Source organism: Gossypium hirsutum, chromosome D03 (genome assembly GCF_007990345.1).
Source record: "Gossypium hirsutum isolate 1008001.06 chromosome D03, Gossypium_hirsutum_v2.1, whole genome shotgun sequence".
NCBI lineage: Eukaryota > Viridiplantae > Streptophyta > Magnoliopsida > Malvales > Malvaceae > Gossypium > Gossypium hirsutum.
The window spans coordinates 6,100,196-6,172,284 of NC_053439.1; the positions used below are offsets into that span (position 1 = coordinate 6,100,196).

Below are 72,089 nucleotides of genomic sequence, written 5' to 3' on the forward strand. Positions count from 1 at the left end.
AATCAAAGATTTCGAATCAAATAAGAAGAGATTTGTTTCTTTATTTTTTATTATTATGGCTATAAAAAAGCCATTGATACACTGTAAAAAGGGGATCCAGAAATCAATAAAAAAAGGAAGCATTCTAACAGCAAAAAGGACAGTTAGTTCAACACCAAAAGAGCAGAAATCAGTCCAAGGTTGTCATTTATGTTATTTTATTTTTGTTAATCTACAGTTATTATTATTACATATTTTTATTTATATACGAATAATATAAAAGAAAAAACAGAAAGAAACCACCTTTCTTTGAACTCTGAAGCGGCACTGAAGCGGTTGAGAGAGCCACCCTCGAGGATCGGTGGCTGGAAACCGAAAGGTTTTCGTGATTTCTTCGCATCTTCTGCTGGATTTTGGGAATTTTGAGCCCAGATCTGGGCTTGGACAGGTCGAGAGAGTCGAAAAGGTCGTTTTCCCCTTTTCCGGCCACTACAGACGGCGGTGCCGTCGCCGGACGCCGGCGCCGGATGCGGTGGCCGACGATCGGCCGGTGCACGGACCCTGGCCGGACAAACGGGGAAGGGGAGAGAGTTTCTGAAGGATTTTTTTGTTTTTTTTAAAGGAATGAAAAAAAAATTGAAATGATTTTGGCTTAAATAAGCCTACTAAAACGACGTCGTTTTGGGCATGGGTCAACCCGACACCGACCCGACACGGCCTAGGATACGCGTGTTTTTGAACGGAGTGGTAAATTGCACTTTTAGCCCTTCCACATTTTAATATTTTTACAATTAAATTTATTTTATTTTTAAAATTTGTCTTTAATTTATTTTCAATTTCAATTTGGTCCCTATGGAACAACCCGTTTAGAGGAAAAGGGAAAATTGCCCTTCCAGTCCCTCCAGGATTATTCGCGTGTTCAATACGGTCCTTTGGGCTTTATTTATTTGCGGATTTACCCCAGATTTTTTATTTGCAGTTCAATTTAGTCTTTTTTTATATTTTTCTTCAAATTAATTAATTTTAATAATGTAATTATTTTTATTTTTATTTTTATAATTTTCATATGTAATTATTATTTTTAATCTATATATATATGTATATTTATTTTTTATGTATATATTTATATTTTTTTCAACTAATATTTTTCTCATATTTATATATATACATATTTATTTTTATTAATTTTGATAATGTAGATATTATTTAATTATTTTTAATCTATATATATATTTTATATGTACATGTATACATATTTATTTTTTTCTAATGAATATTCTTTTATATATATACACGTATATATCTATTTTTTATTTATTTTCGAGAATTTTTAACTACCTACTTATATTTTTAACACATATTTTATAATTTATGTGTATGTATATTTATATTTTTTTTCTTTGTTTTCATAAATTCATTATGTATTTTATATATAAGTTTTATAACAAAAAATTTTAAGTGTAAGTTATGTTTACGTCTTTTATTCTTCATAATTTCAATGTATATATTTTGTACCTTTTTTTTTCTTTATATTTTTTTGTTTATTTCCTTCATTTGTTTATTGATTTATGTTTTTATTTATATTTTGTTCATTTATTTGATACTTTGCATGTCGTTGGTTATTTTTTTTATGTACAATTTTCTTTGTTGAAGCTAATTATCGAGAATATTTTTTTATCAAACAAAAACTTGTTGTCGGGAATTCAATATGTTTTGTCCTAATGCATTGGATGTGACGTATTGATTTCTCAAGACAAAGATTTAAAAAAAAAATAAAGGAACTGTTCAAAAATTAGGATTTTGAGAAATTGTGCCATAATGCATTGGGCTGCGATTTCTTCATAAATCCTATACAATTGAATAATCTTTTAAATTTTATTACACGAGTCTTTTGGACAAACTTATCTTGAAGAAATAAAATGTCGTGCCCTAACGCATTGGGTATGACGTTTTCTTTCTTAAAATGAGAGAGTCTCAATAAATAACTTAATTTAATTATGGATCGTATTTTTCAACTCTCGACATTAAGACATTAATTAATCAATTTGGTATCAATTTTTGGGCGTTACGAGGGTGTTAATCCTTCCTCGAACGTAAGTGACTCCCGAACCTGCAATTTTAAAAACTCGTAGACCAAAGTCGTTTTAGGTGATCCAATCACACCTTAATAAAAGATTGGTGGCGACTCCAAATTTTCATCGACAACTAATTTTTTTTCCCAAAATTAAAAATGGTTTCGACAGCTTGGCGACTCCACTGGGGACATTTAGAGAGTCAAGCTGCAAAATTGATTGTTTTTGGTCTTATTGTCAAAAACTGAAAATTTGATTTGAAAAATTACGATCCTCTCTTTGCACTTTTTTGTATGATTACTGTAAATCGAGTTTTATATCTTGGCATCATATTGCATAAAGACTGTTTAGTCTTACCCTTTTAAGTGAGAGTGAGAAGCTACTTCTTCGTAAGGTTTTCACCTCCGTACAGGATAGTGGATCACTTTCGGAATACATTCGTACCTATGTCTTTGTGAGATTTTCATCTCCGTGCAGCCATAGGGAAATGTATTCCCCTAAACCGAACTCGGTCTGTATGAGCCTATAATGGGTGAGGATCGAGGAATCTGCTAGTTCGGGTACCTTTGCCCTAGAGGCCAAACCTCAAATAGTAAACCTTAGGAATTCACTCTAGGTAGAACTACACTGAACCCTATTAGATACCCGAATAGGTGTTTTATTATTTTTTGATTGTATTGGATTCTATGTTTATACATGATACTGACTTTTTGTGTTTTACTTTGATTGCATGGCATTCCAATTACATGGCATTTAATTCTAAAAGGCGTTGGTTCATATTCGGTTGCTATATAGAAAGCTTATCATGGAAAAAGGGTTTCTTGATAAAGTGGAAGAAATACGACTGCGCGAATATATTCCAAGAAACACAACAAAAGAATGGTGATGAAAAAGTATACGACTTTGCTTCATGGCCCTAGAATTCAAGTTGATTATTCAAGAGCTGCCGACATCTAAAGAAGCAGATGAGCATTACGAAGACGGGCAGATAATGGATCACACAAAAATGAGTTAGTAGTGGTGTCCATTGGTGATTCGCGTGATTTGTCTTAAACATCTAGATGAAGGAAAAATTGACGTTGTTTCTTGGAATATGATGGCGAGGCCGTACATGCTTCCATTTTATGTAAAGAAATTTACTTTCTAGTAAAGTTTTCTTAATAAAATCAAATTAGAATCGACGCCTTTTTGCATTCATTTTATGCATCACATCATATGCATTAAAGACAATTAAAAGACTCTAATTGAGTAAAGTTATTTCAGTTAATCTGGAAAACTAACACCCTTACGGTACCCAAGCAAAGACTAGAGAAATGGACCAAAGGTTGGAGAAATTAGAGTGAATACAAATGCAGATGCAGGAGCAACTGACCAAATTTCAACAGGAAATGAGAGATCAGATGCTAGAATTACAAAGAACTATGATGAGGAAGTTCAACCGATTGCTAACTGGAGAGTTAGAAGAAGTGAAAGACTAAGTGGTCCACTTTGGGGAGCATAATGAAGACCCTGTTTATCCCTCAGGTTTTACCCCCAATAAATGTCTAGCCAGATATGCATCCACAAGGGGCACCCCTTACTATCAAATCTCAACAATATCAGACCGATACTTTAACACCAATAAATCACCCGATAGGCTCAAGATCCAATCTGAGGAACAATCTAGCCAATCCTATTGCTCTTGATAATCCAGCAGAAATAAAACAGGCGAGGGTAGTGTACCCAGATACTATAAAGGCCCCAAAGAGGAAGGGGAATAAGGGGGATAATGCATGCAGATATAACAAGGGCCACTCAAAACCAATCGCTGTGGGCCGGCCAAAGACAGAAACCACCAGCCATCAGAGCCCTTTAAAGCGAGAATCTTACACGAAGGTAAATACAGAAAGGCCTCAGTTCACGTCTATATCGATGTCATATAGCGACCTATATCAAAGCCTATTTAATGCACATGTGGTGTCCCCTTTCTACCAGAAACCAATGTTGCCTCCATTTCCTAAATGGTATAACGCAAATGCTCAGTGTGAATACCATGCAGGAATTGCGGGGCATTCGATAGAAAATTGCACCGCATTCAAAAAGATAGTTGAAAGACTCATTAATATAGGCATTATCAAGTTCGATAAGGCCTCCAATGCAAAAAATCCGCTACCCAACCCCATTGATAATGGGGAGAATGCAATGAATGAAGAAGTGTTAGGAAGCGTTTACATCAACGCCGTATATGAAGACGCAATTGAAAAAGGACCTTGTTAGATATCCACCCTTATAAACTTGAGAGTGCTCTAAATAATCGGGCTGTAGAAGAAATTTCTGTAGCATCCAGAGCTTACTTAGAACAGTGTTCAGAACACACCTGTTGCTTTTAGCCTAGAGGCAATAAGAATTCCTTTATGAAATAGGCTCATGTCTAAACATCGTTATTCTAATAAAATACATCTTTGCATTTATTTTTGAGCTAGTATTTTTCATTCTTTTTGAATAATTATTCTTTCATTCTTTTGGATTTTCGTCCACAATCATTCTTTTATACATTCATAATCATATTGTATAAATAATTATTCATAAATTCATATATTATTTTTTAAATTCTTTGGTATTTACTATGGGTCCCCAGATATCAATGACATGAGTGACACTGCTACAGATTTCGAACCTCCTTTTGAGCGAGACAGGTGTTTAGAGTGATCTCATGACTTTGAAAATGACATAGATTGTAGCCTATTTCCAGACTTATTGAGGATGGTAGAACAAGAGGATAGACAGAACCTACCTCACAAGGAATCATTAGAAATTGTAAGCTGGGTTAAGATTAGAATTGACCTGTCTGTCAAGAAGAAGCAAGACCTTGTTGAGTTACTTCTAAAGTTCAAAGATGTCTTTGTATGATCATACCAGGATATGCCCAGGTCAAGCACTGATAATGAAATCTGCACAACAGCACGATGTCAGAAATTCGCAGTGTGAACGATGTAATGAAAATTCTTTGCCAGGGCAATGCCTTTCTAGTTGACTCAGCATAGCTTTGCCCATTTGAAGTCGAGTTTCCATCTCTTCAAGTTTTGTTGGATTTTATCCTGATTGAAGAGGAAGATCTAAAGTTTTTTGTCGTAGATTCGCCCTAGGAGGCTCTATGAAAGAAATCTGATATCAAAGAAGATTCTTCGAAAGGGATAACAAGGACTTTCCTAACACTATGAGCTCAGATTCATAAAAAAATTGAAAAAAATCAAAGTCAAAATAAATCAAAAAGAAGAAAAAATAAAAATAAAAAGAAGAGGTCAAGGCGAAAACCCGCAAAGGACGCTTTGACCAAAGGTGGATTTGAGATGAAAACCCAAAAAGGGTGACTCAAATTTTGAGTAAAATAGGGCATGGACGTCATCATCATCGAAGGTTTCTTATGGGCATTGCTTCATTCTGATATCATTAATTACTTCAGCAAACGGGTAAAGGCTATTTTATACACCAATATCATCATATGCCGATATAGAATTTTAGAGAGGATCACATTAGATAATGCGTTGAGCTTGAACAATAGCACGACAGCTGAGGTCTGTAATCAATTCAAAATTAGACACCACGATTCGTCACTAAATTGCCTAGAGGTGAATATCAAGAAAATAGAAGGAAAATGGCTTAGACTTGTAATGACTGGCATGAGAAATTACTATTTTGCCCTCATTGCTTGTCGAACATCTATCAAGACGTTCACCAGGCCAACACCTTTCTCTTTGGTTTACGGGATTGAGGTAGTTTTACCTATTGAAATCCCCTCTCTCCGAGTATTAGTTGAGCTAGAACGGGATAAAGCAGAATGGATCTAATCTCGATGTGATCAGTTGAACCTAGGAAAAGGGTTAAAAGCTATTTATCAGGGTCAGATGTACCAGAAATAAATGATACGAGCCCATAATAAATAGGGTCATCTTAGAGAATTCCACGAGAAGGCTGGATGTTGGAAAAGATCATTCCTCTACAAAGGGATTTTAGAGGGAAATGAATGTCAAATTGGGAAGGTCCTTATGTTGTAAGGAAGACCTTTTTTAGAGGAGCATTGATTGCCTAATCCTGTCAACTCAGATTCAGTCAAGAAACACTTCGCTTAAAGAATGAGAAAGGACCAAGGTGAAAACCCGTAAGGGGCACTTTGAGTCGTAAAAAAATGAATGATGGAAAAAATGAAAATGGAGAGGCTAGGGTGAAAACCCGCAAAGGGCACCATAGACCAAAGGGGATTTGAGTTGAAAACCCAAAAAAGGCGGCTTAAATATTGATCAGAATGAGGCACGAGGTGATCAGAGCAACTTGAATTTTGACCGGATTAGGGCATGTGGTGATCTTGTTATACCTAAATCAATAGGAAAGGGTAGGCGATATCTTAAGACATCGACAGAGTACTGTAGATCTCCTAAACACATGTCAAACTTAGAAAGTTTGTATAGAGAAGTTCAAGTTGCGATATCTGGGGCATCCAATTTTTATACTATTTATATTGAATTTGTTATTCTTGGAATACTTCATTCTTTTCCAAGATATACATTCCCAATCAATTTCTTTGTTATCCTTCTTTACTATTTTTGATAATTTATTCCTTTCGAGCTATGCTCAGAACTAACTTTATTCTTATCAATTGTTATGACCTTTTTACAAGCATGTTGCATTGGAATAATGATTAATGAACTAATAAAACTTTCACAAGGGAAGTTTTGCATATTACTCTAGAAGTTTCTAAATAATACAAGAACCTGAAACAGGACTATTGTTTAGAACACACCAAGTTTAAATGTTGGAAATCTGAAAAGGAAGAGTCTAAATTAGGACTTTCTCTTTGGATTTTGTTGTCAAAAACATTGATTGAACAAAATGACAAGATGTCGTGTTGATGACAAAACTTAAATAAACAAGCAAGTAATGATCACCAAGCGATAGGAAGAGGTTACCTCGGAGAAGAGAGTCTTCATTTGTGCATGAGCCTTTGGTACGACACCCTGGGAATAGTGTAAATGACCAGAAAGATTTAGATCCTAAATTGTGATAGGAGAGGATTGAAGAAAAGCCATATATTTCTGCCCTTGGGTTACAGTGGGAGAACGATGGTACAAATTTTACGTCCCAGTGGATTGAACTTTGAGGTTTACAGTGGGGGCAATCTGACTAAGTGTTTCTTTGAAAAGCCAGCCAAGCAAGAAGGCGTTGTAGCACGTCAGTGTTAAAGCCTTAATAAACTTCGAGCGATGACAACCTAGGTGGGATCATTCTTGAAAAAATATATATATTATGCATTCATATAAACACCATTCACGCATGTCTAGTTAGGAGCATTTGATTCATTTTATGTCATCCTAATCATTAGGCATAATTAGGTTCATTATACAGGTCATATTCCTCAGAAAATAGATTAGTGAAAGTTATAGATCTTATCTCCCTAAGCAGTAGTGCAGCAGATCGGAGACGGCGAATCTTATCTTCCCAAGGTAGTAGGGAAGCAAATTAAAGCCAGTAATCCTATCTCCCTAGTCAGCAGTGAAATGGGTTGAAGATTTTGAGTCCTATCTCGACTGGTCAGCAGTGGAATAGGTTGAAGATTGTAAGTCCTATCTCCCTGGTCAGCAGTGGAATATGTTGAAATTTGTAAGTCCTATCTCCCTGATTAGCAGTGGAATAGGTTGAAGATTGTGAACTTTACTTCCCCGGCATTGAAGTGAAATAAATTAAAGCTACAACAGTGAATCTTACTTTCCTAACGTTACAGCGGAGCAGATTAAAGCTGAAGGTAGCGAATCTTATCTCCCGGGCGTTAAGTCTTGAAATAGCTGAAGTGGAGCGGATTAAAATTGTGGGCAGCGAATCTTATCTCTTTGGCATTATAGTGGAACAGATTAAAGCTAAAGGTAGCGAATCTTGTTTCCCTAGCGTTGCAGTGGAGCAGATTAAAGCTGAGGGCAGCGAATCTTAACTCATTAGTGTTAAGATTGAAAAAAAGTTGAAGTTGAGCGGATTAAAGCTGTGGGCAGTGAATCCTATCTTTTTGGTATTATAGTGGAACAGATTAAAGCTAAAGGTAGCGAATCTTGTTTCCCTAGCATTGCAGCAGAGCAGATTAAAGCTGAGGGCAGCGATCTTATCTCCCTGGCGTTAAGACTTGAAAAAGCTGAGTGGAGCGGATTAAAGCTGTGGGCAGCAAATCCTATCTCTTTGGCATTATAGTGGAACAGATTAAAGCTAAAGGTAGTGAATCTTGTTTCCCTAGTGTTGTAGCGGAACAGATTAAAGCTGAGGGCAGCGAATCTTATCTCTCTAGTGTTAAGACTTGAAATAGCTGAAGTGGAGCGGATTAAAACTGTGGGCAGCAAATCCTATTTCTTTGGCATTATAGTGGAACAGATTAAGGCTAAAGGTAGCAAATTTGGTTTCCCTGGTGTTGTAGTGGAGCAGATTAAAGCTGAAGGCAGCGAATCTCATCTCCCTGACGATAAAATTGAAGAAAACAAGTCTTATCCCCTGAAGTTGCAGTGGGGCAGACTAAATAAACAAATCCTACCTCCCAAAAGCGGTAGTGGAGCATATTAAAATGATGGATCTTATCTCTCTGAAATTACAGTAGAGCAGATCATATCAAATTCATCTTTAAGTTGCAGTAGATCAAGTTGAAATTATAAGTCTTATCTCCCTGAAGTTGTAGTGGAGCATATTGAAGATAGCAAATTTTGTTCTTTTGAGAAGCTACAACGTACAAATCCTATCTCCCTGACATTGCAGTGGAGTAGATTGAAGCACTAGTTCCTATACTTCTGAAGATGCAGTAGGAGAGAATGAGGTTACTTGAAGAAGAAGAGTACCAAGATCCAGTATGACCGGGCAAAATCGGGTATTTTTTAAGTCTTTGCTTCGTCATTGTTACACGATAATGAGCAAAGAGGGGCAGCTGTAATACCCGATTTTTGCCCCGGGTACAAATAAAAAATGTCCCCAAAAGAAACAGTCCAATTACAACAAAATAGGCCCAAACCTAGACCCGATTTTTGTTAAACTATAGAGGCCCAAATACAGTAGCCCAAAACAGATTCAGGAAACCCTAAGGTTTCAGGGGTGAACTCGCGTCGCAACCATGCCCTCCGAATCTCCTCGCACGAGTCACGTTCACCTACACAGCAAGAAACAACAAAAAAGGAAACAGAATCAAAGATTTCGAATCAAATAAGAAGAGATTTGTTTCTTTATTTTTTTTATGGCTATAAAAAAGCCATTGATACACTATAAAAAGGGGATCCAGAAATCAATAAAAAAAGGAAGCATTCTCACAGCAAAAAAGACAGTTAGTTCAACACCAAAAGAGCAGAAATCAGTCCAAGGTTGTCATTTATGTTATTTTATTTTCGTTAATCTACAGTTATTATTATTACATATTTTTATTTATATACGAATAATATAAAAGAAAAAACAGAAAAAAACCACCTTTCGTTGAACTCTGAAGCGGCGCTGAAGCGGTTGAGAGAGCCACCCTCGAGGATCGGTGGCCAAAAACCGAAAGGTTTTCGTGATTTCTTCGTGTCTTCTGCTGGATTTTGGGAATGTTGAGCCCAGATCTGGGCTTGGAAAGGTCGAGAGAGCCGAAAGGGTCATTTTTCCTTTTTCCAGCCACCGCAGACGGCGGTGCCGTCACTGGAGGCCGGTGGCCGACGAACGGCCTGTGCCCGGACCCTAGCCGGACAAACGGGGAAGGGGAGAGAGTTTTTGAAGGATTTTTTTGTTTTTTTTAAAGGAATGAAAATAAATTTTTTGAAATGATTTTGGCTTAATTAAGCCTACTAAAACGACGTCGTTTTGGGCATGGGTCGAGCCGACACTGACCTGACCTGGCCTAGGATACGCGTGTTTTTGAACGGAGGGGTAAATTGCACTTTTAGCCCCTCCGCCTTTTAATATTTTTACAATTAAGTTTATTTTATTTTTAAAATTTGTCTTTAATGTATTTTCAATTTCAATTTGGTCCCTATGGAACGACCCATTTAGAGGAAAAGGGAAAATTGCCCTTCCAGTCCCTCCATGATTATTCGCGCGTTCAATACGGTCCTTTGGGCTTTATTTATTTGCGGATTTACCCCAGATTTTTTATTTGCAGTTTTAGTCTTTTTTATATTTTTCTTCAAATTAATTAATTTTAATAATGTAATTATTTTTATTTTTATAATTCTCATATGTAATTATTATTTTTAATCTATATATATGTATATTTATTTTTTTATGTATATATTTATATTTTTTTCAACTAATATTTTTCTCATATTTATATATATACATATTTATTTTTTTTTATTAATTTTGATAATGTAGATATTATTTAATTATTTTTAATCTATATATATATTTTATATGTACATGTATACATATTTATTTTTTTCTAATGAATATTCTTTTATATATATACGTATATATCTATTTTTTATTTATTTTCGAGAATTTTTAACTACCTCCTTATATTTTTAACACATATTTTATAATTTATGTGTATGTATATTTATATTTTTTTCTTTGTTTTCATAAATGCATTATGTATTTTATATATAAGTTTTATAACCCAAAATTTTAAGTGTAAGTTATGTTTACGTCTTTTATTCTTCATAATTTCAATGTATATATTTTGTACCTTTTTTTTCTTTATATTTTTTTGTTTATTTCCTTCATTTGTTTATTGATTTATGTTTTTATTTATATTTTGTTCATTTATTTGATACTTTGCATGTCGTTGGTTATTTTTTTTATGTACATTAATTTCGTTTATTTATATTATTTCTATGTCATTGTTATAATTATTATTGTATTTTACATTTAATGAAACATTATATCGTTTTTACTCAAACTCAAAAAATGGAAAATTTCAAAAACAAAGACAATGCTTGTATTTAGAATCTTCGAGAAGATTGAGCCCTAACGTATTGGGTTCCAATTTTCTTTGTTCAAACTAATTATCGAGAATGTTTTTTTTAAACAAAAAACTTGTTGTCGGGAATTCAATATGTTCTGTCCTAATGCATTGGAAGTGACGTATTGATTTCTCAAGACAAAGATTTAAAAAAAATAAAGGAACTGTTCAAAAATTAGGATTTTGAGAAATTGTGCCCTAATGCATTGGGCTGCGATTTCTTCATAAATCCTAAACAATTGAATATTCTTTTAAATTTTATTACACGAGTCTTTTGGACAAACTTATCTTGAAGAAATAAAATGTCGTGCCCTAACGCATTGGGTGTGACGTTTTCTTTCTCAAAATGAGAGAGTCTCAATAAATAACTTAATTTAATTATGGATCGTATTTTTCAACTCTCTACATTAAAACATTAATTAATCAATTTGGTACCAATTTTTGGGCGTTACGAGGGTGCTAATGTAATAGCCCGATTTAGGCTTAGTCGGAACAGTGGTTTCGGGACCACAAATCCGACGAAAAAAAAATGTAATGGCTTGAATTTTCAGAGGTGTCGGAACGGTGATTCGAGATCACTAAATTCGACAAATGGGTAGAAAATATTATTAATTTAGTAAGTATAAGTTAAATATGAAGTTAGGAAAATTTTTGAAATAGTGAATAGTGCACTAGAAATAAATATTAAAATAATTAGAATCGAAATGAGGTATCAAGACCTCGGGGATTTTAAACTGAGCCATAAATATTTTTATAAATATTTATGGAGTGTTAAAAAGTTAGTATTAAAGTTTCGTTAAGAAATTTTAAAGTTCCGATAATTAATTGAACTAAAAGGACTAAATTGTAACAAATGCAAAATTTTGGGAAATGATTAAATAGCTTAAATGATAAAAGGAAGAGGGCTTAAAAGGCAAATAGACCCAAGGTCTATTTGGGCTGGACGGCAGAGGCATGAAATCAGCAAGAAAGTAAGGAGAATTAAGGGCAAAATTGGAAAATTGCAAAATTTGCTTAATAAAGTTAGGACCCAAGTGGAATTATCTAGATTTCTCTTCATTTTTCTGAATTCTCATCAGCTAAAACACCATGGAAGGGCTTCTTCAAGCTGGTTCTTCATATTTTTATTACAAGTAAGTTCAATTCTTGACTATCTCTTGAAATTTTTGTATTTTTATGACTTTTACAACTAGGCCCACTTGTTAAATCCATTAGTTTTTGATTTTATGAAAGAAGTTAAAAGTTGATATGAATATGTGCTGGAAGTATATGATGATTTAGCATGAAATTAGAGCTTTAAATTGTTCATATGCTGATTTTATTGAAAGAATTGAATAGAAAGTGAATGTTTGGGACCTAATAGTAAAAGAGTTTGAAGATAGAGTTATATGTGGAAAATTCTGAATTTCAATAGTTGTGTAACAACTTATAATGTCTAGTAAAGTACTAATTGAGAAAATTAGATTAATTGAGGGGTTAATTGAGAAAGGACCGAATTGTATAAACTGTGAAATTTGGGGCAAAATGGAAATCAACATTTTGCACTAAAGCAGTTTTGGACAGCAGCAGTAGTGTAACTTTGAAAAATCACCAAAAATTGTATAGATTGAATTAGAGGATGAATAAAATATGAAACTAAAGCTTATTGAGTCTAGTTTCTTATAAAAGAAATGATGTGAGCAATGGAATTGTAAATCATGAGATATAATAGATTTTGTGAGACAAGGTCAGAATGAATTCGGGTTCCCCTGTTCTGACTTTGGAAAATCATTAAAAATTTTACAAAAATGATTATGAGTTATAGTTTATATGGTTAGAATCCTTAATGAGTCTATTTTTAGAAGAAATAAGCTAAAACATCATCCAAATTCTGTACAATGAGATAATTAATTTTTAGTGAAGAGTGGTCGGAACTGTCAGACAGCGAAACAGGGGAAACTTTAAAGAATAAACTGTACTATTTGGCTGAACCAAAAATTATGAAAATTTTATGGTATGAATATATGTGAGTCTAGTTTCATGGAAAATTAACGGATCTTAATTTGGAGCTCTGTAGCTCCGGATAAAAATAATTTAGTGACTCTGACTCGGATAAACAGCTTTGAATATACATGTTAGTGAATATTGAAATTATGGTTAATGTTGTTTAAGTGTGTTATACACATTAAGGATGTGGAATGGAGAGGAGGAGGAGGAAAATTGGGAAATATATGAATGATTCGTGTATAAATGGTCATATGTTTGATTATAACTCATAAACGATGAAATATGAATGATGCTTATTTTTGTGCATTATTGATCATGGTTTAAGCTCATGTGTGAAAATAAAGTTTCATAGTATGTGTGTATGGTATATTCAGTATATGATTTGGCATGAAATAATACCATGAATGGTTTATGAATTAACACATGTTGGTAAGCCTGATATATGAATAAATGATCAAATTGAGCGGAACGCCGGATTTGAGTACTTCTGATCAAGTGACAAAGTGATAAGTGGTAGCTTTAGCTACACTTATCTGATCAAGTGACAAGTGGAAAGTGATAAGTAATAGCTTCGGCTATACTTATCTGATCAAGTGACAAAGTGATAAGTGATAGCTTCGGCTACACTTATCTGATCAAGTGACAAGTGAAAAGTGATAAGTGATAGCTTCGGCTACACTTATCTGATCAAGAAACAAAGTGATAAGTGGCTACACTTATCTGATCAAGAAACAAAGTGATAAGTGGCTACACTTATTTGATCAAGAAACAAAGTGATAGGTGGCTACACTTATCTGATCAGGGACAAGTGATAATTGATCATACGTAAGACCATAGTTATACTATGGCAAAGTGAAAGTGAAGTACTCAATTTTCCGTGACCGTTCCCTAATTTGATTAAGGATGGTAAGTGACAAATGGGCCCAAAAGAATTAAAGTAAATGGATAAGTGGTAGTGTATTTATATCAGGACGATGTTGTTATTCAAACTAAAGTGATATTTTCATTGCTAAATTGAGAATTTCATAAATGTGTTATTGAATGGTATAATCAATAAACATTGAGTTAAATGGTAAATACGTATTAGTTTTGAATTTGATGTCATTGAATTGTACGTGAATTAAATGGAAATTGCTAGTGATATGATTTAAATTATGAGCATGAGAAATTGCGAATTGAATGAAATGGAAATGAAGCATTAAATTGCATGAGTATGTATCGGGTCTCGCAGGCCCTAATTATTATGATTATAATATTTTGAGGATATATTGTGAAAAGTTATAGAAACATGTTAATTATTTTGAAAGTTTTAATTTTGATGAAATTTTATAACTCGGTTAAATACGTTTACAAGTGTATGTGTTTTGGTAATGCCTCGTACCCTATTCCGGTGTTGGATACGGGTAAGGGGTGTTACAGCTAATCCTTCCTCGAACGTAAGTGACTCCCAAACCTGCAATTTTAAAAACTCGTAGACCAAAGTCGTTTTAGGTGATCCAATCACACCTTAATAAAAGATTGGTGGCGACTCCAAATTTTCATCGACAACTAATTTTTGTTTTTTCCCAAAAATAAAAATGGTTTCGACAGGTACCAAAGTAACAATAAAGCCAAGCTTAGATAATAAATTGGGACAAAAAAAACTTAGATACCAAAGTAAATATTGAAACTAAATTCAGATGCCAAATAGTATATTAACACTAATATCTTTTTTGTCATGTTTTTCTTTTTGGTTCTTTTTGTAGAAAGTTTGTTTTCTTTACTACTAGTTTTTCCTAACAGGGAAACATTTCAATTTGATTCATTAATTTGGCTTAGTAAAGAAGTAATAGAAGAATAGTTTGTGGTATATACGGTCTGGTTTAGATTGGTAATTATGATTTGGATTTGAAGAATTAACTATCACAAAATCTATTACCACGGAAAATAAATAATGAATTAAGAAATAAAAATTTATTGTGCCGTGGTAAACTACTGTTTTAGAAATGAATTTTCCTTGGTTGGTGCAATCGTGTAGTGGACATCGTTCTCCAAGGCTAACATGGTGATTCGATATTTGTACACCCGAATAAGGAAGATGGAACTCGATTGGTGTTGCTCTTATCAGGGAAATCATAGTAGGATTAATTCCCAGAAAAGTTTGGAAGGGTTATAGTCAGTCTCGCTTAAAACTCAAACTTCTAGATAGAATTTTTTCTAAAGTGATTTAGAGGAAAAATTGACAAAGTGTTTAAGAAAATCGGAAAGGAAGAGGAGGAAAGGGTTTCTCAGAGACTGTTGTGTTTTCTTTCAATGCGAAGAAATGAGGAAATCAACTATCTATTTATACTAAAAATGGAAGGACACAACGGTAAATGGGCAGGGGCAAAAGAGTAAAAAATGCAAGAACAATTTTGAAACAGTCCCACTATTTCTGTCCAACAAGCAAATTCTAGATTTTCTAAAACAGTAAAACTGAAAAAAATAAATTATTCAATGATAGGCCAATGACTTAAACAAAACCAAGCAAGCAGCGACAACACACACATGATTGGCCTATGACCCAATTACTCAATAAGAGCAAGAAGTAAAGCTATATAAAAATGCTCTTGATAGTTTGTACTTCACCAATGTGAAATATACCAACTAACACCAACCCTTTATATTACCAACATTAATAATTTGAATTTGAATTCAATTGATTAATCCAAATGAATGTTACAAATAATAAATGAATAATCCACAAAAAAAAAGTGTCTCCCAAATTATCATATTGAATTATAAGATAAATTCATCAAGTCAATAAGCTAGGGAAAGACCCTTTATTCTTCATGCTATATTCTCTCATTGAAGTTAAAAGGGATAATCGACCTTTAATCTTTGTTCTTCCATATCAGATATAATGTGAAATTTTGGTCGTTATCTTTTGGTTCATTTAAGCATTAAATGAGAATCCTTAAGCAAGTCATTAATAGGCTAAATTTGACCAATGTATGATGCGTCTAGAAGCCCAATTTCATTCGGCCTAATAAAAAATAAATAATAATTTAAAAGACCATTAAATAGTCCATATTACAAACCCAAATACAAAAAAAAACTAAAAGCCCAAAAAACCCTTAAATCCCAAAGCCTATTATCCAAATCTAAACAGAAAAAAACCTAAATCCCCTAAGACTTCACTAGCTGCCGCCGCTCCTCAGCTTTACCATGTCAGCATGCATGCCTACCGAAGTCCCCACACCTCGATGTCTGCCTCCTTTGCCACCATTTCATTAAAACTCAGCCCTTTGCCATGAAAAACTTGCAAAAAAGAAAAAACAAAGAATAGAGAACAGCTGGAACAATAGAAACACAGAAGCAGAAAAGTAGGAAAACAGGAACAATAGAAACAAAAAAGGAGAAAACAAAAAACAAAAAAAAACTAATATCTTGTAATCTATTTGGCTATAAAAGCCGAAACCATTGTAACACAAAAGAAGAAAAAAAAGAGGAAATAGAATACAAAAAAAAACCAACTAACTTCAAAAGAAAAAAATGAAGGTAATTCTATTTTTTCTTTTTTGCTTTTTTATTTCGAAAAATATAAAGAAAAAAATAAAAGTTTTATTTTTTTTACGTACGATGCTCTGTTTTCCATCGCCGTGGAAAGCCAACTCCGATCCAGAAATCTCTGGACCTACTCTGGTTTCATCGAGGGCTTGTCGGACAGGGAGAAACCGAAAGGTTTCCAGCCTTTTTGTTGAGTTTTGGCTAAATTTTTAAGGTTTTTAACCCTAGATCGGTATTCTACGTGAAAAGGGGGTAAATGGGGTATTTTTAGGAATTTTCAGCCACCGGAGGCGGTGGTTGCTGTCGCCGATGACCGGTGGCCACGGCAGAACTACGGCGACCCCCATGGCAGGACAAGGGGAAGCTTCAAAGAAAAAAAAGAAAGGAATTTAAAAAAAACTATACAAATTATTTTTTTTAACATTTTTTAAACTTATATAGGCTTAATGAAACGACGTTGTTTTGGCCTAGCTTCAGAAGCCCCAAAACGATATTGTTTTAGACATGACCCAATGATCTGACCTAGATCTTCTAGAATCCACGTGTTTTTTGAAAGAGAGTCAAATTTCTGCCCAAGTCATTCCGCCTTTAGGCGTTTTTCAATTTGGTCCTAATTTTGGTTTTTTTTTAAATTATGCCATTTAATTTTGATTTGTTTCATTTTGGTCCTCAGACTGTTAACCCTCTATGGAGTGACACCTGTACTGCAGTTGGCTTATTTACCCTTTTGGTCCCTGTGTTTTTATTATATTTTAATCTAACCCTTTATTTATTATTTTATTTATTTATACCTTAAAATCTTGTTATAGTTTTGATTTAGTCCCATGTTTATTTAATTAAGTCCCTATACTTTCTATTTTTTTAAATCTTCACCCTTTAAGTGGCATAATTTATATTTGTGCCCTTGAATTTCTTATTTTTTTATTTTGGTCATTTATTTTTAAATGTCGACACTATTAATACCATTAAGTGGTTATCATTGTTAACCAATGAAAACACTGTATTTTTATGTCCCATTTGGCAACTTCACTATCTCCTTCATTCATACTCATACTACACAACTAATCATTTTTAAATTCATTTGTTTCTTGGGTCTCCTTTTATTCCTATAATAGGTCTCCGGATATCAATGACATGAGCAATGCTACTGTTAACTCGGAGTCTCCTTTTGAGCAAGATATGTGTCTAGAAGAACCTTAAGACTTTGAAGATGATCGAAACTATAACTTGCCTCCTGATTTGTTAAGGATGGTAAAGCAAGATGAGAAACAGATCTTACCTTACAAAGAGTCAGTGGAAATTGTGAGCTTAGAGGATGAACAAGAAAAGAAAGAGGTTGCATCACTACAGAAACAATGCGAGACCTTGTTGAGTTACTGCAAGAGTTCAAAGACGTCTTAGCATGTTCATATCAAGATATGTCTGGTCTAAGTACTGATATCGTGGTACACTGACTTCCTATAAAGGAAGAATGCAAGTTGGTTCAACAGAAACTTTGAAGGATGAGGCCGGACGTACTGTTGAAGATAAAAGAAGACATCAAGAAACAGTTTGACGCTGGTTTCCTACAAGTGGTCAAATATTTGGAATGAGTAGCCAATATAGTCTCTGTTACTAAGAAAGATGGGAAAGTGTGAATGTGTGTCGATTATCGGGATTTAAACAAAACCATTCCAAAAGATAATTTCCCATTGCCCTACATCGATACCTTAGTTGATAACATGGCAGGTTATTCACTATTTTCCTTCCAGGACAATTTCTATGGATACAACCAAATAAATATGCATCCTGAAGATATGGAGAAGTTCATATTCGTAATAATGTAGGGAATATTTTGTTATAAAGTGATGTTATTCAGACTGAAAAATGCGAGAGCCATATATCAAAATACGGGAGCCACATATCAAAGAGCCATGATGACTTTGTTTCATGATATAATGCACAAAAAAATTGAAGCTTATATTGATGATATGATCGCAAAATCTCGAATAGAAAATGATCATGTAAAAATCTTGAAGAAATTATTTTTGAGGTTGAGGAAATTCCAGATAAAGTTGAACCCAACAAAATGCATTTTTAGGGCCACGTAGAGCAAATTGCTGGGATCTGTAGTCAGCGAGAAAGGGATCGAGATTAACCTAGATAAAGTCAAGGCCATACAAGAGTTACCACCGCCACGTACCAAAAAAGAGGTCTAAGGTTTCTTAGGGAGATTAAATTATATTGCCCAGTTCATTTTACAACTAATCGAGAAATGCGACTCCATATTTCGTCTCCTTAAGAAACATGACCCAGGTGTATGGGATGAGGAATGCCAGAAGACCTTTAAAAAGGTCAAACATTATTTGTCCAATGCCCCAGTGCTGATTCTACCTAGCCTATATAAATCACTGATACTGTACTTGACAGTATTTTAAAAATTTATGGGATGCGTACTTGGCTAACATGAGTCGGGGAGGAAAGAGAGAGCAATCTATTACCTCAGTAAGAAGTTAACTGAATGTGATACAAGATATTTGCCAATCGAGAAGTTGTGTTTCATTTTAGTCTGAACTACCCGAAGGTTGAGAGAATACATGTTGTACCATACGACTTGGCTTATCTCGAAAATAAACTCTCTAAAGTACATGATAGACTCGACCGCATTGAATGAAAGAATGGCTCGATAGCAAATTTTACTCTCCGAATTTGATATAATCTATGTAAACTAGAAAGTAGTAAAATGAAGTGCAATAGCATATTTCTTAGCTAGCAGAGCTTTAGAAGATTATGTGCCTTTGAACTTTGATTTCCCGAATAAAGATTTGATGTATGTTGCGACCATTAAAGAAGGTGCTCCAAAAGAACATCCCTGGAAATTAAATTTTGATCGCGCTTCAAATGCCATGGGTAACAGAATTGGGGCAATCCTGGTATCCTCAGACGGTGATCATTATCCTTTCACCAGTAAACTTGATTTTGATTGCACAAATAACATGGCAAATACGAAGCATGTATCATGGGTATCTGTCCTGTTATAGAACGCAAGATCAAAGTGCTAGAGGTATATGGAGATTCTGCACTAGTAATCTATCAAATCAAAGGTAAATAGGAGACAAGTAATCCTAAGCTAATTGATTAGCGAAATTTAGTTTTTGAGTTAATTAAGGAATTTGATGACATCACCTTTTGCTACCTCCCGCTAGATGAAAACCAGATGGCTAATGCCTTGGCTAACTTAGCCTCCATGGTCAAAATGAATAAATAAAAGGATGTAAAACCTATCCAGATGAGCATTTATGAGGCCGCGACCCATTGTTACAACATCAAGGAAAAAGAAAGGGATGATCACCCTTGGTACCATGACATATTGCAATATGTAAAGAACCATGAATACCCTGAGAAGGCAACTAAGAATGATAAAAGAACGCTAAGAAGGCTGGCCAATGAGTATGTCTTAGATGGGGAGATCCTATACAAAATAAGAAAATGTCAGGTGTTACTGAGATGCGTAGATGCTGTTGAGGCCATGAAAATCCTGAAAGAAGTCCATGAAGGCGTTTGCAGAACACATGCTAATGGTTTTACAATGGCCAAGCAAATCATAAGATTCGGATATTATTGGTCCACCATGGAAGGGGATTGTATCAATTATGCCAAGAGATGTCATAAATGCCAAATTTATGGAGATAAAATTCATGCGTCTCATTCACCTCTTCATGTTATGACGTCTCCATGGCCTTTCTCTATGTGGGGCATGGATGTCAGTAGGCTGATCTTGCCAAAAACTTCCAATGGGCATCAATTCGTCTTTGTGGTCATCGATTACTTCACCAAATGGGTAGAAGATCGTGGGGAAAATGATAATAAATAAGAACATTAAGAAAATCATGAGAAAAATGACAAAAACTTATAAAGATTGACATGAGAAATTACCATTTGTCTTATATGCTTATCGAACATCTGTCAGAACCTCCACCGGGGTAATGTCTTTCTCATTAGTTTATGGAATGGAGCTAACGTCTTTCTCATTGGTTTATGAAATGGAGGTAATCTTGCCCATTGAAGTTGAGGTTTCTTCTATCCAAGTTTTATCAAAATTGAAGTTAGATGAAGTAGAATGAATCCAATCTCGATACGATCAGTTGAACTTGATCGAAGAAAAGAGGTTAAAAGTTATCCATCATAATCAGATGTACCAAAAACGAATGATATAAGCTTATGACAAAAATGTTCGCACCAGAGAGTTCCATGAGGGAGACTTAGTGTTAAAAAAGATCATTCCGGTACAAAAAGACTTCAAAGGAAAATGGATGCCGAATTGGGAAAAACCTTATGTGGTAAAGAAAGCCTTTTCTAGAGAAACACTGATTTTGGCCAAGATGGACGGTAAAAACTTGCCCAATTCCGTGAATTCAAATTCAGTTAAGAAATATTTCACCTAAATAATGATTTTTAACAAGTTTGCTCAGAGAAGCTCATACTACGATATCTAAGGCACCTAATTTAATCTTACTCACTTTGTGTTTTAGCAATGTTTGCTACTTTGATTAATCCTTTCATTTAGAGTTTTGCTCTCAATAAATTTCAGTCTTGTCCATTGTTATGAGCTTGTTCAAGCATTTTTGCATTGAAATAACAATTAATGGACTAACGATATTAAAGTAAAAGGATTTCTGCATATTGCTCTAAAAGATTTCTAAACAGTAAAGGGACCTGAAACAGGACCATTAGTTTAGAACTAACCAAATTTGAAGGTTGCAAAGATCTTGGAGCAAATAGTCTAGATTGTGATTACCTCTTCGAGTTTCCTGTCAAATATACTAGACCTGAACAAAAAGGCATGGTAACGTATCAGTGATAGAATTTTGACGAACAACGAGCAATGTCAATTTAAGCACTAAAAAGGGGACTATTCTCGAAAATGACATTCTGCATTCATACAAATATCATTCATATACATCTAGTTAGGAGCATTTGATTCATTCTGATCATAACATCCTAATCACTTGGCATAAAATATAGGCCGATGAAATGGATTCTACAAGTCTTGTTCCCCTAGAGAGCGGTGTAACCGATCAGTGAAACCTCAAATCATTTGTCCCTAAAGTTACAGTGGGTTGGATTAAAGTTACCATAGCGAATCTTATCTTCATGAAGTTACAGTGGAGTAAGATAAAACTACAAGTCCTATACCCCTGAAGTTACAGTAAGTCGAATCGAAACTACAACGGCAAATCTTGTCTCCCTAAAGTTGCAATGGGTCAGATTGAAACTATAATAACAAATCTTATCTCCCTAAAGTTGCAGTGGAGCAAGATAAAGCTACAAGTCCTATACCCCTAAAGTTGCAGTGGGTTGGACTGAAACTACAATGGCGAATCTTATCTCCCTGAAGTTGCAGTAGAGCAAAATAAAGCTACAAATCCTACACCCTTGAAGTTGTAGTGGGTCAAATTGAAACTACGGTAGCGAATCTTATCTCCTTAAAGTTGCAATGGAGAAAGTTAAAGCTACAAGTCCTATACCCCTGAAGTTTCAATGGGTCGGATTGAAACTACAATGGTGAATCTTATCTCCTAAAAGTTACAGTGGAGCAAGATGAAACTACAAATCCTATACCCTTGAAGTTGTAGTGGATAAGATTGAAACTACAATGACGAATCTTATCTCCATGAAGTTGCAGTGGAGTAAGATAAAGCTACAAATCTTATACCCTTGAAGGTATAGTGGGTTGAATTGAAACTACAATAGCAAATCTTATCTCCCTAAAATTGCAGTGGAGCAAGATGAAGCTACAAATCCTATACCCCTAAAGATGCAATGGGTTGGAATGAAACTACAACAACAAATCTTATCTCTTTAAAGTTGCAATGGAGCAAGATGAAACTGTGACACTAAATCCTGTCTTCCTAAAGTGGTAGCGAAGCAGATATAGTGGAGTAGAGTAACCAATGGATTGAAAAAATGAGCTATTTGAAAAAGAGAACCAAAGAATTCGAGATTCGACAGGACCAAACAAAATTGGTCCTCCTTAAAGTCTTTGCTCCATTCCCGTTACATAACTATGAGCAAAGAGGGGCAGCTGTAGAAGCCCAATTTCATCCAGCCCAATAAAATAATAATAATAAAAGTCCATTAAATAGTCTATATTAAAGGCCCAAATACAAAAAAAAACTAAAAGCCCAAAAAACCCTTAAAGCCCAAAGACCACTTTCTAAACTTAAACAAAAAGAAACCTTAATCCCCTAAGACTTCACCAGCCGTCGCCACTTATCAGCTTTTCCATATTAGCGGGCACGCCTCCCGAAGTCCCCACACCTCGAGGTCTGCCTCTTCTGCCACCATTTCACCAAAATGGCAAGGGGTGTGCCTCTCTACCACCGTTGACTCAACCCTTTGCCATGAAAAACTTGCAAAAAAGAAAAAAAAAACAAAGAACAGAGAGTAGAGAGTAGAGATCAGCTGGAACAGAAACACAGAAGTAGAAAAGTAGGAGCAGCAGAAACAAAAAAGGAGAAAAGAAAAACAAAAAAAAACTAATATCCTATAATCTATTTCACTATAAAAGCCAAAACCATTGTAACACCAAAAAAAAAAAAGAAAAAAAATAAATAGAATACAAAAAAAACTAATAAAGTTAAAAAAAAACGAAGGTAGTTCTGTTTTTTATTTTATTTTTTTGCTTTTTTATTTCAAAAATATAAAGAAAAAATAAAAGTTTTAATTTTTTTTACCTACAACACTCCGTTTTTCGCCGCCATGGAAAACCAAATCAAATCCCGAAGTCTTTAAACCCACTCAAGTTACGTCGAGGGCTCGTCAGGCAGGGAGAAGCCGAAACGTTTATAGCCCTTTTGTCGAGTTTTGGCTGAGGTTTTGAGGTTTTTAACCCCAAATTGGCATTCTACGTGAAAGAGGGGGTAAATAGGGTATTTTCGAGAATTTTTTGCCACCGAAAGCGGCGGTCGCCGTCACCGACGATCGGTTCCCGTGACGGAGCTACGGCGACCCCCATGGCCAGACGAGGGGAAGCTTTAGAGAAAAAAAAAAGAATTTAAAAAAAAAACTGATGCAAATGATTTTTTAACATTTTTTAACTTATATAGGGTTAGTGAAATAACGTTGTTTTGGCCTGACTTCAGAAGCCCCAAAACAATGTTGTTTTGGACATGACCTAATGATTCGACCTAAATCTTCTAGAACTGCGTGTTTTTGAAGAAGGGGTCAAATTTCTGCCCAAGTCCTTCAGCCTTTAGGCGCTTTTCAATTTGGTCCTAATTTTGATTTTTCTTTTTTTTTAAATTATGCCATTTAATTTTTATTTATTTTCATTTTGGTCCTCAAACTATTGACCCTCTAAGGAGTGGCACAGGTACTGGGGTTGGCTTATTTTCCCTTTTGGTCCTTGCATTTTTATTATATTTTAATCTAACCCTTTATTTATTGTTTTATTTATTTATACCTTAATATATTATTATAGTTTTGATTTAGTCCCCTGTTTATTTAATTAAGTTCCTATACTTTCTATTTTTTTAAATCTTCACCTTTTAAGTGGCATAATTTATATTTTTTCCCTTGAATTTCCCTTTTTTTTATTTTGGTCCTTTAATTTTAAATGTCGACACTATTAATATCATTAAGTGATTATCATTGTTAACCAACATTATTTTTGTTAAAATTTGCACAAGAGTTAATATTTTAGGAATGTAATTATATTATTATCATACCTTTTGATATTATTTCATTATATTTATCGTTATCATTACATAGTATTATTGATTGAACATTTTATTTTATTTTTTATATATTATTGCATTCATTATAGTATTGTCATTTTATTTCATTATTCATGTTGTTGTTTTGATGATATTATAATTTTTCCATTGTCATATATTGTAAATATTGCTACGTTCATCCATCCATTCGACATAATATGCCATGTCAAGTAAATTCGTATGTCACAAAGGTATAGCACTGATTTTCGTACAACACGTAAATGGCATTTAAGATTGAGGAAATATTCTTTATTTGGGGAAATCCGAGAGGTCGTGCTCCTAACTTACGGAGTATGACTTTCTCCTCGAACCAAAGTAATCGAATATCCTATTCAAAGTTAACAGGCGTACGAGATTTAGGTAATAATCAAATGGCGATTATTCTTGTTTTCGAGGATTCAAGACATTGTGCCCTAACTTACAGGGCATGATCTTTTCTTCTCGATTAATTCAAAATAAGAAGGTGTTTTCCATAAAATTTAATTTAGATAGTGATATTTTCAATGCCATCAAATAACATCATGTAAAAAGGGATTGCATTTTAAATTCTCTTTGAATTCTCAATTTTCAACGCCAAGGCATCAAGTAATCAACCAGGTACCAATTTTGGGCGTTATGAGGGTGTTAATCCTTCCTCATACGTAACTGACTCCCGACCCCATTTCCTGAATTTTGTAGACCGAAAATTATCGTTTTAGTAAATCTAACATTTTATTAAAATGATCAAATTTCGAGGTGATCCAATCACACCTTATTAAAAAGGATTGGTGGTGACTCCATTTTCTTTTTAAAATAAAAGGTCAATTTCAAAAAAAGGGTTTCGACAATACGCATGCTTTAATTAAAAAAACATGGGTACTTAATTGGAATACAAAAAAGCTCATGAACAAAATTGATAATTAAAGTCAAACTCAAGCACTTAGTTGAGATAAAAAAAAATCCCTCAAGTACCAAACTAAAAAAACTCAAGTACCAAAGTAAACATTGAAGCCAAACTTAGATACCTAATTGAGAAAAGAAAACACCCAGGTATCAAATTGAATATTGAAAACAAACACAGGTACCAAATAATATATCAATCCTAAAATCTTTATCACTATTTTTCTTTGGCATAATAATAAATTTAGCTCTCAATGTTTATATTTTTTTTTTGTAAATTTGGCTCTTATTATTTTAGCTAAATTTGGCCCTTAACCTTTCAAAAGAGTCAAATCACCTTTTTTTTCAATGGAAATGCTATCTAAAACATTAAATTTTTTACAATGTTGGCGTGACAACTCACGAGACAATCTACATGTACTTTATATTAACACGACATTATTTGTCTTATATGTCATGTCAACAAATAAATTAAAAATGATAAAATCTTCAAAGAAATAAATAAAAATATATAATAAATAGTTCATAAAAATTCAAAAAATAGAATAAAGTACACATAGACTGCCATGCAAGCTACCATATCTAAAAATTTAATGCTTTAGTCAATATTTCGATTAGAAAAACAACAATATGACTCTCTTTGAAAAGTTGATAGTCAAATTGGACTCTTTAAAATGATTGAGAGTCAAATTTAATTCAAACAAGGAATAAGGACCAATTTGACAAAAGATGTAAATGTTAAGGATGAAATTCATCATTGTACCTTTTCCTTTTTGGTTCTTTTTGTAAAAGTTTGTTTTCTCTGCTAGTTTTTCCTAGCGGGAAACCTTTCAATCTGAATTATTAATTTGGGTTAATAAAAAAAAGTAATAGATGGTATATATGGCCTGGTTTAAACGTGTTAATTGGATTAAAAAAAATTCATTTAATAAACTCAACTTGATTTTAAAAATTAACAATTTAAATCTGAATTCAATTGATTAATTGAAATGAATGTTACAAATAATAAATGAATAATCCACAAAAAAGGGTGTCCCCCAAATTCTCATATTGAATTATGAGATAAATTCATGAAATCAATAAGCTAGGGAAAGACCCTTTTATGCTTCATGCTAATATTGAAGATGGAAGGGATGATATATCATCCTTTAATCTTTGTTCTTCCAGATCAGCAATAATGTGAGTTGATTCATCTGAGCACTGAATGAGAATGCTTGAGCAAGTTGTTGATAGGCTGGCTTCCTCGTGCTTTACACAATAGATTCTTCACTCTTTCTGTCATCTGTTTCATTAAAATTCACTTCCCTTTGTCATTAATCAAAATTAAGAAACCATGTTACATAGTAATTATTGACACATACAAACCTTTCCCAAACTTTCCCTTGTGTAGGGAACTGTTCTTTGATAAGTTGGTGATTTTCTGCTGGTTTCTTCCTTGCATGTCAATTTCCCTGCACTGCTTCTACTTCTTGTCGTTATTGTTGAGGGACTGTGCCAACTCCTATTCAATATGCTTGGGAGGCTTGATTCCTATACAAACTCAAAACCCTTTAAACATTTCTTCTTTCAAAACTGGGTGTTGAATTGAAATTCAGTAATGTTTGAGAACATACCAAAAACAGCACAGTTGCACAATGTTTTAGAACCTCTAAATTCATACGAACATCATCCAGGCTCCTGTGTTTTTGTTGCCCAAGTCCAAAGTAAGTAGCTAAGCTTGCCATCTGCATGAACATATGACAGGTTTATGATCATGTCTTAAAATTGCATGAATTTCAAGTTTGGATATATGAATGTTTTTTACCTTCATGTTACCAGCTCTTTTGCCAAACTTCTCAGTGAGGACACCTAAAGAATCAATGATCCCAACAGGTACAGGAGGTGGTCTACCAATGTCAGCAAAGGCCTCCTTAATACGAACACAATCGAATCTCTGAATGTTATGACCCCCCCAAACCCTACCATTCAAAAGGTTGAATATTTTGTCAGCAACTTCTTCAAATCCAGGTGCGTTTGCAACAGCATCTCTAGTTATCCCATCAGACCTGCCGGACCTCAATGCAACAACAGACAAGTCCTTGGGCTTTATCAGGGTACTATAACTCTCTAGCTCAACCAGGTTCCTTGGACACACTACAATGGCACCAAACTCCAATACACAGAACCTTTGACCGGTTCTGTTGGGTACTGTAGTTTCTATGTCGAAAAACACAATTTCTGCTGACCCTTCTTGGCATGGAATAAAACCCTCCATTTTTCTGCAAGTTTACTGGTTTTTGGTTTCAAGTTTTTTTTGGGTGATGTGGATTGAGATTGTGAATCCTGGTATAAATGGGGGATGGAAGATGGGAAAGAAAAGGAGATAATACAAGGGTGGAAGAAGAGAATTCTTGGCATTAGAGATTTGATTGTCTTGTAGTTCAAGTCTATAGTTTTTAGGCTTTGGAGGATTGCCTTATGCAAAGGGCTTTGGGTTGGTTTTCCTTCATTGTTATGTTACCATGTTGTTAGCCATTTCTGTTTGGAGCAGCAACCTTTTGGACAAGTTGACGCTTTTCTCTCCATTAAAATAATAAAGATGTAGAAAACATGATATTTACGATGGAAGATATGAAGCAAGTTTGTTTGGAAAGGGAATTGATTCCTTAGAATTCTACATCTGCTTACCCTACAAACAAATATTCCTTGGGAACATTCACATCTCAGGGCTGGGAGAATTTTAGGATGAACATATACTATATTGACGTCATTGGAGGAAAATGGAAACTTTGGGATAAAGGCTCTCTTTTGCCATAATCCTAACCATACATGCATAAATGTAACAAAAAGGAAAATGAATATAAATTCTATATTTTTTTGTATTGCAAGTTGCAACACACCTATTATGTGTTCGGTTGAAGACAGGAGCGGCCCAAGAAGCCCAAGGCAATTATATCAATTGGGCCAAAAAGTTCTCACTTCTACTTTATTCTATAGATTTGTCCATAGTTGGATTGAAGCAAATATTGTCGAGATAATCAACTTAAGGAGGAAACTATAGCTCCTAGCCATTTATAGCAGACTGTTGCAGCACACACATCACCATAGGGACCCTGCAACTGATTAATAACAGTTGTAACAGCTACAACAACTCACAACAAACTCAACCAGCTTAAAAGAGACATTTAACATGTGCTCCTTAATTATACAATTGACAACAAATTATTAGCATTTAGTTACTTATTTTTGAAGTTGACAATGATCAAGTTAGTCTGATTTTTGAGAGCTACCAATTTACTCAAGATTTTTATTTATTTCTAAAACTAAAATTAAATAAAATATTTATAAGTATAATAATCATTATTCCAAGAGTCAATTTTAAACAATCAAAACAAACCGACTAAAGTGTGAACACAAACCAAATGGTTTGATCTGTTTTAAAAATGATTTAAGGTTGTGTAGCTTGAGAGGGTATGAACGTGCAAGCATTTAGAAGCACAAATAAAATTTTAATTATTTTTGTATTTTGACCAAGTTAACAAAGTGAGTGGTGTTAGAGTGGTTGTGGCACGCATCAACAGTTAATTATTGTAAAGATAAGTGAATTTTGTAATGGTGATCAGCCTTTAATCATGCGACATGCAAATCACTTACAGAGCTGCTCTACCAATATATGGTCCTGGCTGTTAGACGATCTCATCGTTTCATTTCATCCTCACAGTTTTGTTTCTTTTCAATTCAATGGCACTTTCTACTTCGAAAATAGTTCCCACCACCAACAAAATTGCTCGAGAACTCGATGAAATTTACAAGGACCTTCATGAGCTTGACTTTGCTATTCAAGTGCCTAAGACCCTAGACAAGAAGAATAGCCTGCAAAGGGAAAAACAAATATCCGTTGATCCAATTTCATTACGAGAATCATCCATGGGAGAAATAAGTTTCAACATGATGTTACCACCTCAAGCTGAAACTGATTACCCTTTTCCACCCCCTTTGCTCCCCGCAAAGCACAAGTTCTTAAGTTGCAGCCTTCCAAACTCCGCGACTTCTTCCCCTCGATTCGGCTCGAGGAAGAACTTGAAACACGAAAGCCAAGCGTTGCCTCAACAGGTTGACGAGTTGGTCAATAAGAACCCATCACTTCAAAACACGACGTTTTGGAGAAGCAAGTCATGTGGAGATGGAAGAACATATGGACCACCGGATGAACTTGATGATCTATGGATGTACAAGCATCATAGGCATGGAGGTTTAATCTCCAAACCCAATGTTAACAATCAGGAAATGGATGGTAGTAATGAAGTTGACTTCAAATGCGGTGCCCTTTGCCTGTTGCTACCAGGATTTACCAAGGCAAAGCAAGTGAGGACAAGAAAAAGAGAACCTAGGGTGAAGGAGAATAATGTGAATGTGATATCGAGAACAGTTTCCCTTGAAAAGTTTGAATGTGGATCATGGGCTTCATCAACAATAATACCAGACCATGATGTTGGTGATCTATACTTTGATCTTCCATTGGAGTTGATCAATAACCTTGGGAACGATGCACATTTACCGGTTTCAACTGCTTTTGTGTTCGATAATAAAGATGTAAAAGGGGTATTGAAGAATGGTTCAAATCAAACAAGATCAACAACAACAACAACAACAGGCAGGAAATCCCATGAATCATCATCTCGGCATGTTAGGTTTTCGACGTCATCCCCAACATCGTACCCTGCTTCACCGGCTTCTTGCATTACGCCTCGTTTGCGTAAAGCTAGGGACGATTTTAATGCTTTCTTAGAGGCACAAAGTGCATGAAATTTTTCTATACTCGAATTTTGTTCTTTAACACTGTGTATGAATTTTTTTTTCGGTCCCTCTTTTGTTTACCGTTCAGGCATTGCCCCCCAAGAAAATAAAACTTTATGCAATAGGGACCCAATGATTTTAGAAGACGAGACCTACGCGATTGACGCAAATTTTCTTTCCTTGCTATAATATATACCGGTGTAATTTTCTTGCCAAATTAATATGTTGGATTTGCTTGATATAAAAGGCAGAAAGCAAAATGGAGGCGTCCTTCAAGTAATCAAACACATTAGCACCTCCAAATAAATATCTAGCGTATTATGTGTCTAAAGTAAGCATTATCGATGGTATTAGAGCATCATTAGTCTCCGACGAGAATTCATCTTAATTTGCACATTTGTTTTTCTTTTTCTCTATCTATATTATCACATTTCATCTTTCGTCCACAATCAACACTCTTATTATGATAAATCTCAAATAATTTTATCATCTCGAATTTGAATATTGTGAATAAAAAAATTAACATAAGGAGAGTTTTATATCTTATTTTGAGCTCTGACTACAATTTTAATAAAGTCTCAATATGGGTAATTTTAATAAAAATGCATTAAAAACAAAAAAACAAAACATGTAACTAAGCCTATTCATAGGTTGAGTTACTATTTAAGTCCAAAAGCTTATTTAAACTTCGGGAGGGTTTGGGTAGAAATATTAAACTCAAAATTAGGCTTAGACAAAAAAAAATTAGACCCGTTAAAATATTGATCAAGCTCAAGTCAAACATTCGAGACACAAGCCCGATCTATTTTAATGATCTATAATATAATATATTATGTAATCTATAATGTAAACATTTAAAAAAATATTAATTGTTTATATTTTTTAATAAATGAAAAATATATATAATTTTTAAATAAAAAATAATATAATATAAATATTTAAAAAAATTAAAATATGGTTGGACCTAAAATGAGTTTGAGTTAGTCATTTATAAATATGAATAGACTTAAGCTAAATTTTAGACTCGTACTTCAAATCGAGTCGAGTTTAGAAAAAATAAAATGTGTTAGTATCATGATTAAACCGAACCTGATCTATAAACATCTTATGTAATCGAAAATTACTTGCATTAGAAACAAACTCTTAAAATCGTCTATTATTCTTATAAATATTTTGGAAGTTAGTTTGAATAAATTTTTAGAATAATATCATATTAAATACAATAGTTGATATTTTTTGTGATTATATATAACATTGTAGAATGTTGTTACAACATTTGGCAGCAAAACCGAAAAGGAATTTTGGTTAGAACAAGTAAAGAATTAGGGACGATTGGCTCATTTTAAAGAGCAAAATAAAAAATCTTTTTGATATTAAAATTTGTTGTGGCGGTACCAATTATGCAAGTGTTCACACGTAAAAGAAAACAGAGCTTTAATGCCATCGAGATTTTTGCTTAAAAGAAAGTGTTTGGAAGGTGGGAAAAAGTTGTAAAGGTTTTGAATTCAATATGAGAAAATAGGAGGGAACTATGGAGGATGGTGTGCTACAAATGCCACCACAGTTTCTTTTTTGGGGGCTAAAGATAAAAACCAACAGTTGACTCCTTGTTTAAGGTGACTTTGTAGTCAACTTTTTTTTAGGAAAAAAATTGTATTTAAAGGATATTATTAGTGAGAACATAGACAATTACCCACAATGATACCCAATTGAATTTGAATTAACATATATATCCAATGATCCTATCAACCTATATTGCTCTCCAGGTCATTGTTACAAGAAATTAGCCAGCCACTTAACAACTAAAGGAACGTGAACACTGAAAATATGACCATCTTTCTACGTAAGGTTGTTATTTTTGCTCCTTTTGATTTGGGTATTATGTAAAGACCCAAAACACAAGGCTAGCATTGTTAATTCCCCCTCTCATTTTTCTGAAATTGTTGAAAAGGATCAAGTTTATGAAACTATAAAGTATGAGTTGATGGAAGAGAGGGACACAAACTCAATCGCAACGTAATCAACATCTGCCAGACCTTCTCAGGCTTCTCGACAAGTCACTGCCTTAGGCACTTTTTTGAATAGAAGAGGGGAGGACGAGGGTGCAGTGTAGGGTTGATTGATGATGTGGGCGAAGTTTTGTTTTGTTTTGCTTTCGATTTATACTAGTGTGGATGGTTGTTAATGTGTATATTTCTTCATATTAATGGTTGAAATCATGGTTTAATTGTACGGAAGGTGTTACTTGTCAGCTTCAATGCTAATTGTAACTTAAAGAAAAATTGATAAAATGCTTTTAACCAAATCTGCTTAGACCTTGAAATTGCTAGTAAATGTTCTAAGATTAAGCTAAGGTAAGGATGGAATTAAAAATTTTCAATACAATTGATGTTATGTCTATTATTGAAGATCATTTTACGTGACTATTTTAGAGGAATATGTGATTAATTATAATTCAATAAGTCCGTTTAATTTTGTGTGTGTATTGACATCTTATTTAAGTTGAAAGGATAGCTTCTTGTTCAATTAGAAATTATCTTAAAAAAAATGTGAATTTAGTCGAAATTTTGGTACCCATTTTTATTTATGCTATGAATATAACAAAGATGTGGCAAGTTTTAAAAAATTATAAAACCATCTAGTTGGTAACAAAAGAAAAATAAAATTATTATTGTAAGAATCTTAAAAAGAAAAGTCATTGTAAATGTTTCAAAGTATTGGTTAGGTTGGAACCTTCTTACCAATCTCTCTTTTCTTTTACCCGAGACACAGAGTTTGGCATTTGAAGAAACGCGGTTGAAGCAACCACATACGCGGTCAAAACAAGAACAAATCATTGGGGAGGCACGCGTTATTACAACCTGTTCTCACCTTTTTTGTCTTAAAAAAGCTACTTATTCCCTAAAGCCAATATTAATAGAAAATCAGACTCGATTTACTTGTAATTTGCCATTACATTATACCTTCATTTAGCTTAGAATTGGATTTTTATTAATCACAACCTTTTTTTTATTTCTATTTCATATAATTTTGAGTTTTATTGTCCTGTTTCACATTCAACAAAATCATATATTTATTTATTTTTCTCTTAATGATTTTCGTTTTTTTTTTCTTTACAAAGTTAATTTAAGACTAAAAAGCTTAATTTTAAAATAGGGATAATAATCTATTTGGCTCTATACTTTTTCATTTTATTTTTCGTTTTTAGTATTTAAATTTGTGTTTCTTGTCAAATCATCCTAAAATGAATGAAAAAGTTAATGTTTTTTAACTTTGCTAACATGAATTGCAACATGAATGAAATGTCAAAATTTGATTAATTTTTTAAATTTCAAAAAATTTTAAAAATATGAAACTATTTTTTTAAAAAATTAAAAAATCATTAAAATTATTAAAAATCATAAAAGAATATTTTTAAAAAAATTAAAAAAAAGTTAAATGTTGACATGTCATTTAGATGGAAATACACATGTATGCCACATCAGTAAAGTTAACAAACAGTAATTTTTTCATCCATTTTGAAATGATTTGACAGAAAAATAAAAATTTAAATGCTAAAAGAAGTAAAAAATTAAATGAATGATTAAAATGACATTTTCTTTATAAAATTTGAAGGCAAAAAAATTCATTATATATAGTTTTCAAAATATAACTGTTTTTTTTAAAAGGTATATATATTTATTTATTTTTATCCTTTCTTTTATATGCCCTATATATATATTTTTTAATATAGTAAAAAGAATTTTTTTAAAAAAAAGTAAAGTAAAAGCACGTGGACCTCAAAATTGAAACAACTTGTAAAGATACTTGCTTTATGTGGACCCTTGTTTTGTGGAAAATAAAGAGCGTTACATGGAAAAAGGTTAAGTGACAAATCAAAAGTTAGACGCGGTTTTCTTAAATAATTCCCTTAATTTACAAATTAGTATTTAAATAATGTTTTTTTTTCTATTTTAGTATTTAAATTTCTATTTTAGTATTTAAATTTTTTTGGTAACAAAAGTATCTAAATTATTTTTCCCTAATTTGGTATATTGGTTACTTAATCCGTTAAATCTATTTTCTAAAAATATTTAATTTATAAATTAGTATCTAAACTATATCCTTTTTCTCAAATTGGTACCTAAACTTTTTGGGGTTAAAAGTGATACCTAAATTATTTCGTTACCCATTTTAACCAAATTGTTAAATCCGTTAAAATAACTCTAACCAATAATAGATTGCCACATCATATAAAATTTTAAAAAATTAATTATTTTATTTTATGCATTATTTTTCTCTTTTTTTTATTTCTTCTTTTATAATATCAGACAATGCCAACAATACTTAAAATTAGCTCTCCTAAGGTCGAGATGTTAGCAATTAATTTGTTTTTGAACCTCACCACGTTCTTTCATCGATTAAAACTAGTGTTTTTAGAATTGGACCAAATCTTCGATAGGAACTGGAATTGGTCAGGGTATTGATTTGGAGATAAGGGTTGAATCAGTTGACCCGCTAACCAATACAAATCAATTGAATTGAACTTAAAAAATCGGCTAAACCAATTGAATCGGTGTTTTGTATTTTTTAAATTTTTATGTTTTATTTTTATGAATTTTAATAATTTTTTAAATATATAAAGAAAATAATTTTTTTTTGTTTTTTTACTACACAGTTATTTTTAATTGAATATCATTTTTTTTCAAAATAAACATAACATTTTGACTAACTATTAAACTAACATGGATATGAACTTCAGAAAAAAAATGTAGTTTACGTACCACTTATGACGAAATAAAATGTTTAGATACCAAAATAAGAAAAATGATATAATTTAGTTATCAATTTATGGGGTAAGGCTTCTTTTAAAATAGACTTAATAATTTAACTAGCGGAAATACTTGAGAAAATAAAAAAGACAATTTTACATGTTATAGTTTAAAATTTTCACTTACCTTTTATCATTTGAAAAATGTCCACTTACCTTGAGATTTAACAAAAAAATACACTAGTTGTTGTAAAGTTTAATTATTAAATGATTTTAAATTAAAAAATAACTTTACCATTTATTAATTATTATTCTATTTGTATTTCTTACCATCTATTTTTATATTAATGATTTTTAATTCAAAATCTAATTAATTATAGCTTTTTAATTGTTGTTAAATTAAACTATACATTGCTTTATATTCTAATATAATAACATGTATAATATGTTTTCTCATTAATATATAATTTTTTAAGTTACAAGTATGGTAATTACAAAAATATGTCCAAATAACTATAAATAAAATTAATTACTGTGAAACATGACCAGATTGATAATTATAATATATTCAAGCTTAGACTAAAATAAATCTATAAAAACGTACACATGATAAGACAAAAACTAGAATAAATATAAATTGAGAATTCATGTATAGTTTCCATAAAATGAGATCTTAAAGTTATTGGGCCTTAAATTTGCCATTAAGCCAAGATCTCATTGGATGTACTTTTTTTTAAAATTATTATCAATAATAATTATATTTTATTTTTGTCTTGTCTTAGTTTTTTGTTTTTTAGATAATTTTTATGCAAATACATGTTAAATATTTAAAAGACATAATGATAAATTTAGCTCTTAATGTTCACATCTTTTGTCAAGTCATTTTTTCTAATGAAAATGTTAACTAAAACATTTTTTTAACAATGTTAGTATGGTAAACCCCATAGTAGTTCACGTGTACTTCATGCTAACATAACACTTTTTAACATAACATAAACCTAAATGTACTAAATCTACAAACCCAAACCCCGAAAATAAAACCTAACTCTCTTAAAGTTCTCTCAAAACAGGTACAAAATTCTCCTCATAGTTACCACGAAAACTCTCACCAAAACTCATCTGCGACTACTATCTTGTTGTCCCCAAAAGAAAAGCTCTGTAGTACTACATTGTTAACTATCTTATTGAAACAAGGATACAAGGCCCCTTTAAATAGGTTAAGTTTAAAGGGCTAAAACGACTAAAATATCTCTGAAGTAATTAAAGTTAGACTAGGAAAAGAGGTACGTGGAAAAAATTCTCCGATGAAGAGGATAAAAAATCACGGGCAAAGAAAACTTCACTAAGCAGCAAACAAACATAAAATACAAGATGGAGAAAAATAAAAACAAACCCAAAGCCCGAAAACAAAGCCCTAACTCTCATAGAGTTATCTCAAAAGGGGTACAAAATTCTCTCTATAGTTATAAAGAAAACTTTTACCAAGACTCATTTGTGACTACATCTTATCTCCCCCAAAAGAAAAGCCCTATAGTACTACATTTTTAATTGCCTTATCGAAACAGGGATACAAGGCCCCTTTAAATAGACTAAGTTTAAAGGGCTAAAATGACTAAAATATCCTTGAAGTAATCAGAGTTCAACTGAGAAAAGAAGTCTTGTTTGATTGTCAAAAAGTGGTTGTATTACTTGAGGAATACGTCGTGTCGTCGTGACGTCCCATGCATGCTCGTCAAGATGTCGCCCTCTCCGTCAATTGGAGAACTCGTTGCATCGTCACGACATCCCTCGTCATGACGTCTCCCCTCGTCACGACGTTGGTGTCTTCCACATCATGATGTCGTGCCTATTTCACCTCTGTCTTTGTTAAGTGCCTGCAAATTGTCCAATAAATGCGAGCCACACCCCACAAATAGTCTCTTTTTTTCAAATTAAGTTTATTTCAGTTTTTATAATTAAAGTTAAAGGCTATTTGGAATGTGAACCCAAATATTATAAAGCCCATGTTGATAATGTAAATAGAAAAGATTTTCTTATATCATATCGTGGGGTATGATACTATTAAGAGAATGGTGTCAAACAGAAGGACCATAGACAACTTGCAAACTTTTTAATTTGAAACATTTAAGGCTTCAAAATGTGGTTGAGTAGACATTTGCTATTCTAAAAAAATATTTCTCATATTAACAAGATCATGTTAGTATAACATAAAAAAAAGGTAAGATTGTACTAACATGTTGTTGAAAAAACGAGTTTGAAAAATGCAACAGAAAATAAGTTTAAGGGAAAAGTCAAAGTTTTAATTATTTTTCCAAAAATAAGAACTTGGTTGTGATATCTAAAGTAATAAACACTTAATCAAAATTGTACATTTTCAATTCGTCTAGGATGAACGCTTCGACCGAGTAGTCTTTTTTGCTATCCTCAAGCTCATGCCTGCTAAGTATGGGCTCGCTTCAAATAAAAAGATTTCCACAAAATTGCAAGTGGGGTAATTTCACAATTTCTCTAAACATCTAGGTTAAATTAGAAATAAAAAATATCTCTAAAAATCTTCTAAAATAATTTCTTCAAATAATTTTCTCTCTACAGATTTCTCTTGAAATCAAGTGTGTGAAAAATAATTATCCATGGCTCTCTTTATATAGGGAGAGCTTAGAAAGTTCAACTATGATTAAACTTAATCACTTTAATATTAAATTAATATAATACTTATCAAGATAAATATTAGATTAAATTTAATATTAAATCTATTAAATTAATAGAATATTTATCTATAAAAAATATTAATATTAATATTAATATTAATATCAATATCAATATTAATATAATCACTTTAATAATATATTATCAAGTATTAAATTAAATTTATTAAAATAATATTATTTTTGAAATATTTAATCTGAAATCAAATTATCCAATTGAGTCCCAATAAGAGTGTAATTCTTTTATTGCTCAACCTGTGAAGAACCACAACTCACCACCGTAATGCCTCCATTTCCGCCGCTAACACCGTCATGTTCGGTGGTACCATCGTAAGTATAACACCCTCAGGGCACCCCGAGCCAGTTCAGTCCAAGCCAGTGACGACCCGACTGGTCTAATCTAGCCACCGGTTGGACCGTCGACCTAGTTTCACATATCAGGTTTGGTTCAACCAATTTTTAAGTCTCAATCTCGGTTTTGGGTTCTCGAGCCCATTTTTCGATCCCAGATCCAATTTTCAAGTTCAATTACCCATTTGGTCAATTATCTAACTTGAAAATTAATTTCTAAAAAGTATCATATTTATTTTAATTAATTTGATTAATTTAATTTTACTTGATCAAAATTAATTTTCCCGAAAATCACTAATATTTTCCAAAATTAATTTTTCAAGAAAATTCTTTAATAAAATTCTTTAATCAAATTCTCTAGTTGAAAAAGTCTTACAACCGCCCAATTTAATTTCACATTGAATAAACCGACTTAATTAAATTATTTCTAAAGTTGTAGAATTTTCTTACTGATTCAAATGCAGTGCAATCGAGCTTTTGTTGAGCTAGCGGAGGGACCAAATCGGACATATATAATTAGGCTCAAGTAATTGTAACTATGTCCAGAAGCATCGTTCCAATAATTCACAATTTACTTAATATGCGGCCAGTCCACAATAAGTACTATGATTAAAAACTCCTTATTGTATACTCTTTACAAAAGCAATTCATCCAATTACTTTGTCCAATGACCTCGTCATATGTGTGTTACCCTCATATGATATCCTTGATTCCTTTGAGTTAAATCCGCTCACTCAATGCAATCCCATTTTATCTCATTTTCATCACCGTGTCTTTTTAATGATTAATACGATCACTATCAACAAATGAATGTGATAAATTGGTTGCTCAAGAACGAGCAACTTGTTGCCACGTTCCATATTTATCAATCCACACAATGTCAATGAGAGGATATTATTAACTCTTTAATCGAGCTATGAATTCCATTATTGCTAGTAAAGCCATGTCATATACAAGTCATGTACCCAATATATCGGCTATGAGCTCGATCATCTTTAGAGTATAAGCCTCCACTTATATCAAAGCACACGAGTTACATACTCATGATTAGTAACTAACTTAGGATTTAGGTACATCACGCCATGAATGTCACAAGTGAATTAGTTCACAAACGGATTCAGAATTAATTCAACTTAGGTCTAGTTCAATGTATCATTCTTTCAATGAATACATCTATACCTCTACCCGTGGAGTCAACTACTCCGGTAGCCAAGACTAGCCATCTCTCCAATTGGAATTAGAGATGACATAATAATCCTTCTGAGTATTTGAATCAAATGCTCACTTTGATTCTTTTACGAGATTACGGACTCGTTTAGATTATCTATCGAAGTAAGTTGGCTTCTCACAATGTAAATGTTCTTATAGTGCCACTTAACATCAGTTTGAACTTAGACAATCAATGAGATAATATTTGTTTGTCACAATTTCACTATGCATGCAAAACATGAAAGACGGAAACACAAAAGACACAATAGTGAAATGTGAAATTAACTTTATTTATTTGTCATTCAAATGCATAGAAAACAATTACATGTTTACTGCAATATGGGCATGTAACACCCTAAAAATCATAGGGTTAGAATTCATAAAACCATCAAGAAAGAAGCCCTAATTTAGGTGGTAGAGAGCTTAGTAAACTCTCTAAAGAGCTAAGGTTCAAGCCCCTACTCTTTTCATTTTTCACTTTTATTTTTCAACAATTATGAAAAAAACACAATCTAGTACATATATTAAATATGGTAAAAATGACTAAGTATGGTCAACAGACCAAGTGGTAAGGTTTCCAATCCCTCATTGTGTCCAAGTTTTATTCATGCCAAAACCACTCCCTCATTTCTTTTTTTTTTCAATTTTGGCAAAAAAAAAACTTTGACCGTTCAACTTCTTAAATTTTTGAAACCCTAACTATTTAATCCATTTTCCTAATTACATGTGGACTTCTACTTTTTTCAACCCTAATTAGAATTTATTTGTCTCTTCTTTAAATACATCTTTTTCTTTTATTCACTCATTTCCTTTTCATAAAAACCTTCAACTTATTTTGCAGGAAATTTTAATCTGATCTTGAGTTTGAAACCGAGTCCCGTTCAATCCGTTCTTCGTATCAATTTAGCGTAACGCCGTCAATCTCATTTCTAACATGCCAAGATCGGTAAGCATTCTTGTTTCTAATTTTGTAGAACCTTAGAATATTTGAATAACATTATTCTTGACAATCTTTCAAACCGATTTTGAATCTTTTACAAGTTTTTCCTAAAATCTTGATAATTTCGATAAATCTTGAACATCAATATTAATTCTTGCGTATTTGTCGATTGAAAGACCCATTGTAGATGTCCCGAGCCAGACTTGGATGTGAGGATCATCACACGAAACCCCAAAATTAGGTGCGTGTGTGTGTGTTCTTTTATGAAAAAATCGAGGCAAAATCGAACCTAGCTCAGACCGCACGGTCTACCACACAGGCATGTAGACTATACGGCCTCATACATTGTCATGTCACCCTTAAAACCGTAGGATGTTCAACTTTTACACAGCCTGCCACACGGTTGTATTTCCCTTGTAGGTTGAATTTTTGAATTGCCACACGACTGTGTACCCCTTCCACACAGCCCAAGGCTTTCCACACGGTCTAGTCACATGGTTGTGTGTCCTCTGTAACTTAAAAATTATAGTTTTGTCCTAGAATTTTATGTTTTGAGCAGACTAGTCCCTAAATAGGTTTCAAACTATTTTTAGTGAATTAAATTATACAAATAGGTCCCTAATAAGATGAGATATGCTAGAATTCATGATTGATCGATTTAATGTGATATTTATTTATATTTATGAATAATTGGATGAATTATGAATAGTATATATTACTTTTGTATATATATACACTTGCGATCATATGAATGACATGTCTCTATTATTATTCCTATTGAATACATGAAAAGCTTGAATTGCTACTAATTGACCATGAGTTAGATTATTTAATATGCCTTAATGCATTGCATGGGTTGGGTTGATATGAATGGAGGAAGATCAATCAATATATTTGTAAGAACAATGACAAGTGCAGAGCATAACCATGCGACTGTTCTTATTTGCAAATTTTTGTGTATTCACAGTCAAATGGCAGATTCCATCTGTAGATACTGTTGTGAATCCACAGCCAAAGGTCGATTCCAACGACAAGTTTATGTTGTAGAATCTACAGCCAAAAAGTAGGTTTTTTCTGTAGGACTTTTATTGTGAACCCACAACCAAAAACAAATTCCAACCGCGATGACTTGTTATGTGTCCACAACCAATATGACATTGTTATTTGTGAACCAGTAATGGTTTATCCACAACGTGGCATAAAAGTAAAGGAGTTCTGGGCAGAATTCCTACTGTGGTGTGTAACAGTGGGGTAGGAATTATTCTTTTAAAACCTGAAACTGTATGGCATTATTTAAATCATGTGCATACAAATCTCAAAATTATGTTATGATACATATGCGTGAAACTATGTACATATGTCTATTCATGCATGGAATATGATTATTGTGGCAATTCTGATGATTTGATTATCCTGAAAACTGTTATTGTGATTTCTGATATATCAGTGATGGTTGCATTTGAAAAACATATATTATGAACTGAATTGCTATCTTGATTATTCTATGCAATGTTAATAAATGTGTCCTAATGAGTGTCGCATTGGTTTTGTAAATGGATTCACACTGAGCCTCAAAGCTCACTCCCCTTTTAATTTCATCCTTACAGATCATAACCCACTAGGTTAGGACGCAGCCACGGCATCTGGAGGGTCTCGGCACAATCCAACGTATTTTCAATTTATTAAGACATATTCTTTTGATTTATTTTATTATTTGAGGTTTATAATGTTTTATTTGAACCGTGGCATGAGATTTAGGACTTAGGATGTTTTTATTATCGCATGACATTTAATTATGAATTTAATTAGAACATTAAATTTTTACTATTAATTGATGATATATGAACCCCGATTTTTATTAAAAACTTAAGTAAAGACCATCTTTTCCACTGCTAGAAGATAATTTATACGTTAAGAAATAATAAATCGATATCTAAACTAAGTTTTCTAAAAAACTAAATAAATGTTGTAAATCAACTCTTTTCAAAAACTTTGATAACCCTGTTAGGCCATCTCAATGGTTGGTGTAGTTTTCCGAATATGGGTTTAATGTCTAGGCCGGATCGAGGAGATTACAGAGCACATTTCCTAACACATGTTGCATATTTCATAACTTCAATCATAATTGATATCATCCAAATTTCGAATAGCATATGGAAGAATGAGATATAGATTATCTTAATGATGCAGATTCAAATTCAAATGATGATGAACTCGATTAAGGACTAACAGATGATGATAAGGAGAGTATGTTAGATATTAAAAAAAGAATAACCCAATATATATATGCACTAGATTAATTAGATAAAATTGCATATAATATTTATTTATTTTTATTATTCTTATTATTAATATAATACATATGATGATTTGATTTTATTTTTTATTTTTTATAGAAATTATTATACTAATATTTTTATAGTTTTTAATATTTTTTTAAGAAATATAAATTATATAACTGTGTAATTACAGTTTGTACTATCAAACATGCACATGAAATTACAATATAATTACTCTATTAGCCAAACATATTTAAGGAATTACAATTTTTTGTAATTACAAGATTGTAATTACACTTTCATTTAATTACTCTGTATTGTCTAAACAAATCCTATTATAATTATAGAATAGTAATAATTATACTTTTATTTAAATAGTCTTGACGAAATTTATGATTAATTTTTTAAATTACCTTTTTTAACATAATCTATGGATTCTTTTGGCATGCTAACATGTGCACTTGTCAACAAAGAGACATGGTTCGTTAAGGTGCACCATCCCCCCAAACCTTTCCTCAGTAATCCTAGGAAAACATAGTTACATTGTCCCCCAATGAAAGGGGGAATTAGATCTTACTCTCAAGAAGCTGTAGGATCGAGAGCGACAATTACAGCCCAAAAAAGAATCCAGCCAGCAAGGAAGACAGCATTGTAGGACTCAGTCCCTTGTTCTAGTGATAGAGATTGTCAGGTTCTAGCATAAGAAAGCAAGTCTATCCGTTCAAGTGGCCAACTTGGAAGAAAATCCACGTTATTACTCGGCTTCTTCGTTTGAGGACCATATGCTTCTGTTCAACTTGTCTGACTGATTTATTCCGCTGCCAAAAGTGGACTTTCATAATTTCTTTATCTACATCTACGAGCATATATTTTGCCTTCATTTTTATTAAATTTAAAATTTAGGTTTAATTATTAACACTTAAATTTTTTTTGTTAAATTTTTAAATAATTATGTAACTTAAATAATAACGTTGTAATGAATCTAAATTTAACAAAATAGATTTTAAAAATTTTAATAATGAAACTAAACTTTGAAATCTAAAAAGTAGTACAATAACTAAATTTTAAAATTGAGAAAAATACATAAACTTATGTTTATTAAAAATAATTTATAAGTAATTAATTAAATTTAAATAAATTCAACTCAAATTAACTAAAGAAAAGAATTCATGTATTCATGCTTGATGAAACTTAAATATCTCAAAATTTCAATCGCCAAAAATTCATTTGCCATAATCATACTTTTCTAATTTACTAAATATAAATAAATAGTTTATTTTTTAATTTTTTAAAAATCTTAGAAAGGGAAGAAAAAGACGTGTTGGTCGTCCATGCTATTTGACCACTTATGAAAGGCATAGATGGTAGTAAAATTATTATTGAAACCGTCGGATAGTATTTTATCATTTTTAAGTAAATTAATTCCTGTGTAAATCATTTCTTTCTTTTAAAAGTTTTATCCTTTTTACATTTTTACAAATAGAATAATCTAATATGCACTATGCAATGAATAAATTTTTTAATAAAATAATTAATTATGTGCAATAAATCCAATCCATCCCAGACATACTATATATACTTTGCTCGCCAAGGGTTTAACGACTCAATTTTTTTTGTTGACTGAGTGGAAAGCTGAAAGCATGATCTTTAGCAATATGGTTTTGATACCAAAATGCAAAAGCAGAGTAATCTTATTTCTATGGTTATTAGGGATTACAGCTTTGTTAAATGGTTCGGCCGTTGAAGCTCGGATTCGTCGGTATAAATGGGAAGTGAAGTACGACTACAAGTCCCCTGATTGTTTAAAGCAACTGGTAATAACCATCAATGGCGGAACACCAGGTCCTACAATCACCGCACAGCAAAATGATACTATCATTGTTGAGCTCACCAACGGTTTGTTAACTGAGAATGTTGCAATTCACTGGCATGGAATTCGACAGATCGGAACACCCTGGTTTGATGGAACTGAAGGAGTGACTCAATGTCCGATTTTGCCAGGAACCACTTTCAAGTATCAGTTTGTTGTCGACAGAGTAAGTTTGTGTTTCCAGTTTCAAGGCTTTTTTTTTCCTTCTAATTTGAGATTTATACACTGAAATTCCAAAAATATTTGTATTGGATTTAGGCTGGAACATACTTGTATCATGCACATTATGGGATGCAAAGAGAAGCTGGGTTATATGGATCAATCATTGTTGGACTTCCTGATGGAAAATCCGAACCTTTTACCTATGATTATGATCGGAATATTATACTCAATGATTGGTACCATAAAAGCACTTATGAACAAGCTGCTGGCTTGTCTGCTATTCCCTTCCAATGGGTTGGAGAGCCTCAGTCACTCTTGATCCATGGAAGAGGAAAGTTCAACTGCTCTACTTTAACTACTCCAAGTTTAGACGCTGGTATTTGCAATGCTACAAATCCAGATTGTGAGCCTTTCAGATTAATCGCAGTCCCTGGAAAAACTTATCGATTGAGAATCTCTAGTTTAACTGCTCTATCAGCCCTCAGCTTCCAAATTGAGGTATTTCTTAAGATTGTAAAATGGGTTCAAATTGTGCCTGTTTTTAAATCTGGAAGCTAATTTGTTTTTGTTTCAGGGTCACAATATGACAGTGGTTGAAGCTGATGGGCATTACGTTGAGCCATTTGTTGTACAAAACTTGTTCCTTTACTCAGGGGAGACATATTCGGTCCTAGTAAAAGCCGACCAAGATCCCACAAGGAATTATTGGATAACATCCAATATTGTTGGTCGATCAGCACCCAATACTCCTCCTGGTCTCGGCGTTTTCGTTTACTATCCAAATCATCCAAGGAGATCTCCTCCCACAACTCCTCCACCTCCTCCTCTATGGAATAACACTGACCCTCGATTAGCTCAGAGTCACGCCATTAAAGCTCGCCAAGGTTACATTCACACTCCACCTTCACGTTCAGACAGGGTCATTGTGTTCCTCAACACACAAAACACGATCAATGGGAATGTTCGGTGGTCGGTCAACAATGTCTCTTTCGCACTTCCTCATACACCTTACTTGATCGCACTCAAGGAAAATCTAACCCATGTGTTCGATCAAACCCCACCTCCCGATGGGTACGATTTCCAGAATTATGATATCCGTATAGTACAAGAGAACAGAAATGCTACCTCGAGCAATGGGGTTTACAGGTTGAACTTCAACTCAACTGTGGATATTATACTTCAAAATGCCAACTCCATGAGTCTTGGTACCAGTGAGACGCATCCTTGGCATTTACATGGACATGATTTCTGGGTATTGGGGTATGGGGAAGGGAAGTTCGATATGTTCAATGATCCAAAGAAGTATAATTTGGTGAACCCGATTATGAAGAACACAGTGCCGGTACATCCTTATGGATGGACTGCTTTGAGGTTTAGGGCTGATAACCCAGGAGCTTGGGCATTCCATTGCCATATAGAATCCCATTTCTATATGGGTATGGGCGTGGTATTTGCAGAAGGGATTGACAAGGTTGGCAAGTTACCATCTTCTGTTATGGGCTGTGGTGAAACTCAAGGTCTTTACAGGCCCTAGTACATATCCTTACACCTTAATTCTTTTTCCTTTTTTTTGGGTATTATGGATTGTATAAAAAGATTATATTCGTATTTATTTAAAAAATAGTTAAAAATCATTTATTTTATAAATTGAGTTATATTATTACGAATCTTTTTTATAAATTAATAAAAAAATTGATTAAAGCTCAAATTAGGTTAATTTTTAGGAGTTTTTTTTGTATATAGGTCAAATCTTTAAAATGGTAATAAAAATTAATATTTATAAAAATATTCAAATAAAAGCTTTTATCCCACTTAACTCTAGTTTGTAGTGAAAATTAGGTGAATTCTTACATGACTAAAATAGAACAAATGACATTATTTTGAAGCTTGATATATAACATTTGAAAATTTCTTATTTGAAGACTTTGAAAAGGGTCGTTATTTTATCATTTTGAATGATTTGACATTCACTTAGACCCCGTTCAGCAATGCTTTTAATATGGGCTTTTCTCTCAAAAAGCACTTCACTTAAAAGTATTACCAAACAGATATCAATTGAGTAAAAGTTTTAACTTTAAAAAAATGCTTTTTAGCGGATGGAAAAGTTGAAAATTTTAATTTTTTCCTCAGTCAAAAGTGCTTTTGCTGCTATTTACATTTTTAACCTCAGTTTATCTTCTCCAAAAGACACGTTAGAATACCCATTTTTTCTTCCGAAGTTCTTTCCTCCGGTTCTATTTTCTTTTGTTCCTCTTTTAATTCCTCCACGTGTGAGTTTCTTTTCTTCTTCTTCTCTTCAAGTTGTTCATTTTTTCTTCTCTTTCAGTTTAGTTGTTTTCTAATTGTTTAAATTTAATAAATAATTAATATTAATTACTTAGAAATATTTAAAATTAATATTATATATTAAAATATTAACAATAAGTTATAATAAATTATTTTTTATATTCTTGCTAAAATATCATAATATTAATTAATTTGAACATTACTTAAATGCATATTTGTTACTTTATAATATAATGTCTAAAATGAACATTTTATTTCTTAAAAGTACTTTTTGATAGCAATACTAAACACTTAAATTTTAAACAAAACTTCTCAAAAGTACTTATCAAAAGCACTTTTCAAAAGCAATATTAAGGCTTTGTTTAACATTGCTTTTCAAAAGTGTTTTTGGGGTCAAAAGCAGTTTTTAAGCCAGAAGCAATGTTAAACAAACAACATTTGGAATCATAAGGGCTTTTGAAAAGTACTTTTGAATCTAAAAACAAAAGCAGTTTTTTTTAACTTTTGCTATTGACAAAAGTGCTTTTGGACCAAATAACAGTTTTAACCCTTATAATATATTTTATATAATATTTATATTTTGTATGTCATTATTTTCCTATTAAAATTTATTTTAAATATATTATATTATATTTTTAAAACTTTATTGGTTATATTTTATTATTTAAAATATAGTTTATATATTTAAGTTAAAATTTATGAATAATTAATAATAACTTTTTTAAAAATATTTAAAATTTATATTTTTTATATTAAAATATTAACAACAAATTATGATGAATTATTTTTTAAATTCTTACTAAGATATCATAATATTAACTAATTTGAACATTATTTAAATGCATATTTATTACTTTATAACACCATGTCTAAAATAGATATTTTATTTCTCAAAAGCACTTTTTGACAGTAATACTAAATACTTAAATATTTTTAAAAATACTTTTTCACAAAACTTTTTAAAAGCACTTCTCGAAAGGAATGCTGAACCAGCCCTTAAGCACATTAGAAAATGTTTAACCCTTATGTCAACGACTCATAAATGTTTAAGCTCCAATTTAAACATTTAAAAAATTACATGGTAACTTCATCAATTCAATCAAAACTTCATTTATATTTATTATATATAATAATCTGTAATTCAAGGGTAAGCAGGTTTCTTCTATAGCACATTAGAATAGTTGACACTTGACAAACCCTACCCACGGATTTATTTAATTTATACGTCAAGAAGCATGCTTTCTGCCATGTGTTGAAATTTTGAATAAAAGGTGTGTATTTTCTAGGGAACAATAGCCTTGTATTCATCTCTCAACATCTGAGTCTTCATATTTACATTATTTTCGTAAGTTTTGATTGTGAAAGAAAATAGTAAATTGGACAAATAAAATATATGGATTCAATTTAGAACAACTTAATTTAAATAATTAAATTTTAAAAATTACCTTAATTTGTCATTAAAACAAGTCTGCATTTGAGCGTAGATTTGAGGGAAAAAAGATTTGCATTTAAGTAAATTTTATTTTGATTTTACCTTTCGTTTTTTCTTTTTCCATAATTTAATAAATAGAAAAATAAAAAAATTTATGTTAAAAAAGATGGAGAAGGGAGGAAAACAGAGGGAGAAATAAAATAGAATGAAAAAATTTTAAAAAAAAAGAAAAGAAATGAAAAAAAATTAAATTGCTCAAAACGAAAAAGTCTGGGGACCAATTATATAATTTAACCTAAAATGTTTATTTGAAATGATAGTTTAACATGCCATGCCAACTTACTGTTATACCGTTAATGAGAATTAACAACTCAGTGACTAGAGTCTTACAACACGTTAACGTAAGTGACTAAAACGTAATATTTTAAAAATAAGTGACTAAAATATAATCTAAGGTAAACAAAAGTGACAATTTTAACAGTTTATTTAAAATTATTTTTATTTAAAATTTTAATGATACATCTATAATTTAATTTTATTAAAAAACAAATTTAATGAATAATTAAAAGCTAAAAAATAAATATAAAAAAAAGAGGAAACGCGACTTGTTGTAAATTTAATATTAAATATATATCATCATAGTAATTTTATGCTTTATTCCTAAAAACTACTATTAATCAAAATACATGTTTTTATTAATTAACTATTTATTAATCGAATTGACCTTTTTATCCTATTTTTTCAACCATACGTGAGCCGAGCGTTACACCGATAGCGGTTTCAAAAGCACAATTATGGAGTTTCTTTTCCTGCATTATTCTCTAATAAGGGCACTTGTATTTTTTATTTACAAAAAAGGTTCTGGTAATTTTATTTAACAAAATACGAAACTTCTTTTAAGTCTATTACCATTTTCTCACATCAAATTTGTATCTCTTTCGATTCTATTTCTTTTTTTTTTTCTAATTTCCAAAAAAAAATATCATAAATAATCGTCTTTGCAAAAACTTCTATTCAAACCTAGTAAGAAACCATGAACATGGAAAGAAGGGAAATTCATCGCTTCAGGTTTTTCATTGCTTTCGTGCATAATCTAAGCAAGAGAGTTTCAAAATTAACTCGTAGGTCATCAATATGGAAAATTCATTGATATTTACGTGGCATATAAAAGTCGTAAGAGGATTCATAGTCTTTCCACTTTTGCTTTTGTTAAGTTCAAATTTTAATCGGACCTTAGGAAGATAGTGGTGGAAGGGTTGATGGTTTTGTTATCCATGTTTCTGAAGGTAGATACGAGAGAGACATTGCGAATGTCGAGCTCGAGAAGAGTGACGGGGCAAAGGAGGTTATGAGGCCGTTTTATAGGAGTTTTGGTAGAGATTCAAGACTGTATAAGTGTCATGGGGCTAGAACTTAAGTCTCGTAAACCGTGCGGCCTTAAACATAAACTTAGCTTCAAATACTTTAAGTCAACTTAACTCTCGAAATATGTGAATTCAAAAAGGAAATACTCTAAGGCACCGAAATAAAGTAGAAACAAACTCTTAACGAAGAAGCAAAAAGAAAAAAGCAAACAAAAAAACCACAAGAAAGCTAACCACATCAAGTATTAGAGTAAAAGCTCTCAAATGTACTGTATTACTCAAGAATGAAGTGATTACAAATGAAGGGAGAAGACTCTATTTATAGTCCCCATGATCCAACGATCTAGTTTAAAATACATTAATGGTCGAGATTGAAGGCAATCTACCCATATTCCCACACTCCTCCTAAGGAGAAATTATTTTATGGATCCTGCCCACCACATCCTCCACGATCCCTTTCACATTATTTAATGATATTTCAATAATTTTTTCCATGTCATTGACACATAATTTTGGTAATTTTTCCCTGAACCCAAACCCTAAACACTAAACCCAAACCTCGAAATTGAACCTTAAACCTTGAACCCCAAACCTAGATTCAAGATTTATGGCTTAGGTTCAAGGTTCGAGTTTAGGGTTTAAGGTTTAGGGTTTGAGGTTCAAATTTAAGGTTCAAGGTTTGGGGTTTCGGGTTCAAGGTAAAAAGAATTACCAAAATTATGTGTTAATGGCATGGAAAAATTTGTTGAAATGTCATTAAATAATTGGAAAAGGACCATGAATGATGTAGTGGGAAGGATCCATAGAATAATTTATCCCTCCAAAGAATTGGAAAGAGTAATTGGGTGCTCCAATAAAATCCAATTCAATATGTGAAATCCACTAATTACAGTGGTTACCTAAATATGCTATAGATGTGTAATTACAAGTAAATACACTCAAATTTAATTATAATGTGACTTTTCAAATGTGCCCTAAGTGAATAATAATATAGCAAAATGAAAACATGAGAAACAAGAAAAATTCCTAGGAAAACATGTACCAAGTAATCATTGGTTTCCTAAAGTGATGCTATTTATGAAACTGGTTTTACTCTCAAACCCTAAGCGTCGTTTGAGCCTTTTCTGCTTTTAATTACCTTTTGACGACCAACCACCTATCACCGGTGGTTGGCTGTCCCTCATCCCTTTTCTTCCTTGTCTTGTTTCTTTTATTCCCTCCTCTAAAAATAATAACCCCATGCGGGCCTTGCTTGAGTCTTTGTGGTTGTTATTAGAGGTGCTCATGGGCCGGGCGGCCAGGCCTGACGGCCCGCCCGAAATATGGGAGGGTTTGGGTAAAAATATAGGCCCGAAATATGGGCTTGGGCAAAAAAATAAGGCCTGATTAAAAAATGGGCCGGGCCTCGGGCACCACTTTTTTGGCCCGAGCCGGGCCGAATGTAATAAATATTTTTATTTTTATTTTATTTTTTTTAATTTTAAAATACTTTTAAAATACTTTTTTAAAATTTTTTTAATTTTAAATTTAAAATATTTTAAAATACTTTTTAATTTTTTTTAATTTTAAAATATTTTTAAAATAATTTTTTTAATTTTTAAAATAAATTTTTGGTATTTATTTAAAAACGGGCCGGGCCCGGGCTTATGAATTTTTTCTTGGGCCGGGCTTGGGCAAAATTCTAGGCTCATATTTCGGGCCGGGCCGGGCCCGGGCCTAGGACCCGGGTCGAAATTTTTTCTGGGCCCGGCCTGAACCCGGCCCGGCCCGGCCCATGAGCAGCTCTAGTTGTTATCCTCTCTCTTCTAAATGGGCTTTTGTTCCAGAGGGCTTAGTGCGATGCTTTTGATGCTAGTGATATCCCGTTTTTAGGATGAGAGATTTCATTACGACTATGGATGGTGGATGCTTGGGTAGTGCCAAAGCTTTCGAATGTTGCTCTTTGGTTTTGTTTCCAACAGGCTCTACGATTGCCATCATCTAATTAATCAATGTAAGGTTGCTAATCTATTTTCAATGCCACTGGTGGCTTACCTCTAACTGTTGAGGTGTTTTAAGTTTTTGGACTCAACTCAGCGTCTCTCAACTGGTGGTTGGTGATATTTGATTGCTTTTGAGATGTGCTTCATTGTTTTCTCCATTTCTTATAAGAAAGGTCCACAGTGGAAATAGAGGTTGTTCAATAATGGGGATCATACGCACTAATGGTTTATATTAGTGGTTAATGCCTAAGTGAATAGTGATGATCCCTCCTCTATTTCTCCTTTTAGAAGGGTTGACCGCTTCTTTCAGGGACTTGGTTGTTTGGGATCATTTTACCTTGGCTGAATGCCATTGTTTATATAGGCTATTTGACTGAATTTTTCTATGAAATGAACCTTTTTTTCATAAAAAAAGAGAGTAAAGATTGGTGTCAAGTTAATAAAAAGAACAAATTGTTCTCTACAAATTAGAGCAATATTTCATTTAAAAGATATTAGATTATGGTACAAAGTAAAAAAATTACGTAAATATATATAGTTTATATAAAAATAAAATTAAACTTTAGTTGAAATGATTAAATTGAAGTTTTGAAAATTATAGTATTCTAAATTTAATCCAACCAAAATAATATATTTATGTGAAAATACGCAATTCCGAAAAAAGCATAACAAAGATAGTAACATACATAAAATTCCGTATGACTACTAGTCCGAGTTTTGTTGCAAGAAGGTTAGGGTTCAAGGACGATTAAAACTTATAAATGACCTATATCAACAGAACGTATAAAATTATTTATTGGCATAAGGTATTTATAGAAAAATAAAATTTAAATTAAAAATTAAAAATTTTATATTTTTTTAATAAGTGATGAGATTTGAGTTACACAATTCTAACAAATCTAAACTTGAATTGGAAATTGATTAACAAATGGAGAAAGTGAAATCCTAGGATGGAAATAAGTTGAATGGTGTTAGAGTTTAATTGAATTGCAAGTATGTTTGTTTTAAGATTAAGTTTAAAAGAACTTCATTTAAGTAATTACATTTAAAATATCACCTTTGTCGAAACCACTTTTTTGAAAACAAAAACTTAGTTGTCGACTTTAAAAATAAAACTGGAGTCGCCACCGATCCTTTATTAAGGTGTGATCAGCTCACTTTAAAAATTATTTTGGTCCACGAATTTTGAGAAAACGAGTTCGGGAGTCAGTTATGTACGATGAAGGGTTAGCACCCTCGTAACGCCCAAAATCGGTACCAAATTGACTATTTGATGTCTTAGTGTCGAAAGTTAAAAAGATTTTAAAATAAGCTTGAATGATAAAATTTGCAAAAGGATAACCAATTGTCCAAGTCATGTAAAAAAATCGAGTCCCAATACGTTAGGGTACAATTCCTCATAATCCCTGAACTTTGAATATCACTTTTATTTTATGCGAAAATCTTCATTTCGAGAAAGTAACAGGCCACACCCAATACGTTAGGGCACGACAAGTTAAGTTCCCAAAAATGATTTTTATTCTCATGCATTTTGAATAAAGAATATTCTCGGTCATTTAAGATTGACAAAGAAAATCAGAACCCAATACGTTAGGGCTCAATTTCCCTCGAAAATCCCAAACTTCAAATAATGCTTTTATTCAAAAAAACCTTTAAATCAAGAAAATAACTTTGAATAATGGTTAAAACCAAAATATATTTTTAAAAGGGTACGTTAAAAAAGTTAATGTACAATATGGTACAAATACTTTAATTTACAACATATACGAATAAATATTTGCAAAAATATATATAAAGTTGCAAACATGTGTACACATATATCAAACACACATACCAGCACACATGTAAAAAGAGGGAATAGAATATATCAAATAAAACAAATAAAAATACATGTGTTGAAAACAAAATGAAGGTATAAAAATATGCATATGTATATATTTACAAAAATGTATAAGTTCATGTACATGTACTATATATATAAAATGATAGAACATGTAAAATAATAAAAATGTTTATAATGATTATTAAAAAACGGGTACATAAATATATTAAAAACGTGCACATGTTATAAAACATATATGTATATATAAAGTATAAAGCATAAAAAAGGAAAGTAAAATAAAAAAATAGAAAAAAGTATGTAGGTATAAAGTATATACGTATTTGAAAAAGCTTAGAAAATATATATTAAAATATGTATACATGTTATATCGTATAAAGAAATAATAGGTGAATACTATATAAAAATGCATATATATATATATTATATAAGAAAAATGCATGTGGATGAAAACAAAGATAATGATTGTAATAATGATAATATATAATATAATAAAAATGCTTTTAAAAAAAAGGAATAATAACGAAATAAAAGTTTAAAAAAAAGGATTAAAATGAATTTAAAGACGAAAAATGGGGTAGATTCGGAAATAAATAAGATCACCTTGAACGCGCGAGCAACAATGGGAGACTAAAAGGGAAATTAATCCCACCCTCCAAAATGCTGCACATTAAGGGACCAAATCAAAACAAAAATAAAGTATGCAGCCCAAATTTAAAAAAAACAGGTTTGATTGCAACGCATTGCAAAAGGGAGGGACCGATGGCGCAAATTTCCCATTTAAAGCCCAAACGCACGGATCCTCCCCTCCGGGTCAGGTCACCACGCGGGTCAAGGCCTAGGCTAAACGGCGCCGTTTTCAAATCAGTATTTAAGACTGGTTTTCTGAAAAAACCTAATAGCTGCAGTTTTTTTTAAAAAAAATAAAAATAAAGTAAAAGGAGATATTTCTCTGCTAGGGTTTCAAACCCTTTGCCACCGCCGCTCTCGGCCTACGGCCGTTTCAAATCCTAGCCCTCCAACTCCGATTTCAAACGAAGCAAGCTTAGGACATCGACGGCGAAACCGCAGGTAAGAAACGCCTCTTCCTATACTACTATTTTTTTTTGTAACGAAAAAAGGAAAACAAACATAAAAAGAACCTAAAAAAGAATAATCGCAATCACCTTTAAATCTTATATTTCTTTTGTATTCTCTCTGTATTCCCTTTTTTTTTTGCCGTCCTCATTTACACAATATAAATGGCCTTTTATAGCCCGAAATCGAAAAAATAATCAAATCTAAAGGCTATTTTTTGCTGTTTCTTCTCTCTGGGACTCTTTGAGTCCGTGTTTTTGCAGGTGTTCGTGGAGCAACGTACGTGGAGAGGAGGTTGGCCCCGAGACGTGCGGTGCCTGGAATCTTGCTGGAGGCGTGGAGGCTGCGGCGGCTAGGGCGTATGGTGCTAGGGTTGCTGCTATATTTTAGTTAATGGGCAATTGGGGTTTGGGCTAATTGTTTTTTAGGTTTAATATTATTGGGCTTGTAAAACACTAGACTGTTTATTTGGGTTTTTTTTTAGTTTGGGTTCTGCATGCGGGCCCGGGCTAATTGGGTCTGCTACAGCTGCCCCTCTTTGCTCGTTGTCATGTAATGGGAACAGAGCAAAGACTTCAAGGCCCAATTATGCCCGGTCTTACTGAGCCTCAACTTCTTCAGTGCTTCTCTTCTAGTAGCCTCATTCCTTCCTACTGGATCTTCAGAGGTATAGGAACTAGCGTTTCAATCTACTCCACTTCAATGTCAGGGAGATAGGATTCGTACATTGTAGCTTCTCACAAGAACAAAATTTGCTATCTTTAATCTGCTCCACAGCAACTTCAGGGAGATAAGACTTATAGCTTCTACTTGTTCTGCTACGCCTTAAAGATAAATCAGATACGATCTGCTCTACTGCAATTTCAGAGAGATGAGATCTGTGATTTTAATCCACTCAATTATAACTCTAAGGAGATAGGACCGGTTATTTCTGTCTGCTCCACTGTATCTTCAGGGAGATAAGACTTGTATCTTCGATCTACTCCACTACTGCCTAAGGAGATAAGATCTGTAATCTTCAATCTATTCCACAGTTGCCCATGGAGATAGAATTATTGACTTCAATGTACTCCACTGTAACCTCAGTGAGGTAAAATCCGCCATCCTTGATCTGCTCCACTACTGGTTAGGGAGATAAGATCTGTAATCTTTGATCTATCCCACTGCTGCCCAGGGGGATAGACCAGATATAATTTGTTCTCTGCGACTTCAGAGTAATGGGATCTGCTGTGCTTGATCTACTTCACTCCAATACATGAAGACAAGGTATGTTCTTTTTGATCTATTCCACCACCAGTATGGGGAGACAAGATCTGTTGTCTTTGATCTATTACACGCAAAATGAAGACAATATCTGTTTTTTCGATCTGTTTCACCACCAGTATGGGAAGACAAGATCTATTATCTTTGATCTACTCCACGCCAGTACACGAAGACAAGATCTGCTTTCTTCGATCTGCTTCACCACCAGTATGGGAAGGCAAGATCTGTTATCTTTGATCTACTTCACGCCAGTACATGAAGACAAGATCTATTTTCTTCGATCTACTTCGCCACCGGTATGGGAAGACAAGATCTGGTATCTTTGATCTACTTCACGCCAGTACATGAAGACAAGATTTGTTTTCTTCGATCTACTTCGCCACCAGTATGGGAAGACAAGATCTGGTATCTTTGATCTACTTCACGCCAGTACATGAAGATAAGATCTATTTGCTTCGATCTACTTCGCCACTAGTATGGGAAGACAAGATCTGGTATCTTTGATCTACTTCACGCCAGTACATGAAGACAAGATCTGCTTTATTCAATCTGCTTCACCGCCAGTATGAGAAGGCAAGATCTGTTATCTTTGATCTACTTCACGCCAGTACATGAAGAGAAGATCTTTTTTTTTCGATCTGCTTCACCACCGGTATGGGAAAGCAAGATCTGTTATCTTTGATCTACTTCACGCTAGTACATGAAGACAAGATCTGTTTTCTTCGATCTACTTCGCCACCAGTATGGGAAGACAAGATCTGTTATCTTTGATCTACTTCACGCCAGTACATGAAGACAAGATCTGCTTTCTTCGATCTGCTTCACCGCCAGTATGGGAAGGCAAGATCTGTTATCTTTGATCTACTTCACGCCAGTACATGAAGACAAGATCTGTTTTCTTCGATCTGCTTCAACACCAGTATGGGAAGACAAGATCTGGTATCTTTGATCTACTTCACGCCAGTACATGAAGACAAGATCTGCTTTCTTCGATCTGCTTCGCCACTAGTATAGGAAGGCAAGATCTGTTATCTTTCAACCTACTCCACTGCTGCTCAGGGAGATAAGGCTTTATGATTCCACCAACCTATTCTCTGTGGAACATGACCTGTATGATGAACCTAATTATGCCTAATGACTAGGACATTATGATTGGAATGAATCACATGTTCCTAACTAGGCGTGTATGAATGACATCTAAATGCTATGTCATGAAAATGATTCATTAATGTTAAATATTGAAGTCGTTATTGCTCGTTAAGGCTTCCTTTGTGATAACAACGATTCGAAAAAAACTTGAAAATTCTTAATTCGGCTTTTTACTCTTATATATCTTCGACCTTTTAACCCGGTGAAGTCTAAATAATAGTCTTGCTTTAGGTTCTTGTATTATTTAGAAATTTCTAGAGTAATATGAAAAACTTCCCTTGTGAAAGTTTTATTAGTCCATTAATCGTTATTCTAATGCAACATACTTTCGAAAAGATCATAACGATGGATAAAACGAAATTGACTTGAGATCATAACTTGTAATAAATTATCAATGAAAAAAAGTCTAAAAGAGGAATTGACTAAAACACTTATATTGAAAGAAAAATGAAGTGATTTAGAAACAACAAATTATGGACAAGTGCCCCAGATATCTTTGCTTCAATTGCTCTATACAACTTTCTGTAGACCCTTCCGAATTCAACACGTGCTTAGGAGATTCACAGTATTTTGTTGATGCCCTAAGATATCGTCTATTCCTTTCTACCGATTTAGGTACAACAAGACTACCACATGCTTCAATCAGACTTTGAGCCGCCCTTGTCAGGTTTTCAACTCAAACCCCTTTGGTCTTAAGGTGCCCTTTGTGGGTTTTCACCCTAGCCTCTCTATTTTTTTTTGGAATCAAAGCGCCCTTTGCGGGTTTTCACCTTGGTTCCTTCCCCTTCTTAGGTGAAGTATCTCTTGACCGAATCTGAATTCACTGGATTGTGTAAGTTTCTTCCATCCATTTCAGCTAGGATCAGTGCTCCTCTAGAAAAGGCCTTTTTTACAACATAAGGACCTTCCCAATTCGGCATTCATTTCCCCCTAAAATCTTTTTGTAGAGGAAGAATTTTTCTTAATACCAGGTCCCCCTCGTGAAATTCTCTGGGTCGGACCTTTTTGTTGTAGGCTCGTATCATTCTTTTTTGGTACATCTGACCATACTGAATAGCCTTTAGCCTTTTTCCCTCTATCAAGTTCAACTGATCGTATCGAGATTGAACTCATTCTGCTTCATCCAATTATAGCTCAGTCAAAACCCGGAGAGAAGGGATTTCAACTTCGATAGGCAAGACTGCCTCCATGCCATAAACTAAGGAGAAAGGCGTTGCCCCGGTAGAGGTCCTGATTAACGTTCGATAAGCAAGAAGGGCAAATGGTAATTTCTCGTGCCAGTCCCTGTAAGTCTCAGTCATCTTCCCCATAATCTTTTTTATATTTTTATTAGCCGCTTCCGCTGCACCATTCATTTTTTGGCGATACGGCGATGAATTGTGATGTCTGATCTTGAATTGACTGTAGACTTCTGCTATTGAGCTGTTGTTCAAGTTCAACGCATTATTGGATATGATTCTTTCAAGCATTCCATACCGACATATGATCTCCCTTTTCAAGAACTTACTGACTGATGACTTTGTAACGTTGGCATACGAAGCAGCTTCTACCCATTTGGTGAAGTAGTCAATAACCACAAATATGAAATGATGCCCATTTGAAGCCTTCGGCTATATTGGCCCGATGACATCCATACCCCACATGGAGCAAGGCCATAGAGAAGTCATTACGTGAAGAGGCGAAGGAGGTGCATGCATTTTATCACCATATATTTGACATTTATGGCACTTTTTGGAGTAATTGATGCAATCCCCTTCCATGGTGGACCAGTAATACCCGAATCTCATAATCTGTCTAGCTATTGTGAACCCACTGGCATGCGTTCCACAGATGCCCTCATAGACTTCCTCTAGGATTTTCTTTGCTTCCACGGTGTCCACACATCTTAACAGTACTTGATCTTTTCCCTTCCTGTATAAGATCTCCCCATCTAAGACATAATCAATGGCTAGTCTTCTCAGAGTTCTCTTTTCATTCTCCGTTGCCTGGTCAGGATACTTACAATTTTTTACATATCGTAGTATATCTTGATACCAAGGACTATCATCGATTTCTCCTTTTTCAATATTGTAACAATGAGCCGGGTCTTCATAGATACTCATTTGGATAGGCTTCATAATCTCATGTCTATTCACCTTGATCATGGAGGCTAAAGTAGCTAGTGCATCAGCCATCTGGTTCTCATCTCGTGGGAGATAGCAAAAAGTGATGTCTTCAAACTCCTTAATCAATTTGAGGACCAACTTTCGATAACTGATTAATTTGGGATCTCTCGTTTCCCATTCACCCCTGAGCTGATATATCACCAATGCTGAATCTCCATAGACCTCTAGCACTTTGATTCTTTGCTCTATAGCTGCAAGAATACCCATGATGCATGCTTCATATTGTAACGCCCCGTACCCGAGACCGTTGCCGGAGTCGGACACGAGGGGTTCACAGACTAAATTCGCTTACTATCGCAGTCCATTTTAAAAATTTCCAGACAGCTAGCTAACTATGTCGCTGTCACCTTAAAAATCATATCTTGAGTTTCACAACTCGAAAATCAGTTTCGTGATTTTTCCCTCAAACTAGACTCATATGTCCATCTACATATTGTTTTCTAGAATTTTTGATCGGGCCAATTAGTACAGTTTATTAGTTAAAGTCTCCCCTGTTACAGGGTACGACTACACTAACCTTCATACATTACAATTTGGATATCTCCCTGTACAGGGCTTCAATACTGATGCCGTTTGTTTCTATAGAAACTAGACTCAGAGAGGAATCTATACATATATGGCATGACTCCTAATTATCTCTGGTTAATTTATAATGAATTTCCAAAGTCGTAATAGGGAATCCAGAAACTGTTCTGGCCCTGTTTCACGAAAACCTAATTATCTCTTAACATACCACTCATATGACCGTTTAGTTTCTTCCATATGAAATTGGATTCATCAAGGTTCATTTAAATAATTTATTCACTATTTAATTCTATTCCTACTATTTTTAGTGATTTCCAAATCTACATCACTGCTGCTGTCAGCATCTGCCTTTAAGGTAGACTTTACCTATTTCATAGTTTCCATGATTCAACTAGCCATTTTAGCATAAATAGCACAAATTATGATAATGATTAACCATTCCCATGGCCAATCCTTGTTAAGCATATCCACACCTCTCAATAACCATATCCATACCAAATGATTATAACATTATGCTCAAACATATATAAGCCATTTTCGCATGGCTATCCAAAATTATACAAAACCGAAGGGTACATAACCAACAACAAAAGGGTAGTCCTATACATGCCATTTTCAGAGTTCAACCAAAAGTGTACCAAAAGGGTTTTGATAGTGTGGGCGACTTCGACTTCAATAATCCCGAGTCCGATAGCTGACGAACCAAAATCTATAAAACAGAGATTCAAAGAACGGAGTAAGCATTTAATGCTTAGTAAGTTTTAAGCAAAACAAAGTGTTCTCAATCACTATCATTGGTCATTCATTTCAACTGTTCGATGAAGTTAATCTAGAGCTTCATCTCGATCTATAATATCATTAAACGCTACACTTGCCTGCCACATATATACTTTCGAGTAATAATGACCTAGATGGTCAAATATTTCCAAAGCACATTCTTCATCGATTTTCAACTTTCAATAATCCTTTCCACTTGTTCATAATCACATCCATACTTTTAAGTATTTCAACATGACAAGTACTAAATTACCATAGGCACATAAAGAACCAACATATTCCTTATCACATATATGTAAGCTTACAAATCATAATCCTTACCTTGTACTGGCACATCTAGCTCAACCCAACCCATACTCAGATCATAAGGCTTTTGGGCAGAATATGCACTAATACATAAGAATATTTCATCGCATACTTTATTATACAAACATACCATTACCAATTAGATCATTCTCACATTTGGAGTTATAATATTAATCACATTTACCTACCTCTTTGATACTGATAATTCACCTCGAAATCACTCCACCGATGAGTAAGTAATACGTACCTGAACATCTTGAATACATAATACTTATTTGATGATAACTTAATGCAGATACTCAATATCAAAGTCTTACTTGAATCCTAGCATTTAGCCGTCGGGTCTTTAAAGCTCGGATATAGTACGAGCACGAAGCCTACGGACATTAATCAGGATAATATTCTCGCATAAAGCCTGCGGGGTTTTAACCCGGATATAGTACTGACACAATTGCCCTTCGGGACTTATCACATTTATACACTTCCACATCCATCACATTGGCCATTCGGCCTTATCACATATATACACTTTCACATTCATCACATTGGCCATTCGGCCTTATCTCATATATGCATGTTCACATTCATCACATTGGCCATTCGGCCTTATCACACATATGCATGTTCACATTCATCACATTGGCCATTCGGCCTTATCACACATACACATGTTCACATTCATCACATTGGCCATTCGGCCTTATCTCATATATGCATGTTCACATTCATCACATTGGCCATTCGACCTTATCACACATACACATGTTCACATTCATCACATTGGCCATTCGGCCTTATCACATATATATACACTTTCACATTCATCACATTGGCCATTCGGCCTTATCACATATATACACTTTCACATTCATCACATCGGCCATTAGGCCTTATCACATATATATACACTTTCACATTCATCACATCGGCCATTAGGCCTTATCACATATATACACTTTCACATTCATCACATCGGCCATTAGGCCTTATCACATATATACACTTTCACATTCATCACATCGGCCATTAGGCCTTATCACATATATATACACTTTCACATTCATCACATTGGCCATTAGGCCTTATCACATATATATACTTTCACATTTATTCAAATATACTTCACATACCACATATACTATCATGTACAGACTTGGTCTTGGCCGAATCTACATCCATCACTTTCCAATGAATAATTCAATTTTACGCCATACTATCATTTCATATTCGAATACTCATAAGCTTACAATATCACGATTTAGAATTCAAGTATGGGTTTAATCAATAGCTTATGAGCAACTAAAACAAGTTTTATCCATGTTTACAACAAAATCACATATTCACTACGAGCTGTTTTCCCGAGCAATGGTCACTAAATTATTTATAACCGGAGCTACAAAACTCCAAATCACTTGCCGTTAATTTTTCCTGAATATAGACTCGTATATCTCCCATCCATAAAATTTATAGAATTTTAGGTTTGGCCAATCAATACCAGATTTTTCTTAAAGTTTCCCCTGTTTCACTGTTTGACTAATCTGACCACTCTTCACTACGAATCAAATTTCTCATTTTACAGAATTCAAAATGTGTTGTATTTCATTTCATTTGAAACTAGACTCATTAAGGAGTCTAAGCATATAAATTTTATCTTATAACCATTTTTGTACAATTTATAATGATTTTCTAAAAACAGAACAGGGGATTTCGGAGTCATTCTGACACCGTGTCACACAACTTTAAATATCTCTTTATAGGAAATTTCTTTGCTCACAAGGTCTCTTTTATAAGAAACTAGACTAATTAAGCCTTGATTACATATTTTATTCAGCCTATAATTCCACACCAACAATTTATAGTGATTTTCTAAAATCACGTTACTGCTGCTGTCCAAAGCAAATTATTACAATTTACTCTTAAATTTCCAAGTCCAAACACATATGAACTTACCATTTGAGTTTAAGACATATCATGGCCACATCATATCTTATTAAATCAACTCATTAGGTCCTATTATGATTGAATTTACTCAACGTTTAATCACTTAAAACTTACCTCGGATGTTGTCGAACGATTTCGGCGGCTATTCGACCACTTTTTCCTTCCCTTTATCGGATTTAGTTCCCCTTTGCTCTTGAGCTTAATTCAAACAAATTTAACTCATTAAAGTCTCATTTTGCTAGCTTATGGCCGAATATGACAAGGAGTTTGATAGGTCATATGGCCACCTTTTAGCATGCAAATGATATCAACACCAATCCACCTTGGCCGAATATCATCTCCATGACATAGTAAAGATTTGAACCATGGGCTATTTAGAACTCAAGCTAACTACTAAAACATGCATGCATCTCATGGAACATCATCAAACATACCTTAGTCTATCAAACCACCATAGCCGATTTCCTCAAAGCTCTTTTTCCTTCTTTTTCTTTCTCCTATTCGGCCAAGAACAACATGAGAGCTTTTCTCTTCTTTTTTTTTTTGGTCATGCATGAGAATGATGAACACATTTTTTTCTCTTTGTTTTCTTCCTTCAATTTCTTATTAGTTTATTGCCCATGCTTCTTATTTTATTCTTCCATTAACACAACATGTTTCATGACATGTTTTGCCCATGCTTCTTATTTTATTTTTCCATTAACACAACATGTTTCATGACATGTTTTGCCCATCATCCCTTGTCATGGCCGGCCACTAGTACTTAAATGGGGGGGGAAATTGACATGCAAGTCCACCCCTTTGATTACATGCACTATTAGGCCACTTGCATTTGCCTAGCACATTTCTAAATTTTCTCACATAAGTCCTATCAACTAAATTCACATGCAATTAACTAAATCGAAGCTTAAAACTTTCACACATTTACATTCACATATTTTAGGCAATAATTATCACATTCAAATAATTTGGTGACTCGGTCTAGCGGTCCCGAGACCGCTTTCCGACTAGGGTCACTTTAGGGGTGTCACACATATTCTGCCATGTTGTTTGTACAATCAAAATCCAATTTGCAAGTGAAAGGACAATGATCACCATTCGGGGACACTAGGACTGCCCCAATTCCATTGCCCACAGCATTCGAGGCTCCATCAAAGTTTAGCCTCCAACTGTAACCTTCTTGTGAATTTTCTTCCATAGCCGCTATACACATCAAATCTTCATTTGAGAAATCAAAACTCAATGGCTCGTAGTCCTCCAAATCTCTACTAGCTAGAAAGTTAGCAATTGCACTCCCTTTCACAACCTTTTGGCTCACATAGACAATATCGAATTCAGACAGTAAGATCTGCCATCGGGCCATCCTCCCATTCAAAGCAGTTGACTCCATCATATACTTTAACGGGTCTAACTTTGAGATTAGCCTAGTCGTATGGTATAACATGTACTGCCTTAATCTTCGGGTTGTCCAAATTAAGGCACAACATAACTTCTCAATAGGCGAATATCTCATTTCACAGTCAGTGAATTTCTTGCTGAGATAATATATCGCCCTTTCTTTTCTCCCCGTTTCATCATGTTGGCCTAGCACACACCCCATGAAATTATCAAATACTGTCAGATACAATATCAGCGGCCTATCCAGGCTAGGTGGTGACAGCACTGGAGTATTAGACAAATACTGCTTCACCTTGTTAAAAGCTTCTTCATATTCTTCATCCCAAGTACCAGGATTATGTTTCTTCAGAAGACGAAATATAAGGTCACATTTCTCAGTTAGTTGTGAAATGAACCTAGCGATGTAATTCAGTCTTCTGAGGAAACCTCGAACTTCTTTCTGAGTGCGAGGTGGAGGTAAGTCTCGTATTGCCTTGACTTTGTCTGGGTCAATCTCGATTCCCTTTTCACTGACTATGAAGCCTAACAATTTTCCTGACCTGGCCCCAAAAGTGCACTTCGTTGGATTAAGCTTGAGCTGGAACTTTCTCAATCTTAAGAATAACCTTCTCAAGACCTGCACATGTTCCTCCTCCGCTCTAGATTTCGCGGTCATATCGTCAACATAAACCTCGATCTCCTTATGCATCATATCATGGAACAAGGCTACCATGGCTCTTTGGTATGTCGCTCCCGCATTTTTTAATCCAAACGACATCACTTTATAACAAAACGTTCCCCATAACGTAATGAACATAGTCTTTCTCATGTCCTCGGGATGCATCTTTATCTGATTATACCCAGAAAAACCATCCATGAAGGAAAACAATGAAAAGCCCGCCGTATTGTCTACCAATGTGTCGATATGAGGTAATGGGAAATTGTCTTTTGGACTAGCATTGTTCAAATCCCTGTAATCCACACACATTCGTACTTTCCCATCTTTCTTTGGAACTGGTACAATGTTGGCTACCCACTCAGAATACTTGACTTCTTGCAGAAATCCGGCATCAAACTACTTCTAGACCTCTTCTTTTATTTTCAACCCGATATCAGGTCTCATCCTTCTGAGCTTTTGCTGCACTGGCTTTCAATCTTCTTTTATAGGAAGGCGATATACTACAATGTCAGTACTTAACCCAGGCATATCTTGGTATGACCATGCAAAGACATCCTTGAATTCCTGGAGTAGTCTGATGAGGTCTTGTCTTGTCTTTGTAGAAATATCAGATCCGATCTTCACCTCTTTTCCTTCCTCCAAGCTCACAACTTCTATTGATTCCCTGTGAGGTGGGATTTGTTTCTCGACCCTTTCTACCATCTCCAACAAGTCAGGAGACAAACCACAATCTTCGTCATCTTCAAAATCATGCGATCCTTCTAAACACATGTTTTGTTCAAAAGGAGACTCTAAATTTGTAAGAGTGACATTCGTATCATTGATATCGTAGGACCTGTTATGAAAAACAATAAGGATTCAGGAATTTGTTTGGTGCAATATGGTCATGAATGAAATGCAAGTGTAGTTTAAGAGAAATTCAAAATAACTGCTCTTATGGAAAGAAAGATTTACTCCAAAAATAACTGCAAAAATGAACTTTATTAAAATAACGATTTTTTAGACATAAGCTTATTTCACAAAGAAATACTTATCACTTCTAGGCTAAAAGCAATAAGGGTGTTCAAGACATTACTCTGACGAAATCCTAAAAACTATAGGTATTTCTTCTACAGTCCAGTTGTTTAGCACACCTCCCGGTTCGTAAGGTTGAATATCCTACAATGTTCCTCCTCCCGTCGCTTCTTCATACACGGCATGAATACTTTCTAACTCCGTGTTAATACTTCCGACTCTTAGCATTCCTTGTTAGATGAATCCTCCCGATACAAAAGTCTTGGATAGGTGAGGAAAGGTCATGGGCTCCCATTTGACTTCATCACCTGTCAAACGAGCCCTTCTTCTCTCTCACTTCTTTTCTTGCTCTATCCTCCTCTGCCTAGCATCTGGCTTGTATCCTAAGCCAAAATGGTCCTGCTTTTCTTTCAACACTGGAGCCTCAACTCGACCCTGAAGATATTTCCCCAATCCTTTTCTTGATAAAGCTCCCTTTCCAACTGTCAATTGCAGGCCCATCTTTGTGGTCTTTGATATTCTCGGTATCGGGATCTTGTTTCCCTCAAGGATGAATGTTGCATTTACGAACTCTAAGGAACGGAAAGAGCACTCGATTGTATCATCACTTGTTTCCAAATAAGGCGCATCGTTAGTCACAGATGCAATGATATCTTCTTCAGCATTTATCGTCACTAGCCGACCTTCTGACACCAGCTTCAGTTTTTGATGTAACGATGACGGTACCGTTCCTGCTGAATAAATCCATGGCCTTCCTAATAGGCAACTGTAAGAAGGCTTGATGTCCATAACCAAGAAGTCTACCTCATAGATAGTTGGGCCAATTAACAAGGGTATGTCAATTCTTCCCATGACTTTCCTCTCGGTGCCATCAAATGCTCTCACCACATTCTGGCACGACTTCATATGTGAACTATCCACAGGTAGCCTGTTGAGCGTGGATAGAGGCAATACATTCAGTGCCGGCCCATTATCTACCAGAACTCCTAGTAATATGCACCCTTTACACCTTGCAGTGATGTGTAAAGCTCTAGTGGATCTCATACCCCCAGGTGGTATTTCATCATCGCTAAAGGAGATGAAGTTATCAATGCTTATATTACCGACCAGTCGATCCAATTTGTTAACAGAAATATCATCGGCCACATAAGTTTCATTTAGCACCTTCAGTTGTGCATTTTGATGTCCCTCCGAGTTCAGGAGTAAAGCTAGCACAGATATGCGAGCTGGTTGTTGGTGCAGTTGTTCCACAACGCTGTACTCACTATGCTTTAGGAACTTCAAGAACTCTCTAGCTTCCTCCTCTTTGATTTGTTCATTGACCAATAATTCATGTTCGACCGCATTCTTCTTCTTTCCAACCGAAGCTTCTTCTCTTATTAGCCCTTCTCGAGCTTTCATCTGTTTGTAGTGCCTTCCTTCATCCTGATTCTCTTTACTGATTATATCCTTCTTCCCCGGGATTGTCACATTACAATCGTAATTCCAAGGAACCCTCATGTTATCCTTATATGAAAACACAGCCGATTTTTGAATGATTACTTTTGGTGTTATACGTGCCTCAACCTCACTGTTCTGAGGTCATGAAATGATTACCATAGGATGGTTAGCCTTCGGAACTCCCAATGCCAACTCTGACGAGCATACATGATTCTCCTCTTGAACTCCTTCACAGAATTCTATCTCCCTATTATCCATCATACCTTGTATCATGGCTCTGAACTCCGTACACTCTTGGATTTCATGCCCCACTTCACGGTGGAACTCACAGTAGTTCCCCCTCTTTTCACAACTTCCTTCTGAGACGATTAGTCCCCTTTTCACCATCTCCTTCCAGACCCATCTCAAAGGAGTTTTTACATCCGCAATGTCTGCCTTGATTCTTCTGTCTTCGCCCATCATATTTACCCCACCATCAGTGTGGTTTGGTAATGGGTTTTCTGCCTTGGTCGAGTCATCAAATTTAAAGACATCTATACCAATAAGCCTTTCAACAAACCTTTTAAACACCGTACAGTTTTCTATGGAATGCCCTGTTGTTCTCGCATGATACTCGTACTGTGCATTCGTATCGTACCATTTGGGATACGGGGGTTGCAAGGGCTTTAGATAGAAAGGGGAAACTACGTGTGCGTAAAATAAATTTCGGTATAGTTCCCTGTATGACATAGGAATTGGCGTGAATTGGGGCCTCTTAATATTTCGCCTTTTACCGACTTTCTGTGTCGACGAGCTTTGCTCATTGGCAGCCACCTTTCTTGGCTGACTCACTGTTACTGACTTCGAGTAACCCTTGCTGTATATGCTCGCGTTGTTCACCTCGTTTTCCTTCCTCTTCGAGGCCGATCTTCTGTTACTCTCTCCCGCATCGATCTTCCCACTCTTAATGACATTCTCAATCATCTCGCCATTCATGACTATGTCAGGAAAGCTTTTGTGGCACTTCCTAACATATGTGTAATGAACGGTGCCTTCAGGGTGTTAATGAACAACATGGTCATTTCCTTTTCCAAGAGCGGTGGCTGAACTTGGACCGCGACCTCCCTCCATCTCTGTGCGTACTGCCTGAAGCTTTCACTCGGCTTCTTCTCCATGTTTTGAAGGGTGATTCTATCAGGAGCCATGTTTGTCACATGACTATATTGTTTCATGAACGATTGTGCCAAGTCCCTCCATGAACCAATCGTGGCACGACTCAACTGATTGTACCATTTGGATGCTGCCCCTGCAAGGCTGTCTTGGAAACAATGTATCAAGAGTTGGTCGTTGTTAACATATCCCACTATTTGTCTGCAGAACATGGTGATATGAGCCTTTGGGAAACTTGTCCCATTGTACTTTTCGAACTCCGGCATCTTAAACTTATGAGGGAGCACCAAGTCCGGAACTAAGCTCAGCTCTTTGGCATCAGTGCCTCGATAACTTTCAGTAACCTCCAATGCCTTGAACTTCTCCTCGAGCCACTTGCATCTTTCCTTTAACTATTTCGGTAACTCTTCCTTCACTCTTTCCTTCTCAACCACTTCATCAAAGTCAGGAATGACAGAGTTAATAGGATTCTTTTCGAGATTAGATCCCGGTCCAGCTTGAAAGCTCGAAACACCAGCCCGAAACTGTTGCGGCATGATGGTGATAGTAGATTTACGCGGGTATTCAGCTTGAGTTCGCACATGTTGAGGGGTGAAACCTGGAGGATAGAGAGGTTCATCATCATTTCGGTATAGTTCCCTGTATGACATAGGAATTGGCGTGAATTGGGGCCTCTCAATATTTCACCTTGTACCGACTTTCTGTCTCGACGAGCTTTGCTGATTGGCAGCCACCTTTCCTGGCTGACTCACTGTTACTGACTTCGAGTAACCCTTGCTGTATATGCTCGCGTTGTTCACCTCGTTTTCCTTCCTCTTTGAGGCCGACCTTTTGTTACTCTCTCCCGCATCGATCTTCCCACTCTTAATGGCATTCTCAATCATCTCGCCATTCATGACTATGTCAGGAAAGCTTTTTGTGGCACTTCCTAACATATGTGTAATGAACGGTGCCTTCAGGGTGTTAATGAACAACATGGTAATTTTCTTTTCCAGGAGCGGTGGCTGAACATGGACCGCGAACTCCCTCCATCTCTGTGCATACTGCCTGAAGCTTTCACTCGGCTTCTTCTCCATGTTTTGAAGGGTGATTCTATCAGGAGCCATGTTTGTCACATGACTATATTGTTTCATGAACGATTGTGCCAAGTCCCTCCATGAACCAATTGTGGCACGACTCAACTGATTGTACCATTTGGATGCTGCCCCTGCAAGGCTGTCTTGTAAACAATATATCAGGAGTTGGTCGTTGTTAACATATCCCGCCATTTGTCTGCCGAACATAGTGATATGAGCCTTTGGGAAACTTGTCCTATTGTACTTTTCGAACTCCGGCATCTTAAACTTATGAGGGAGCACCAAGTCCGGAACTAAGCTCAGCTCTTTGGCATCAGTGCCTCGATAACTTTCAGTAACCTCCATTGCCTTGAACTTCTCCTCGAGCCACTTGCATCTTTCCTTTAACTGTTTCGGTAACTCCTCCTTCACTCTTTCCTTCTCAACCACTTCATCAAAGTCAGGAATGACAGAGTTAATAGGATTCTTTTCAAGATTAGATCTCGGTCCAGCTTGATAGCTCGAAACACCAGCCCGAAACTGTTGCGGCATGATGGTGACAGTAGATTTACGCGGGTATTCAGCTTGAGTTCGCACATGTGGAAGGGTGAAACCTAGAGGATAGAGAGGTTCATCATCATTTCCCTCATCGACATTTGCCATGGGGCCCTTTCCTTTATCACTTCCCCTAGTTATCAGTTGGGTTAGCTTTGCCACTATATCATATTGGGATTCTCGCATCTTCTCAGACATCTCTTGTTTCATCTTGTCTAACCGCTCCTGCACCTGTAGCTGAAGTCGGTCCTGCATCTCCTTCTGACACTGTTCGAGTTTTTCCAATCTTTGATCCATATCTTTTGCCTTCGCTCGAGTGCCATATCGGTGTTGGGTTAGTTGGTTGGTTTCCAGGTTAACTGAGCAGTGATTTTGACTTATTAGGATTAAATAAATGTCTTTAATGCATATAATGTGATGCTAATGCATATGATACGATGCATGAGATGAATGCAAGAAAGGCGTTAATTATAATTCAATTCCACTCAGAAAACTTTACTAGAGAAAAATTTCTTTACATAAAATGGCTATAAATAAGGCTTTGCCCTAACACTTAGAAGTTTAATTTCCCTAAGTAATGATGCCAACTTCTGCCCCTGATCTGATTCTGATTCGTACTTCACACTTAGTATATCAGCTTGTATTGCTAAAGTCTGCAGGTGCTCAGTTACCCTTTGAATCTGAACCACAGCTTCTCCCATAATGTGATCCCTTCTTGCAACTTGATCCTGGAGATAGTGAAGCTGTTCATTTTGATGATCTTCATTTGCTTTCAGATGTTCAATCCTGGCTTCACAGTTCTGTAATGCCATCTCTAATCCTTCTACTGTTCTCTTCATCTGCTCGATCCTGCTCAAGCTTGCTTGCAACTCCATCACAACATTGCGATTTCGATATTGACGAATAGTTTCCTCCAGTTCGGCCACCCTAGCTTTTAATTCATCCTTTTCATTCTGTCTTTCTGACAAACTCCTCTCAAATGACTTATTTTGCTTTTGAGCCTCTTGAAATCTCTTTTCCCACCTATCAGCCTTGATTTTTTCTTCTTGAACTTCTTGATGCCACAGCTCTGAGGTTTTTCCCAACCCAGCAGTTCTCACTGACATACGTAGTCTCTTATAATCCGTCTTCAAGCTATTCAAATCTTCATCAGCTTTGCGCTTTTCTTTTCTCAGGCCTTCGGTTTCCAGCTTCTGAACATCTATGTCCAACTTTAAATTCATCTTCTCCTCTTCTATTTGCTCTATCTTCCTTTCGAGCTCTAAGTTTCTTCTTTCAAAATCCTGCTTTATACTTTCTAGCTTAGAAGGGACCACATGTACATGCTTTTCTACTAATTGATTGTCTCCTTGACCTGGAGCAGGTATATTATCATTGACCCCCTACCTAGCCACTTGATATATTCAGGAGTCGTGATGGACCTACTGCCAATATCTTCATTCGTCGAGTCTGCCTCCAAGTATTTGTCATTTCTCAAATCTTCTTCTTGTAACCATCACACTTATACGAGAATTCACTTTGCGCTAATCCTTGGGTTGTAGGTACGAACTGCCTCGATTTATACTGTCTCAATACCAATAACGGTGCATAACCAATAGCTCCTCAAATCCCAAGTAGAGGGACCCAATCGAAATCTCCACACCTATACAAGATTTCATCTGGCAGCATCCAAGGAGCTCTCCATTCGATGTTCTCCTCTTGAAGATTCTGAAGAATTATAATCCATCTTTCTTCTAAAATACCATCTTGCCTCGGTATCGCCACTATTTCTTTCGAAGGCGAATAAGTCTCAGAAAAAACTCGATAGGAAAATTTATCAGCCTTCCAGAAATGATTGTGGAACCATGCCAAGAGAAGCTGCGCACATCCAACGAATCTTCCTTCACCTACTCTTCGGCATTCGTTCAGTGACCTGAAAGTTTCTGCTAAAATTGCTGAAACCGGTGTGACTCCTTTACCAAGTCGATCGAAAAGATTAGTGACTGCTTCATCAGCATATCCCAAGGCTTTGGAAAGATAACTAAACTGTAAATACCCAAGGCAAAGACATCAACCCTCTTCCTCGTATCCGGGTGTGCTAGAATTAAATCCTTCAGGCTCTTCCAAGGAATCATTTACTATCTCCCTTTTGCTTGATTCGTGTAGTGACCCACTGCTCACTCATCCTCGTAATATTCATCAATTTCTTCAAAAAGGTTGGAACATTAGCAGCTCTCGAGTAGGCTTTATCTGCCTGGATCTTCGATCAACGAAGTAAGGCCATATATTCCTCCACTGTAGGAACTAAATCAACGCTTCCAAAGGTGAAACAACTATAAGCAGGGTTCTAAAATTGGGCTAAGGCACGAAACAAGTGCTTATCTACCTTTAAGTCGAGCAAGTAAGGTAGGTCTCCATAGCTAGAGTAGAAGAGCTGTTTAATCTCATCATTCCACTGGTCCCAAATTTCTTTTAGTTCATGTAGGCTATTCTGAGTCACGCTAACACGAGTGAAGTCCCACAACTCTGACACATATCCCTCGGCCAAACTATCACCTTTCTCTT

The 72,089-nt window shown here is 34.4% G+C and overlaps 4 protein-coding genes across 4 annotated transcripts; 2 read left to right on the forward strand and 2 right to left on the reverse strand.

Moving 5' to 3' along the window:
* Positions 1-26,086: 26,086 nt before the first annotated feature.
* LOC107950391 (protein NEN4) lies at positions 26,087-28,022 on the reverse strand. Its single transcript, XM_041089678.1, has 4 exons — positions 26,932-28,022; positions 26,741-26,851; positions 26,493-26,657; positions 26,087-26,409 (listed from the first exon to the last, which is right to left on the reverse strand). Exons 1-4 carry the CDS (start codon positions 27,379-27,381, stop codon positions 26,317-26,319), a joined length of 819 nt encoding a protein of 272 aa, XP_040945612.1. The 5' UTR covers positions 27,382-28,022; the 3' UTR covers positions 26,087-26,316.
* Positions 28,023-28,847: 825 nt separating this feature from the next.
* Positions 28,848-30,051, forward strand: LOC107950893 (uncharacterized). The gene has a single exon (XM_016885811.2). The coding sequence runs from the start codon at positions 28,848-28,850 to the stop codon at positions 29,910-29,912; it is 1,065 nt and encodes a 354-aa protein (XP_016741300.1). The 3' UTR covers positions 29,913-30,051.
* Positions 30,052-43,518: 13,467 nt separating this feature from the next.
* On the forward strand, positions 43,519-45,812 carry LOC107950390 (L-ascorbate oxidase). The gene is made up of 3 exons (XM_016885238.2): positions 43,519-44,173; positions 44,266-44,667; positions 44,744-45,812. The coding sequence occupies exons 1-3, from the start codon at positions 43,778-43,780 to the stop codon at positions 45,701-45,703; spliced, it is 1,758 nt and encodes a 585-aa protein (XP_016740727.1). The 5' UTR covers positions 43,519-43,777; the 3' UTR covers positions 45,704-45,812.
* Positions 45,813-70,072: 24,260 nt separating this feature from the next.
* On the reverse strand, positions 70,073-70,768 carry LOC107949986 (tropomyosin-1-like). Its single transcript, XM_016884740.2, has one exon. The coding sequence runs from the start codon at positions 70,766-70,768 to the stop codon at positions 70,073-70,075; it is 696 nt and encodes a 231-aa protein (XP_016740229.2).
* Between the last annotated feature and the right edge of the window lie 1,321 nt (positions 70,769-72,089).

Coding starts and splice junctions, on each gene's coding strand:
- LOC107950391 (XM_041089678.1), bottom strand. CDS start 27,381: ATGGAGGGTTTTATTCCATGCCAAGAAGGGTCAGCAGAAATTGTGTTT. Junction 26,852..26,931: donor AAAGAGCTGGTAACATGAAG/GTAAAAAACATT, acceptor ATGTTCATGCAG/ATGGCAAGCTTAGCTACTTA. Junction 26,658..26,740: donor GTGCAACTGTGCTGTTTTTG/GTATGTTCTCAA, acceptor GAGTTTGTATAG/GAATCAAGCCTCCCAAGCAT.
- LOC107950893 (XM_016885811.2), top strand. CDS start 28,848: ATGGCACTTTCTACTTCGAAAATAGTTCCCACCACCAACAAAATTGCT.
- LOC107950390 (XM_016885238.2), top strand. CDS start 43,778: ATGATCTTTAGCAATATGGTTTTGATACCAAAATGCAAAAGCAGAGTA. Junction 44,174..44,265: donor ATCAGTTTGTTGTCGACAGA/GTAAGTTTGTGT, acceptor TATTGGATTTAG/GCTGGAACATACTTGTATCA. Junction 44,668..44,743: donor CCCTCAGCTTCCAAATTGAG/GTATTTCTTAAG, acceptor TTTTTGTTTCAG/GGTCACAATATGACAGTGGT.
- LOC107949986 (XM_016884740.2), bottom strand. CDS start 70,768: ATGAATTTAAAGTTGGACATAGATGTTCAGAAGCTGGAAACCGAAGGC.